The sequence below is a fragment of the Diabrotica virgifera genome, chromosome 7, assembly GCF_917563875.1.
Source record: "Diabrotica virgifera virgifera chromosome 7, PGI_DIABVI_V3a".
In the NCBI taxonomy this organism is placed as follows: Eukaryota; Metazoa; Arthropoda; class Insecta; order Coleoptera; family Chrysomelidae; genus Diabrotica; species Diabrotica virgifera.
Window position 1 is genome coordinate 16,540,085 of NC_065449.1, and position 72,089 is coordinate 16,612,173.

Sequence of the window (72,089 nt, forward strand, 5' to 3'; positions counted from 1 at the left end):
ATCTATTATAACAAAACAAAAGCAAGTTTGACATTTAATAATGCGTTAGTTCGATGGCTCTACTCGAGTTATTAGGGAACAAAAAAAGAATGAAGGAAATTTCTCCATGGGAAGCCGAGAAAATGCATTTTGTTAACGTATACCGATTTTGAACTTTGAGGGTTACATTTTCTCCAACCTAATTTTTGATTGGAATTTTGCTATTTTTGGCAATTTTCACACGTATTATCGATAGTTTTTATTATAATAATATATGTTATGAGGATTTTAAAGATATGAAAATTGGTGCGAAGAAAGAGGACAAAAATAAAAAGGTGACGGTTTGAAAATTATGATCCTATTGTTTATATCTTTGCCGTAAATTCTGGTCAAATTTGACCGGTTGCGTCTCAGGAACCACTCGTCATAATTAAACGTTTTTTCTTTTAAAAGAAGCATTATGCCGCTGTCTTTCGAATACCGTTTTCACAATTTAATTTAGTTTAATATTTCCCGAGATATTCTATTTGTTTATAAACCAAAAAATTGTTTATAATTTTAAAATATTCCTGATGCCGCTTAAATAGTCCAATTTCAATTCTGTAAGGTACATTAGATAGGTATAGTATCTTTTTATGAAAAAATCATAGTTATTCTTATGCATCGTATTTATTGTCGTTATTTTAGCGACCGTAAATTTTTAATTAACATTTTAATTGTTGCTAAACTGTTCATTCAATTTCCATGGGCTTCTGGAATTATAATACATACAGAAAGCGCTTTTACGTTACCAAGTTATTTAATTATTAATTAACAACTACCTATCTAAAAGTTTAGTTGAAAATTAAAGATTTTGTTGGAAAAACCCACTTTTTCCTGGGAAAGTTCTCGTCGAAGTAAATCGGACAAACACGTCTCTATGCAGAATTTAATTGCGGTGAATTTTTACTTGGGTGTTTTTGCTCTAAAGTTAAAATCTTTGGAGTTATAGAGCAAAAATTGAAAAAAACACGATTTTCGGGCGCCATTTTGTTTATAAAAAAAGTAGCATACTATCTGCGGACTTTGCATATCTATATTATTAATACATACAATAATAAGATTCGATTCCAGCAATAAAATTGCTGGTAAATAACTTTTCCTTGTATTTTGCTAATTAGCCCAGAGTATTTGTAAAGCAGACCTCTGTGCCAAACTTTGTCAAACACTTGTGAGATATCTAGGAATACAGCGTTGCAGTATTTCCTTTCTTCGCGAGTTTTTGATATTTCATTTACTATTCGATGGACTTGTATAGTAGAGTGATATTCCTGTAGAAGGGAGGAGAGCTTGAGAGGGATAGGAACAAGTTGGCTAACAAGTTAATTTAATAGTTAGGGAAGTGAGACAAATGCAAACGAATGGAGAAGCAGTATATTAGTACCCGTTTACACATAATGTAGACATACAACAATAGAGGTCCATAAAACTACTTAGTGACACCTTGAGAATATGAGAGAGAGTAATTGATAGACGGATACGTGAAGAAACCGAAATATTCGACACAATCAATTTGGCTTTATTCAAGGCACATGCAATTTTCAGTATAATGCAGCGATGGAAAATTGTAGGAATAAAGAAACAAATGCTTACATGGTACTCATTAAATCTTGAAAAAGCATTTATAGAGTTCCTCGAGTGATTCTTTGGTACGTGATCAATAAAGAAAGAGTTCCCTGTGAATACTTGAAGATGGTGAGAGACTTGTATAGGAAAGTAACCACTAGTGTTAGAACAGGTGTGGAAAGGACTGAAATTAATGTGAAAGTAGGATTGCACCAAGGCTCGGTACTTAGTACTTACTTATTCTCATTATTATTTTATCAGATAACAGCGAACCTGCAGAGTAGCATTTCCTTGTGCTTAATGTATGCTGACGATGTAGCAATAATAGAAAATAGTGAAAGAGATTTAGAACAAAAACTGGAACAGTGGAGACAAACTCTTGAGAAAAAATATTTAAAACTTAGTAGTAGGTCAAAAACAAAGTATTTGGAATGCCATACGACCAGCAATGGCACTGATTGTTGGGCAGTTAAAAAGAAAGACTAATGCATGTGGCGTAAATGAGAATTATTAAATGGATTACCGGAGCTACAAAAAAGGATAACATTGAGAATCTGCAGACATTAATAGACAGTGTAGTGGAAAGCTGTAACAACTACGTCATCAAATTGAAGTGTAAAAAGCCCATCAGTACAATAATAAACAGAAACGATAAAATACAATACCAATTATAGCATATGATGAAACTTAGGAAACAAATAAACAAAGTACTCTTAAAGAATATCAAATAAGGAAAATAGAAGCCACAAAACTGATGTATTAAGAAGAGCTGCTAGAAAAACGAAACTTAATAGGGTTCGAAACAACACAATAAAGGAAGAAATGGGTCTAAAGAAACTGTGACTGCATAGAGAGACACCAGCTTACGTGGTATGGGAATGTTCAAATAATGCCAGAAGAAAGACTGCCAAAGAAAGTAGCAAAATAGATACCACCGGAACAAAGGAAACGAGGAAGGTCAAAGAAATCATGGATGGAAGGAGTTAGAAGATCAATGAGAGAACGAGGATTGAGAGAAGATGATTGTAATGATAGGACGCGGTGGCAATTGGGCATCGGACAACTTCGCAGGACGTTCTAACCCGAATCTATATAATATGTATATCTGGGTTTCTGACCGGCATTCTGACCGTCAATGGGCTGGCTGGATTAGTGGTACATCTAGTGGTACGAGTCATAGTCATAACATTTAGAGGGGCCACTTGAAGGTCCAACTTCCGACTGGCGACGAAGTGGGAGCGTGAATGGTGTAGTTGAATGTTAGATAAATGAAATTTAAACAAAGATCTTATGGAATAAGCTCTGGGCAATAATATAAATCATAAGTGTTGAGGTACTGGGGTCTAGGACATTTCGCCGTCGCCGTTTCGCCGTCGCCATTTCGCCGTCGAGCCATTTCGCCGTCGCCGTTTCGCCGTCGAGCCATTTCGCCGTCGCCATTACTTGTATATAAGTTTTGAATGGTTTTCCAACGATTATATTTCGAACACTTTTGCATAATGAAGTTTTTTATTTTTGATACAGTAAAAACAATTGAAATTGAAATCCCCTTTCTCAATATTGTTTATTTCCGGGAATCTGATAATGGTCATATTTTTAATACTGTAAATATTTTATTTTTCAGACGAAAACAATGTATAGTTGAATACGAAAATATAACTTGGTTTAACTACCAACATCAGCATTTTATTTACACTAACATTTAGTATATAAAAAAAGTTAGTATGTTATCACGTTCTTGTAAACTTAGCCAATGCCGGGATGGCGACGGCGAAACGGCCGACGGCGAAGTGGCTCGACGGCGAAACGGCGACGGCGAAATGGCGACGGCGAAACGGCGACGGCGAAACGTCCCAGTCCGGAGGTACTGTGCGTTTTTGAGACTGTTACATCGAATGAAATTTTAATTTTATTCATATTTGTTTAGTAATTTACATAAAAGATAAATAACACAGAACAATAATTTCTACGATATATTACCCCACTCACCCTTGAAAATATTTTTGTATAAGATCACGTCTCTAGTTATTAGGCATTTTCCCACTCTTAAAAGCTCTTTCGATACTGTTTCACCCTTTCCAACGATACGATAATGACGGTGACAATGAAAACGCGTTAATTGATTCTTCCTGTACAAATATTTGGGTATGTTTAAACGATTTCCTTATTTGTTGACGGCTTATTTACGGCTCCAGGATTTGCTGCTGGCTATAAATCAAGCGAGTAGTATCAACAAATAATGCCAATTAATTTAGAATCATAAATAAAATCGGGAGGAACTTTAGAACCACCATTGAATTTATTGAAGATTTGCCTAATTAGTTAATTGGTGTCGAATAAAATAAACGGTATAATAGGTGGAGGAATCTTGTGACAGTTTTTAAATATAATATCTTTAAAAACTGTTACAAAATTTACAGTACGACAGGTGAGAAATGGCTTGTTGTGCCCTGACCAAATTTTATATTATTACATAATTCATTTCTTCTCTGACTGTCAAGCGGAAGAGATCGAGCTCCTAACGTTAAATTTACTGCAGTGTTGTCGAGTATTTAAATATTTCTTTAAAGTGGAATATTTCACTTTTCAAGGCTCGTTGTTGCATCTTTCAAAAGATCTGAGAGACGCTAAGAGGAGTTTAATAATAGCTGATTATGTAGTAGCATTTCTTAGGCTATTACGATAGATATCAGGATATTTAATTTTTTTAAATTATTTATTACTGTAAAGCTAAAAATTTGATAATAGGGTAACGGTGTCTAGTCGGACAAACTTTGATGTATGGGAACACTGGAACAGGGGAAGTTTTAATTGTGGAACAGGTTAAAAATTTGGAACGTCAGACTACGAAAACGTTCCATGTATTTTGTCGGACAGAACTTCCAATTGATTTGTTGCCATTTCATTAAACTCTAATGTAAAAATCAGACTGGTGTTTATCATCAACTGGACATTTTAATAAGTGGAACACGAAGAACATGTCAAATGAGAGGAATAATGTTGGTTAGTAATAGCAATAGCATTAATCAGTAATTAGCAGTAATCCAAATCTTCTCTTTGGATTTCTGATTATTATGTTCCATCCGTGATTAATGCAACTCCTGCCCTTATATTTTTTGTAGACCTTTTCAATGTTACACAGTACATTACTACTTTCACTCTGTTTTTGATAATTTTTTTACTGGTGCGTCAAAAATAGCTGTGCAAGCCAGACGTACTACTGGAACGGAGCCAAGTTTTCCAGATTTTTGAAAAGAATACTATGAAAAGCTCTAACCAGCCTTGTTGTTACACGAAGCACCTGGTATTTATGAAAATGCAAAGGTAATTATTCAGCAGCCGAAGAATTTCCGGATAAAGGACAAAATTCCAAGGAGCGGTGGCGAGAGAACGGTAACATATTACATTACAGGTCGTTGCATCCTGCGACATTTTCGCCTTTCACGATAAAGTATTATCGCGTGCTCCAGAAAGCGAGTTATGCCCTTTCGAACATTCACAATGCCACTGCCACCCTTTGGGCCTGCGTACACATAGTGGAGTGGCTTGTTTAATCCGGCCGGTCTATGAGATCCCATATAGTCCGTTTACTCACGGTAAAATATTGCAAAACCTAAAAAAAGGACACCACACACTCACACATCTTATGGAGAATATAATGTCACTCAAATGAAATAAAACTTACATGAATAGATTCATCTCGAAATTAAAATAATATCATATCATTGCGCCAACTCTGAATTTTGTTTAATTCAGAAGTGTTATAGAAGCACTAAACGACAGCCGTATTGATAGCCGATATTCGAGGCTAATATGTAATATATATAAAAATGCGACAAGCTCGATACAACTACACGCTAACAGCAAACAAATAAAAATCCAAAGAGGTATCGGTCAAGGGGATACGTTGTCACCTAAACTTTTCATATCGGCTCTAGAAAAAGCGATCAAAACCCTCGAATGGGGTGATAAAGGAATAAATGTGGACGGAGAGATGCTACACCACCTAAGCTACGCAGATGATATAGTCCTGATTGCAGACGATTTGGGACAAATAAAGAAAATGTTGGAAGAACTTGGTACGGCATGTCATAAAATAGGATTAAAAATGAATATAACAAAAACAAAATATATGACGAACTTAGTACCAAGTAAACACCTTGAAATACAAAATGAACAAATAGAACTGGTAGACAAATATATCTAGATCACGAAATTAAGATAGGTAAGGACAATCAAACAACAGAAGTATCCAGAAGAATAATACAGGGATGGGCAGCATACGGAGCTCTTAGGGACATTTTTAAGAGTGACATTCCAACTAACATGAAGAAAAAAGTTCTCGACCAATGCGTGCTACCGGTGATGACCTATGGTGCAGAAACATTATCGCTCACAAAGAAAAACGCACAAAAACTAAGAGTAGCGCAGAGAAGAATGGAGCGATCAATGATAGGGGCCACTCTGCGAGACATGATTAGAAACGAAGATCTACGAGCTAAGACCAAAGTCATAGACGTCATTGAAAGAAGCTGTAATTTAAAATGGAAATGGGCTGGACACGTTGCCAGAATGAAGGACGGAAGATGGACTCGCAAACTAGTTGAATGGAGACCAAAAGCCGATAAACGTAGCAGAGGAAGACCACCAATACGATGGCAAGACGACTTACGAAAGACAACAAAAAACTGGATACAAAAAGCACAAGATAGAACACTTTGGAGACAAACAGGGGAGGCCTATGTCCAGCAGTGGATTGAGAGAGGCTGATGATGATGATGAGGGCGTAAATTGATATAAATAAATCTAAAATCAAATGGGAGTGTATGCGAGTCAAAGAGAGAGAAAATATGTTGTAAATCGTAAGTTCGTAAATCTTTCTTCAATAGGCTTTATCTTATCTTATCGATAATAAAGAAGGTATAATTTGGTCAGTCGCACAAAAGGATATTTATCGTCTAATCGTATTAGCTCACGCTGGGAAACTATTGTATAATCTATAATTAATGTAAATTTTATTATATTTGAGTGACATTATTTTTTCCATAAGATGTGTGCGGTGTCGTTTTAAAAAACCACTTGGATTGCTAACATGCCAAAGAAACAAGTGATAGTTTGCCGATGTGCGCTTTTGCCCTAGGGGTGAGTTTCACCATTTCTCCGGGGTGAAAAAGATACGTTCAAAATAACTCCGGAAGTGGATAAACTGACTAAATATTTTAAGCAACTTTTGTTCTACACAGGTTGTTTTACCAAGTCAATACTTTTTATTGAAAAAATACACCGCGTGCATTTGTTTTCCCGCCTAATGTATTGAAAAAAAAAAACGTGTTTTTTTGGTGAAAAATGAACATATTCACTCGCAAATAACTCGAAAAGTATTGACTTAGTGAAAAAACTCAATAGAACAAAAGGTGCTATAGACCAGTGCGCATATGTAAAAATATTACTACAAATGAAGGAAAAATTCGATTTTTTTCTTCGTTTTTTGATTATAACTTAAAAGTATTTATTTCCGAGAAAAGTCGTTCTAACATAAAAGTTGTGTAATTAAATTTCCTATAATATAGGACTAGCTAAAAATTTTAGAAATTGTCACCCTTTTTGCAAAATAGCAATAATTGCGAAAAAAACATAATAAAACAAGTATTCGCATTTTACATTTATACTAAACTTAAAACCTTCATATTTCATCCAGAAAAACAATATGATATAATAAAACAATACTGTAAATTTCATTAAGATCGGTTTAATAGATTTTGTAAAATAAATTTTGCAATCCAGCTTTCGCAAAAAAATTCATTTTTTCAAAATGTTGCAGGACTGAAAATAAAGCAGATAGCAAGTTTAATTTTTTTTTACTTATAGAAGAATACTGTACCTTTTATTTTCAATTTGAAAAATTAAAATCGGTTAACTACCACGCGGCGTCTGGAATTTTTTTAAATGAACATTAATTTTTGGTGCTACGCGCAGGACAGCGGATACGTTTGCTCTGATTGGGCATTCCAATGACCTTTGATAATGATTGATAAATTTTAAATTTTAGTACATTTCGATATAAATAAATAAATTTGTTTATTGCAAAATAAAAACACATACTCTGCCCTTTGAAATAACACTTTTTTAGCAAAAACTGTCTTTGTTCATATATTTTAACTTAGAGAATAAAAGTTTATTATTTTTAAACATATGCAATTGTTTAAACAATATATCAAAAACAATAGTTAAATAAGTTTGATTTTTGTGGAATTAAAACATTAAAATACAACAAAATATAGAGTAAGAAAATAATATATTAGATAAAGATTGGAAGAAATTTTGATGGAAATCAACTTGTGTGAATCGAACACCGCTGCCCTGCGCGTAGCACCAACAATTAATGTTTATTTAAAAAAAATCCTAACGCCGTGTTCTTCTTCTTCTTCAGGTGCCATCTCCGCTACGGAGGTTGGCAATCATCATAGCTATTTTAATTTTTGAGGCAGTAGCTCTAAATAGTTGTTTCGAGCTGCATCCAAACCACTCTCTCAGGTTCTTCAACCATGAAATTCGTCTTCTTCCGATGCTTCTTCTGCCATCTATCTTTCCCTGCATTATGAGTCGTAGGATACCATACTTCTCGCCCCGCATCACATGTCCGAGATACTGTAGCTTCTTTTCTTTAATTGTAAGTTCAACTTCCTTTTCTTTACCTATTCTTCTCAGTACTTCATTGTTTGTAACTCTATCTACCCAGGAAACCCTCATAATTTTTCTATAGGTCCACATTTCAAAGGCGTTAAGTCGTCTCATTGTCTCTACATTTAACGTCCATGATTCCACTCCATAGTATAGAACACTGTAAACGTAACATTTTGTTAGGCGTACTTTAAGAGCTAATGTTAAATCTTTGCTACATAGGACCTTTTTCATTTTTATAAAATTAGAACGTGCTTTTTCGATTCTGACTTTTATTTCTGCAGTGTAGTCATTATTTTCTGTTATAAGTGTTCCTAGGTAAGTGTACTTTTTTACTCTTTCGATCTGCTGGCCCTCTACTATCAAGATTTCGTTAGTATTATGGTTGTTTTTACTAATTTTCATAAACTTCGTCTTTTTGATATTGAGAGAGAGTCCGTACTCCCTACTACACCTTACTATTTTACTCATGAGTCTTTGCAGGTCTTGTAAACTATCGGCTATTATTACTGTATCATCTGCATATCTGATGTTGTTAACTAAGACTCCATTTACTCTTATGCCGACTGTTTCATCTTCCAGAGTTTCTCGCATTACCTCTTCAGAATAAGCGTTAAATAATAGAGGTGATAGTATGCAGCCTTGCCTGACTCCTCTCTTTATTTCCATTTCTTCAGATGTTTCTTTTTCAATTCTTACTATTGCTCGCTGATTGTAATAGAGGTGTGTTATTAGTCTTAAATCTCTTTCATCTAGGTTTTTATTTTTTAGGATTTCCATGAGTCGATCATGTTTTACTTTATCAAACGCCTTATTGTAGTCTATAAAACAGACGTAAAGAGGATGGTTAACATCCAAACATCTCTGTGTCAGCACGTTGAAGGAGAATAATGCCTCTCTGGTACCCATACCATTGCGGAACCCATATTGAGTGTCACTAATATCCAGCTCCAGTTTAGAGTGTATTCTGGCGTGGATAATTTTCAATAGAATTTTCAAGGTATGTGACATTAAGCTTATGGTTCGGTAGTCACTGCATTCTTTTGCATTCACCTTCTTTGGCAAACACACAAAGGCTGATGTCAACATTTCTCTAGGGATGATTCCAGTAGTATAGATAGCGTTGAACAGTTCTACTATTATGTCCAGGTTTTTCTCGTTGACCAACTTTATCAGCTCGCTAGGCAATTCATCTGGACCAGCAGATTTATTGGTTTTCATAGAGTTTATTGCCTGACTAACCTCTGATTTGGTTATCTCTGGGCCTACATCTCCCGTTTGGCTATCTACGGATGTACTAGCTTCTCTCTGGTCATGAAATAGTTCCTCGATATAGTCTTTCCATCGTCGTAGTTTTCGTTTTGTCTCCATTATAATATTTCCATTTTTGTCGAGCAATATATTTGAGGTTCTTCTATTTCCTATTCCGGCTAGTTCTTTGACTTTTTTATGTAGGTTGAAGTTGTCAACGCCGTGTTAGTTAACCGATTTTAATTTTAAAAATTGCAAATGAAAGGTACAGTATTCTTCTATATGTAAAAGAAAATTTCAACTTGCTATCTGCTTTACTTTCAGTCCTCCAACATTTTGAAAAAAGGAATTTTTTTTGCAAAAGCTGGATTGCAAAATTTATTTTGCAAAATCTACCAATCTTAATGAAATTTACTGTATTCTTTTATTATATTAGGTAGTTTTTCCGAGTAAAATACGAAGGTCCTACGTGTAGCAGAAATGCGAATACTTGTTTTTTATGTTTTTTTCGAAATTATTGCTATTTTGCAACAAGGGTGACAATTTTTAAAATTTTTAACCATTCCTATATTGTATGAAATTTAATTGCGCAACTTTTATGTCAGTGTAACTTTTCTCGGAAGTGAAAATTAGGTAGAAAGTAATTTCTAATAAATTAGTTTTAATGGGAAATAAGCCACAATTTTACCAAAAAAAAAATGATTTTATTAACGTTTCGAAACCCAAATCGGGTTTCGTTGTCAAAATACAAAATACTACAAAATACTACATATGTAGTATTTTGTAGTACATATGTAGTATTTTGTATTTTGACAACGAAACCCGATTTGGGTTTCGAAACTTTAATAAAATAATTTTTTTGGTAAAATTGTGGCTTACTTCCCATTAAAAGTAATTTACTATAAAAATGCCACAAGAAAATAGCTTCAGAACAACATGAATACTTTTAAAGTTAATCAAAAAACGAAGAAAAAAATCGAATTTTTCCTTCATTTTTGACATTTTGATTATTTAAACAATGTTCCGAACCTTTTTGAGTGGGAGGATAACTCAAATATTATTATATGAGTTATTTTCAGTTTATTTTCATTATTATATGAGTTATTTATTTAAGGAAAGCCGCCCTAGAGACGATACACACCAAATACCCAGCGCATGAGTGGCTCCACATCTACTGCGATGGCTCCTCGATGCCGGACTCGGGAAGAACAGGAGCAGGATATGTCTCAACGTTCTCCAAAGGCTCCATAGCTGTGGGTACCCCTCTCACCAACTATGATGGCGAAATTGCTGCTATACACGAAGCCGCTAAAAGTCTCGAGAATCTCCAACACCCCCAAAAAGTTGCCTTCTTCATGGACTGCCAAGCCGCAATCCTCGCCCTGTCGACAAATCGATATACCGACTGTGCCCAAACAATATCTTGCCGCGTCCAACTATCGAACTTGCTGGAAAAAGGGTGGCTGATTACTTTACAATGGATCCCTAGTCATGTCGGTGTTGAAGGGAATGAAGCGGCGGATGAACTTGCAAAAGAAGGCACTACTCTTCCACAGCCCCCTAGCTTCCAATCGTACACATCAGCAAAGTCCACCATTAAAAGAGGAATCAAAGCGAAGATAAAAGACCAGCAAATACAAGCCGGTGCTGGAAAATCTTGGGCCCACCTAATAGAGTCACCAATCCCTCACAACTTGCCGAGACCCATCAGTGTAGCCGCGTTCAGAACAACTACGGGGCATGACTACCTGGCCTCCCATCTACATCGCATCGGCGTCCGTGAAAATGACAACTGTCCACTATGTAATCAGCCCCAGATGGATGCTGCTCACCTCCCAGAGTGCCCAGCCCTGATAACAGACCCACCCGAGGAGGATGAAGATCGCCTACGAGAAACGGCTCGTCTATACTGGTCAGCGCGCCGCCAAATGGCTAACATGCCAAGGGTGGGCGTTGGCTAGTAAGTAAGTAAGTAAGTTATTTTCAAGCAATTTCTGCAAAAAATATGAGTAACCTCTCATCGTCCATCTCAAAACAGATATGCGCCCTGGACTACTAAGAATTAGTCATTTTGTCCAATTCCGGATTTATTTTGAACGTTTATTTTTTATATATCCCGAGAAGGGGTGAAGCTTACCCCCAAAGCAAAATCATACATTGGCACAATATCACTTTTTTTCTTTGGCATGTTAGGTACGCGTATGCCAAAGAACATCGCACATATCTTATGGAAAATATAATGTCACTCAAATTCAATAAAATTTATACGAATAGATTTGTTTTAAATTAACGGTCAAAGCTTATCATTGCGCCAACTCTTAATTATGATTAATTACGGCGCAAATTGCAATTAAAGTTTATCGAAATCACATTTTTGGAGTCAGTAAAAGTGTCAGTTACAATCACTATTGCTCTGGGTGCTATTCAAAAGAGCTTAAAACCCGCTGGGCCTAAGCGGATTAGTGAAACTAATCCGCTGATTTATGGAGTACCGACAATTTGGGTATTTTAAAATATTTTTTCTCTCTCTAACTTATGTACGTACCCATTTGATTTCAGATTTATTTATATCAATTTCTGCTCTTGATATTGAAAATATAGAGTTGGTGCAATGATAAGATTTGACCGTTAATTTAAAACGAATCTATTCGTATAAATTTTATTGAATTTGAGTGACATTATATTTTCCATAAGATGTGTGCGATGTCCTTTCATGTTGTATCGGAGGTTTTGCAATATTTTACCGTGAGTGAATGGACTACATAGTCGAGTGGCTTGTTTAATCCGGCCGGTCTATGAGATCCCAGATAAATAGTTTTTTTTTAACGAGCCAGGCTTTTCTTTCTGAATTATTTTTAAATTATTAGAGAGCTGTACTTTACGGTTACGGTTTTTCAACATTCTTGACTTTGCAGCTTACGAATTTTGCATGGCTGAATGTTTACGGAAGGTAATTGCAGCTTTTAAAAGACATTTACAAACGGTGCTTAAACTCTGTAAAATCTTTTAACTGTACAATTTTGTGCCTTAAAAATATACAGAGTGGGCCAAAAATGTGGAAACGCCTAATTATATTTTAAATGGATGTCCTGAATTGTACAAAAGCCGAACATAATAAAAATAATCTTTAGGATTCAAATCTGGTGAACGAGGAGGGTGAACGAGAGTTCCGTCTTGCTGAAAACATATCTCATTAAAATCTCCAAACTTGTTTTCAGAGCAGGTACAATTAATTTCATTTCTAAGCAGCATTTCATAATAATTATCACTTGTTAAATTGTCTTCCAGAAAAAATGGACCAATTACTGAGTACTCACTATACATTAAATTCAGTTGCCATTAAGTCATTGAAATGTGATCAACTCAATTTGGATCCCACGTGTTGGGAAACCTGTATACTTTACCTTAGGGCATTATCCTGTTTGCCATGTGACCATCACAGGCCTTTTTATTGAAGTATGCACTTTTAAGGCATCTATATTTTATGTAAAGGGTTTTTATCCAGATATTTTCTTTTGTGGCTCAGCTAGCATCCAGTTTATCGAACACTGATGATGATTTTTTATAAAAACCGAAAACGTTTTGTTGTGATGTAGCCCTTTTAAGGGATTTTTAATAAAAAAAATTTTATACCTTTTACAAAGGATTTCTTTCCAATTTTGTGATTGATGGTATACAGCCAACTACAGGAAAACTTTTCTTTTCCTTGTGGATTTTATTAAATTTAGTTTTGTGGTCTTTTAGTATGGTTTTCACGTGTCCATGTAATTTACCTCACTCCATTACCTTAAATTTTGGTGATTTACATACACACACAGTGTAAATATTGCTTTGTCAAAAACATTGTATATCTCGCTAATGAAGTTCTTGTCAGTTACAATTGAATTCATCATTACCTCATTAATCTGCAATCTGTGCTTGTATCAGCGACATTTAATTTTTGCATTGACTGGATTTTTTGGGTATAATATTGTAACGTTACAAACGTCACATCTTTGATATTTTATTTTTAAATAATTATTTTACCATATTTCCTTTAATATTTCATTAATAATTATCTTCTTCTAATTGGTTTACCCATTTCCCCCTTTAAAAATTGGTTGGCGCTCTTTTATTATCCTCTTTGATTATCATTTTATTATCCTTTTTTATTATCTTCTATTTAATATATCTCTTTTTATTTAAATCATCATACTGAACATACCTCGTATATTCATACTCTCCAAATATCTGTATTTTCAATACGGAACATGCCGCTACTTCATAGTACTTGGTTGTCATTTTAAATGTCGTTTTCAATGACAGTGTCACTTCATCGACTTGACCCCCTACTCCCTGACATACACTGGAAGGGAAAAATTAATCCTTAAAAAGGCATGTAATTCGAAAACTAAATCATTTCTATTTCAACAAATCATCTTCCTCTTGGGGTAAGAATAATATATTGTAATTATATTTCTCCGTCTAACAGTTTTTCTAATGTTTTTTTTTTATCTAACCTAACTTCCAATGTCAGACCATGTGTTCTGATATTTTAGTTTCAAATATAATTATCTTTTAATTTACATGTATGCACGTTTAGTAATCAGAATTTTAACTATTCTCATCTAAATTTCATTTGATTTATTCTTGTCATCTGCTACTCTTTCTGACGATTAGAACGGCAGATGGCACACGTTGGTTTTTCTTCTTGATGATTGATATGTGTCTCTATTTTATAGTTTTTTGGAAAGAAACCACTTTTCTCCCTCCGGGAGTTTCAACAACCCTCAAATCGCCGGCGATACAACAACGAGGACCATGTCATCAGGGCTGCAACCACATAACCAAGACTGCAACGACCAACATCCGTAGGCCTGGTGGAATACAACACCTACAACCCCAGAGCCCGTTGCAGAACCAGCAGCAGTACCATACGACATCAAGAAGATACCATCAGCTACCAAAAGCCATAAGTATAATCCAGAATTGTTAGTTTTTGGCAAGAATTTGAATACATTTGTTAATGCAATTTACTAAGTCATTTTATTTATTATATCTTTATGAACAATAAACATGATTAGTTAAAATTATTGTTTTGTTTGCTTCCATTCCAATTTTCATAGTTCATATCTGAGGTTAGGACAAGACGAACACACACCTGAGTGACTGAGCTAAGCTAAGGGTGTAACGATGGCTATCTTGGTTAGTTGAGGTAATATTTTCGGATATTGTTTCAATTAGCTGGGGTAGTCAAACGCTTTTTCGTTTCAATATAATACTGAGAGACTGAAAGGAAAGACTGAAGAATGACCTACATCATGTATTTGTACAGCTCTGCGTGAGGATGTATGTGGATCTTCAACGAAACTCTGAATTAAATCTAAAGTTTTATTGACAACAGTTTTTGGTCTAGCTGTACCAATGTCATCTTTTATTCATCCAGTTTCATCAAAGCGCTTTGTTGGGAGGCTGGTTTGTAGACCAGGGCGGATCTGTTTTGAGGTAGATGTGAGAGGTGGCATTCGGATTTTTGCAGATGAAGTTAGGTGACAACTTCAATAATTATAATTTACTTATGCTCCTTCTCAAATATGCCCGGAACATTAATAAAAAAATTTTAATATTTAAAAATTTCGAAAAATATCGATTTTTTTCTATTTCATTGCTTTTAACTTTAAAACGATTCATTTTGGAACAAAGTAGTAGGAAAAGAAAATAAAAATAATTGAATTTTGTATAATATACGACTGGTTTAAAATGTCTTAAATTATTACCCCTTCTGCAAAATAGCAATAAATAGAAAATAAGGGGGCAAAAAAGACTGTTTTTATTCAATGTTTTTCAACCACTTTGGTTGCACTTAGAACCTTCACAATTCGCTTAGAAAATTCTTACAATATACTTAAACCGTCCACCAAATTTCATTAAAATCGACCTAATACATTTTGCATAATAATTTTGCAATCAAATTTTTTTTTATAAAAGTTCAAATTTTTTAAAAGCTTTCTGAACAAAAAAGTAGACCGTTTAGAAGTTTGCTAATTTTTTTTACATATAAAGAGGTTCTCTACCTATCTAATACATTTTACAGAATTAAAATCGGATTATTTAAGCGACCTCAGCACTGTTTTAAGTTATAAATAATGTTTTGGCTTATAAATAAATATAGTGAGGACTTTTGAGTTAGAATAAATTCATTTTCTTGAGAATGGGTGACTCTGGAGATAAATCCCGAAACAGATCGAATTTTATTTTTAAATTATAATTTTTTGGCATAGATATCATACTAGTGACGTCATCCATCTGGGTGTGATGACGTAATCTAAATATTGGAATTAATTTAATTCATTTTTTTTAATTCAAACCCTGTATAAATAATTATGTCAATGTTTATATTAGTGAATACAAAATTGAATAGCCTTTCGATTGAGCTATCACACGGCACCTATTTTTCATTTAAAAAATCATCGATTACGTCATCACGCCCACATGGATGACGTCACTAGTATTAATGATATATTACACGGCACCTATTTTCATTTAAAAAATCATCGATTACGTCATCACGCCCAGATGGATGACGTCACTAGTATTAATGATATATATACCAAAAAATTAGAATTTAAAAATAAAAATCGATATGTTTCGGGATTTATCGCCAGAGACGCCTATTCTCGAGAAAATGAATTTATGCTAACTCAAACGTCCTCACTGTATTTGTTTATAAGCCAAAATATTGTTTATAACTTTAAAACAGTGCTGAGGCCGCTTAAATAGTCCGATTTCAATTCTATTCAGTGTATTAGATAGGTAGAGGACCTCTTTATATGTAAAATAATTCAAATACTCAAAATGTTTGCATTATGTAAATAATGCAAACTTCTAAATGGTCTACTTTTTCTTCAGAATGTTTGAAAAAAAATTGATTTTTTTTAAAATTTAGATTGCAAAATTATTCTGCAAAATCTATCAGGTCGATTTTATTGAAATTTTATTGAACAATTTAAGTATGTTGTAAGAATTTTCTAAGCGAATTACGAAAGTTTTAAGTGCAACCAAAGTGGTTGAAAATCATTGAATAAAAACACGCTTATTTTGACCCCTTATTTTGTATTTATTGCTATTTTGCAGAAAGGGTAATAATTTAAGACATTTTTAACCAGCCATTTATCATACAAAATTCAATTATCTTTATTTTATTTCTGTAGGACTTTGTTCCAAAATGAATCGTTTTAAAGTTATGAGCAAAAAATCCACTGTCAGGATTGCGATTACGAAGCTAGATTATGCTAAACCAGCATTTTCCTGGATGGATCGGTTATCGTAGAAATAATCTATGGCCTCCAAGGTGACCAGACATCACTCCTATGGATTTTCCAATCTGGGGCATGCTTGAGAACAGGAATTTTTGGTCTACTGCCCAATAAGTCTACTGCCAATAATGTCAAAACTTCTTGAAAAGCTGTTACTTAAAAGAATTATGAGCGACCTAGAATTCCAAAACTGGATCCCAGAACACCAATTTGGATTCCGGCAAGGTCATTCTACAGTGCAACAATGCCATCGCATATCAAATGTAATTAATAGAGCTTTGGACAATAAACAGTATTGCACAGCAGCCTTTCTGGACATCAGTCAAGAATTTGATAAGGTATGGCACCCAGGATTACTTTATAAAATCAAAAAATCCCTACCCAACAAATACTTTGACTTATTAAAATCATACCTAAATCACACAGAATTTGAAACTAAAGTGGAAGATGAACTATCAAACCGTAACAAAATTCAATCAGGAGTCCCACAAGGTAGTATATTGGGTCCACTTCTTTATGTACTGTACACATCCGATTTACCAACCTCTCCACAAACCACCATTGGAACTTTCGCTGATGACACAGCAATATTTGCAACTGAAGAGGATCCAAGAGCTGCAGTATTAAAACTTCAAGAACACCTAGACCAAATTGGACAGTGGTTAAAGAAATGGAAGATAAAAGCTAATGAAACTAAGTCAACACATATAACTTTCACACTTAGGAAAGACCAATGCCCAAATATTAGCCTTAATCAAGTCAACATACCACAACAGAACATCGTCAAATACCTGGGGCTTCATCTTGATTCTAAATTAAACTGGAAACAACACATTTTAAAGAAGAAGAAACAAATTGAGTTGAGAGTGAAAGAAATTAATTGGCTTATAGGTAGAAAATCTCGACTCTCAATTGAGAACAAACTGCTGATTTACAAAACAGTCATTAAACCTATATGGACGTACGGTATAGAACTATGGAGTTGTGCCAGCAAATCAAACACAAAAATTATCCAAAGAACTCAATCAAAAATTCTACGCACCATTGCAAATGCCCCGTGGTACATTTCCAACCAAACCCTTCATACAGACCTAAACATCCCGTTAGTCAGCACAGTAATTCAAGAAAGAGCCAACAGACATCACGAGAAATTGGAAGACCACCCCAACCAATTAATATTACCATTACTGCAGCCACTAAACAACAGAAGATTGCGAAGATTATGGCCCATAGATCTTCGCTGAAACTGAGGTGAAACCGCTGGGTGATGTACCTCATAACGCCATTTTAGTGTACAATAATACATTGATATATGTTATTGTACTTGTTATCAAATTAGCTTATAGAATATGTAATTCTGATTGTTAATAAATGCTTACAAAAAAAAAAGGAATTTTTGGGCGAAGATCGATAACGTCGAAAGTGAGAAACATTGGATAACAATCGAGTTAGACATAACTCGTTAGTAAGTAACAAACGTTATTTCAGGTGTATTGATATGAAGGGTGGAATATTTTCAACACTTATTGTAAATACATAATTATTGTTTGTAAAGCCAGCTGACTTATACCCACCCTGTATTATTATTTTACTTGTATTTTACATTTCATCACAGCATTACTTTGTAATTTATACTATTATCTATGCCGACAAAGCCTTTGTTAGTTGAATTTTGTGCAAACAGCTTTTAAAATAAGGGCATCTAGTTCCGAGCGCACCCTCTCGTCCCTCCTCCCCACCCCGATCGTATATGTTGAAAACAAAAAGCCGCCTCACTAAAGGTGCCGTCCCTTTGCGTGTGTCCCACAGAAGCGTTTCCGCAATATTTCTCGGCGATCACGACACTTATCAGTTTTCTTATCAAGAAATCCGCCGGCTCTATCTGTTTCTTTCCGGCCATCCAAAGACGGTCGCCATCTTGGTAATATCACCCCCTTTCACGCGATATACTCGAATACATACATACACACAACACACACAAAACACAACGACGTGCATAATCTGGCTTTTTCTAGTCAAAATCTACGCCAGGAAATCAGAGCAAATCTGAGCCGGACTTACGTGTAAAGATAATCACCCAGATATTTCTGGTTTGTTCTATTTTAGTTTTAATTAAAGTAGATTTTTGAAGTTAAAATTAAAGTTTCTTAAAAAAACAAATTGCTTGAAAAAAACTACATACTGAGTTTAACATAAAAGAAGTACTATGCATAGTATAGATACACAGGAAGTCTCTAAAAAAGAGATAATGATGCTGAAAAAAGCAAACTAACGCGAAAACTATACGAGCGAATATACATTAGCAACTACTATAGTACTATACTGTTATACTCTATTTTATCTCTTTAATTAGATTGATTAGCAAATTCTTAATTAAATTAATTACTCAATTAATTTAATTGCTGCCTATGTAAACAAAACCAAATTAAAATTCAATTTTCTAATAAACTTTATTCTCAGGGCTAATTTTGTATTCGATGCAATACCTTTAATTTGTGACTTCTAGTATCTCTAGTTGCTTACTCATTCCAGGATAAAACAGGGACATTAAACACATTTAATATCATATAAAATGTAATCCATATTATTTATTTATCCAATATGCCGTATAAATAATATTTGAAAAAAATTACTAAAATCTAAATTTGTTGTAACAATTTCTTACTTAATAAATCAAGCTTTAATTCTGATGTCTCCTTGTTTTAACAAAAAAAATTATTTAAATAAATTATTGTTTATTCATACTAAATTTAATAAAATTTACTTTTCTCCTTTTGAATTGACTACTTAAAGTTGGAACGACTAACTGAGTTATAGAACTGTTCAATACAAAAAAATATGAGCATACATGATGTGGATTTGTTTCGACAAATGATTTGACTAACCTTTTTATTTCTTCACTATTTCTTTTCCCAGATTGCGTTGTCCTTGATTCTCCCACACGTACTCTTTTGATGTTGCGAAAAGGTCCCTCTCGTCCAAACTGCTTCAAATTCAAAAACAAACAAGACCAGGACTCGCTCGAAATTCTCCACTCAGTTTTCTCCTTGTTCGATATCTTGTGCAAATAGATACCAATCAGCTACTCGTTCTAGACAGAACAAAGGAATATTCCTCGGACACAGGAAAATTTTACTTCTCAACCGGTCAAAAATTTCGTTTCAACTTGATTCTGCTTGCAAAGGCCGATTTCACCACTTTACACTGACTTCTCACTTTTCGAAAACTGGACTGCTCTTTCCCGATACTAATCACACAGTGACCATCTTTTCTCTCTCAAATTCAGACTCCACATTCTCATCCCTTCCATCGATCTTTCTCTACCCAAAACATCCATACTTTCCTTTCCTAAGAAACCAACTTAATTTGTATACCAACTTTCCATTTTGTTAAAATTCTAAGAGACATCAAAGTACTATCGTTGTTTAAAAAAACTAAACAAAAGGCCTTACATTCTAAACTCAATAAAATTTGTTTACCGTTTAAAACCTTCTAAGAATTATTTACAACAATCCTATTGACGCACTTTCCAATATTTCCGAACCATTGTCTGTAAATCTTTTCAAAAAAACCCATTAACGAAAACCACATTAACGATTTCACCTTCCCCGAACCACTGTTTACTAACTAAATTAGACTCTATACAATTTTTGGTCATATACAGGGTGAAGAAAACCTATGATCTCGTGGTCTTTGATATAAATTTATTTTCTGAACTAAAAAAAAACAAGTCTACAACAATACATATTAAAAAGATATAAAAGATATAAAAAATAACAGATATAAAGGATGTAAAAAATATAAAACATATAATAGATATAAAAGATATAAAGGTATAAAAGACATAAAAATTAAAGACAGAATTTGGAAATGGTGCGAGAAGGAAAAAAGACAGGAAAACTGACAAGAGATAGATAAACAGACAGAAAGAGTCTTCTTCTTTAAACAGCTTGGATGGAACTGTTCCCCTTAGTGTCTGGAAAGGTGATGCACTGGAAAAGCACACCGCAAAATTAAAAAGTTTTAAAAATGAATAACCATTTTCAGTTTCGTTGCAACACGAAACTACAGCCGCATCATTATTCCAGTTCAATCAGAGAGAGCAGCAAGTACCTCTACCGGTTTCGAAACTTATTAGTCTCTCATCAGGAGGCACATATACTGCCCTCTCTGACCCAACTAGCACAAACCCCGGCGTGCAGTCGCGGATTGCAACGAACGAAATGGCAGGGATGCCCTAGCGGCAACTGCTAGCAAAAAACTAAGTTTTCAATCTAATAGTACATAAAACAACATCCAAAAATGTTACTTCACATCCAACCAGATTGAAAACAATGGAAACCTTCTCTGTTAACACCTCCGAGGCTTTTACAATTTGCAAGCCATAACGGATGCTGAGACTAAGGAAGATGAGGGAATTTTACAATTTATACTTGACATGTCATTGAAAGCATGCTAAGTAGTGCCTACCTAGATTTTTAAATTTGTCTAGAACTTTGAACAAAATTTTTCTCAAAACTTGGTACTTACACCTCTTGTGTCCTAGGGGCCTCAATTAGGTTTGTGTCATTAAAAATCATCTTATTGTAGAGCTTGCAAAATCACATAAACAACATAAACAACTGTCAGTTTTAGTTAATAATACAACTTATTTTACAAAACTATATCCAGAATAAATAGAAACAAAGGAGCAAATCATATATCATGAACATGAAGCTACAACATCGACACTAACAAGGAAACTTGTTATTATGAAAAACCACGATTTTCCACCAAGTACGTTCCTGTAAAATCAAGGAGTTGGTCGTTGAGGAAATTGGATGACAAACAGTGGCGTTGATCCACGTGGCTGAGCATAATGTAGAGCTTATATCTTGCAAATTTTATTCTAGTTCAAGAGCACTAGGATTTTGAAGGTGTTAACAAGTAACCTACATATCAACTTCTATTACCTCAGCTGTTTTCAGTGACTCTCATCTCGAGGGAAGAATGGATGGGGTACAATGACCCACTTTAGAATCTGAATATTATAAAATATACTTTGTTGTGTAAAAAACATTAAGCGCTGAAGTTCTATCTAACAAATAGAGTTGTACAAGTTTGACTTGAATGTTTGAAATTGACTTGAGTTTGACATAATTTCAAGTCAAACTCAAGTCAAACCTTCTGACAAATAATTCAAGTCAAGTCAAACTGGTCCATAGTTACAGGTTTGAATATTCAAACTGTTTGTCAAACTAGTTTGAGAGTTTGAAAAATAATTTATTTAGTAATTTAGTAGATATACTTTTTTGTCGAGTTAGATGCTAGTTACCGATGACAAAATTGATGATATAGTACTGATAGCCAGAAATAAACAAGAATTAAAATAAATAATAAAAAGACTAGAGACTATAGCGAGAAAGAAGGGGATATACATAAATGAAGAAAATACTAAATATATAGAATGAATACAACGAGAATACATACAAGGACAATACAGGACAATAAGCACAGAAAGAAAATCATATAAATTCGAAGAAGTAGAATTATACCAATATCTAGGAGCGATATTCACTAGGAGACCAAATATGAAAGATGAAAACCAAGCGAGAAATATGGCTGGTAATCTTTGTATCTTTGCTCTAAACAACTTAAGAAGTAAAAACATATCTAGAAAGGCTAAGATTGAAAATAGACAGTGATAACACCTATAGCATTATATGCCAGTGAAACACGGACAATGAACAAATCCGAACAAGTCGTGCTGAAAGTGTGGGAAAGAAAAGTCCTCAGGAAAATATTTGTAGGAAAGCTATGAAATGGAATGTGGATAAAAATACCAAATGTAGAACTAGATCTATGGAGAACCGAATATAGAAGGGATCAGGGATCATCAAATCACAAAGACTGAGGTGGTTGGGACATATCCAAAGGATGACAAACATAAGACTTCCCAAAATAATACTAACGGGAGGAAAAAGAGGAAAGAAGAAGATAAGTAGACCGAAAACCAGATGGAAGAACGAGGTTAAAAGAGACATAGAAGAAATTAAAATCACAAATTGGAAAAATAAACCAGCAAACAGGAGAGAATGGAAAAGAAAAGTAAACCAAACTATGGGCATTCTAGGCCTGGAGAGCTAAATTATATATTTACATCTGAGTACATAATGTGTAAAGACTTATAACCACATTCCTATAAGTATATAGAAATTACCATGATGTCGATAAAATTACAACATCCACAGTGGACCTACTCTAAGATGGTAAAATTACTATTGAAAGTTTGAAATATTGAGTTAAAATATGCTATAAAATTAAATGTAACTAAAAAATTCTGGTGCTACTATAGCATGCGTTCTACCTGCGCATATCTATTGCAGTGCTATTATATTGTAGTGTGCAGAATAATCCAATTTTGTGGCTTATTCCAAACTAAAATAGTAAATTGATATGACAGAGTATTAATTACATTACATTTAATTAACAGTTAAAATGATAATTCTCATAATTTATGCGTTTTATTCACTTTGTAGAATTTCAAGATTTTGTGCCGGCACTATAATTATGTGTCGTAGACCGCAAGCCATAGCAGAAACGGATATTCGTTTGATTTTTGAACAGCAATAAAGCACTTGAGTCAGAATTCTCGTTTAAGGGATGCAATTAAAAAAGATAAACTGGAATTTGTCAATGGATAGTTGAGATATAGGTATTTATGAGAGTGTTTGTACTATTTCTTTTATCTAAGGGCCAGGTCGAAAACGCTGGTGGCATATGGTGTCAAGCTGTCAGTTCGCTCCAAAACGTACAATACAGAAGTATTTTTTAAAATTCAAGAGTTAAATAATCTACCTCTTAAAGGTTGTTTTCCTTTTTACATCATTTTATAGACCAGTAAGAATCTGCGAAAAAACGTCTATTTTTGGATGTGAGAGGTGGCATTCGGATTTTTGCAGATAAAGTTAGGTGACACCTTCAGTAATAATAATTGACTTATGCTCCTTCTCAAATATGCCCGGAGGCCGGAACATTAATAAAAAAAATTTAAATATTTAAAAATTTCGAAAAACATCGATTTTTTTCTGCTTTCTTTGCTTATAACTTTAAAACGATTCGTTTTGGAACAAAGTCGTAGAGAAATAAAATAAAGATAATTGAATTTTGTAGGTATGATATACGACTGGTAAAAATGTCTTAAGTTATTACCTTTTCTGCAATATAGCAATAAACACAAAATAAGGGGGCAAAATAAGTCTGTTTTTATTCAATATTTTTTAACCACTTTGGTGGCACTTAGAACCTTAGTAATTCGCTTAGGAAATTCTTTATAACATACTTAAATCGTGTACCAAATTTCATTAAAATCGACCTAATAAATTTTGCATAATAACTTTGCAATCTAAATGTTTTTAAAAAAGTTCAAATTTTTTAAAATCTTTCTGAACAAAAAGTAGACCATTTAGAAGTTGGCTAATTTTTTACATATAAAGAGGTGCTCTACCTATCTAATACACTGTACAGAATTAAAATCGGATTATTTAAGGGGCCTCAGCAATGTTTTAAATTTATTAACAATTTTTTGGCTTATAAACAAATAGCTTTGTTTAATAATAAAAAAATTAATTTTTAGCAATGCAAATAATTAAAACCGGTATAATTTGACTTAAACTTTCAAATGCTGTCAGCAGAATTGCTATTTTATTTTTTAATCAAACGTTATTCGCGTTCAAAAATTGCAATTTCTCGATTTTTTGAAAGTTCCACCGCGTTTATCTGGAAAACTATGCATCCTACGAAAAAACTTCCTCAAGTTCTTTGTTTATAACAATCTTATCGACATCCGGATCAACTGTGACCCAAAAAATTCGTGTTATAGGGTCAAAATACATAAAAAAACTTGGGTGAGTCCATCTAAATAAAGAAGCCAGTAGCACCCAAATTTGGTGTACGGCTTTAGCACATTACAAAAATTTTCTAAGCGAATTAGGAAGGTTCCAAGTGTAACCTAAGTGATGGAAAATCATTGAATAAGGACAGGCTTGTTTTGCCCCCTTATTTTATATTTATTGCTATTTTGAAGCAAGGGTGATAAATTAAGACATTTTTAACCAATCGCATCTGATATAAAATTTAATTATCTTTGTTTTATTTATATACGACTTTGTTCTAAAATGAATAGCTTTTAAGTTATAAGCAAAAAAAGTAGAAAAAAAACGAAATTTTTTGAAATTTTTAAATATTTTATTTTTTTTTATTAATGTTCCGGGCATATTTGAGAAGGAGCATAATTCAATTATTATTAACAAAGTTAATAATAAGAGGTAGGCGGTATAATACCGCCTACCCCTGATGATTATATTTCATATAAAAAAGAAAATATTTAAAAATAATTGAGTAATAATAATAGGGTTATTGGTTTTATGTCTATAATTGAATTTTTTTTCAGATACAGTCTACAAATGTAATGTTTTAGTTTAAATTTTAAATATATTGACCTATCTATATGCATTAAGTTTTCTAAATTATCCAAACTTATAAACTAGCGCGTTTATACGCTGTTAGCTCGTACGTAGAGGGGATATTTAAAAATTCGCGAGCGCCAGTAGTGACAAGTCTGTAAACGTTTACTGGAAATTTGACATAAACGTCAAAGTGATTAATTTAAAATTAAAAATAAAAACATTAATTATAAAAAATATTAGTTGGTCAAAGCTGTGGTATATATTTTTACCTTAAATATACTTACGTTTTAAATACCAAATATGTTCCGTAATATGTAATTATAAATTAATCTATTAATCTTAGCGCCATCTACACGATAATTGTGAAAGTATCTGAAGTAAGAAATTAATATTTCATCAATAGAACGTCAAAATGATTTGTAAAATCTTAAAGAAATCCGTTACAATTTAATTACTTTTTTGTGTTGTAAATATTAAGCTATAACAATGAAATAATAAATTTAAAAATTACCGGTGAAAGTTGCATTACTAATCCTCTAGGAGCGACACCAGCGAAGCTTAGAGCGTATAGGGTTTTATTTGTCTGTCTGTGGTTTAAGTATCATATTATCAGGTAATACATTTCAATGTTTATTGAAATTTATTTTTTTGTCTTGTTTGGAGGGGGAGGGGGGAATTTCTCCTATTTTTCCTCCGTAGATCCGCCACTGAGACATTATCGCACAAAGCACACACTTGACAACGAACGTAACTGAACACAATATGGTATTCAAACTTCAAACTGTTTGAAGAAGTTTGATTTCAAGTCAAACCTAAAGATATTGAAATCAAGTCAAGTCAAACTTTTTTACAAAATAAGTTTGGTTTTCAAGTCAAGTCAAGTTTGTTGAGTAAAATCAAACTAGTTTGACTTGATGCATCTCTACTAACAAAGGTCATGAGAGAAGGCACGAAAATTAAACCGTAGGAAGAAAAATAATGCTTGAAAACAACCACTTAAACTCTCATCGAGTGGAAAGATTTTTGAATCCTAGATGAAATGTATATCCAGAACTCATAGGCGTGGATCCCGTTTTAGGTCTGGATTCCGTTTTAGGCCTGGATACCGTGTACCAAAAAAAGTAGTTGATTAAAGGTCGCAGCATATTATCATGCATGTATCGTTTTCAGCACGTAGCGTAGTCTCCGAAAAGGGAGCGTTCAAGTATTACGTACCGCGATTTTTGAAGATTTTCGACCCCCCTCCCCCCTATGTAACTATTTTTGGCACCCATAGATTTCAAATATTGCAATTTAAAAGTAATATAATTAATGTCGTTATAAACATAATTTATAAAGTCTTATTAATTGCTATTTTTTTTAAATTAAACGTCAATTATTTTTCTTAGAAATAACTGTTTGTTAAATACTGTTTCTAATATTAACTAGTACTAGAGTTCACACTTACAGACCGTAATGTGAGGATCTACCCTCTGGACAAGCAACCCGGAGGACATGGGTTGAGTCGGGACTCCTGTGGTGCCTGATATTAAATCTAAGATTATTTGAACCTCACATTCAATTTAATATAAATATGAAAACTTTCTATAATTGTACAACATTTAAAGGGTTTTCACCCATACATTTTGGTGGCGCAAGCATCTTAAAAACCTGTTATGAGCAGTGATTATGATCTTTTCAGTTAGAAAACGTTATGTGATGTAGTCCTTAAAGGGATTTTAAATAAAATATATCTTTTATATATAATAAAATACATAATTATTAAAAAAGGAAAATCAAACAAGAAAATTCTATAAAACTCTGAATAATGCAAGAAAGAAATTCAAACCAAGGTTAAGACTATGTAAGGATAAGGAGGGGCACATACTCAATACAAAAGAAGAAATGTTGAAAAGGTGGGTGGAACACTATAAAGAACTACTTACTATCGAAGTAGAAGATCCAAATCAACCACCCCCAGGAGCAAGCAACAATACACCATCAGAACCTCCATCAATTCAAGAAGTACGGGATGCAATAAAACGGGATGGTATACCCTCGGAAGTTATTAAATGTGGAGGTGCTACTCTGGCTAATCAAATATATAAAATAATACTGAGAGCCTGGAATGAGGAACAAATCCCAGAAGAGTGGTCTATTGGAATCGTTTGCCCGTTACACAAAAAGGGTGATCAATTGGATTGTAGAAACTATAGGGGAATAACCCTCCTTAATACAGCCTACAAAATATATTCGAGTATCTTATATGATCACCTAAGTGCACATGCAGAGGAGCTTCGTGGAGAACATTAAAGTGATTTTAGGCCTGGTAGATCAAAAACAGACCAGATCTTTGTGCTAATGCAAATACTGAAAAAAAAACAATGAATTCAATATCGACACATACCATGTTTTCGTAGATTTTAAATCGGCCTATGATAGTGTTTTAAGAAATAAATTGTATGAAGCCGTGGATGAATTCCACATCTTTGATAAACTGATAAGATTGGTTAAGGCTACAGCTACAATGCGTAAAGTTGTTTGCAAAGTCGAAATACAGGGCGAACAATCACAGGCGTTTGAAACGCATGTTGGGTTGCGACAGAGAGATGCGCTGGCGTGTCTCCTCTTCAATATAGCTCTGGAAAAGGCGGTCAGAGATGCCGGAATAGACAACAGAGGAAATATTTTTAATAAATCATCCCAAATTTTGGCATATGCAGATGACGTGGACCTAGTTGCCCGCACAACACGCAAGCTAGAAGAAATGTATACCACCTTCTCAAATGCCTCAAAAAATGTGGGCCTGCAAGTAAACGAGGAGAAAACTAAGATGATAGCATCAACACCCAACAATAGAGCCAGAAACATCGGTCACCAATTCACGATTGATAACTCTACCTTTGAAGTGATGGACAAATTCACATACTTAGGCTCCCTGATCACCAAGGAGAACGTCATGACGGAAGAAATCAAGCGAAGGATAATCCTAGCAAACAAATGCTATTTTGGCCTGAGTAGGGATGGCGGTTGATTTACAAAACACCGGTTTTCGGTTAAACCGGTTTTTTTAACTTACAGTTTAACCTGGCGGTTATAACCGGTCAAAAAAACCGGTTATTCCAAAAAAAGGTTTTAGATTTTTTGAATCAATGTTCAATACCCAAAAACTTACAACGTCACATTTACATTGCACTCTAGTTTGTGACACTAGATAATATGTATATTTCAATATAAAATCTCACAGTTTTCGATATACATATTAGAAAAAATCAATTTTCATTTGGTAACTTCAAAGAGCTATAAATTAAATAAGACTGTAACGTCTGTGTATAATATGAATTATAAAAACAAAAATGTAACATCAAAAATAGTAAAACTAGTGAAAACAAATAATGAATCATTGTTAAAATTCTGAACTGGGTGTATTATTATTGTGTTAAATGTTTTTACGTTATATTTCCGAAAAAAATTACATTTTCAAGATATACAAAACTATTTAATTTATTTTTTCATTTTTTTAAGGGATTCCACAGGGTCGTTTGTGTAGGTATACCTAGCATTTATTATAATTATAAATATAAATAATACAACTATGACTTCACATTCTGCACAGCACACAGCTGATTGACATTGATACTAATATATTATAATATGTTTCTAACGTGCGGCTTACACCAACGAAACATGAAACGAAAAAGATGAAACATGAAACGTAAAACACGTTTCATGAAAATTAAACACGGCTAAACAAATCTTGAAATCCGCCTACCAATGAAACGAGTGTGATTCATGCTCATAACACATTTTTATTTTCGGAAAGTTTCATAAATGGCCAGACGTCTATTTGTTTAGCAGTGTTTTATTTCCATGAAACGTGATTTACGTTTCATGTTTCTTCGATGTGCGGCCTTTTTATAGGATCCCCAATTCAGCAAACATGACGTGCTTATTCTAAAATTCATCAAAATAGCTAGTACAGCTTATCACATTATTTCTTAAACATATTATTTCAGTGAGCGTGAGAGTCATTAACGAATATTAAACATTAAACAAATCAATAATTATTGATGAATTTAAACAAACAATATTTTTTCTCGGAATTCATTATTTATTTATTATCCGGTAACTATTAAAGTTTTATTATCTAAGGTAACTTATCCGGTTTTTCACCGGTTATTACATTAAAAAGAAAAAACCGGTTATAACCGTGACAAAAAAACAACCGGTAAAACCGGTTATTGCGAAGTAAAAAACCGGTTTTAGGTTATAACCGGTAGGTTTTTCCCATCCCTAGGCCTGAGTAGACATATGAGAAGCAGAAACTTAAGCCAAAAAAACAAAAATAACAAAATAACCATATACAAAACCCTTATACAACCAGTGTTGACATATGGATCAGAGGCATGGACCATTTCCAAGGCAGATGAAAACCTTCTGCTTATATTTAAACGAAGGATCCTGAGAGGAATATTCGGTGGCATCTGTGAAAATGGTGTTTGGAGGAGGAGGTACAACTACGAGGTATACCACAGATATAAACAAAAATTTGGTGGTAAAGACGTAGTATCTCTTATAAGAATAGGAAGACTAAGATATGAGGACTTGCTAGGACATCTAGCAAGATCACAGTAGAACAACCTTCCTAGAAGAATCCTTATGTCACAACCTGTGGGAAGTAAAAATAGGAGTAGGCCAAAACTCAGATGGAAGGATGTTGTGGCTGAGGATGGGAGAAAAATAGGCGCAGCAAACTGGCAACAGTTGGCAATCGATAGGACTGACTGGCGTAATAGACTTGGGAAGGTCGAGGCTCTTTCATAGGGCTGTAGCACCATTGACGATGATGATATCTTTTATACAGGATTTTACTAATTTTTTTATTAATAATATTAAGCCAGCAACAGATTTTTTTTCTTGTGGATTTTATTAAAAAAAATTAAATAATTTATTGGTGGATTGAATTTTTTTAACGTTTTGTAGAAAGGGGGATGAACTTAAACGAGTGAACACCCCAAACAAAAATCCTGGCTACGTCACTGACACTAATGAAAAATATTTCAGTTGCACGGTTGGCAACATTTGGACGTCGCCATAGCTGCAACCGAATACCGAATGCATAAAATGTTAACCCCCTAATTTGTCTGCCGCGCCTATTACGTCAGTTGTCTGTCATAAAGACATCTTTCACTTAAGGTCAATAACTCACACCTAACATAACAAAGCATCCATCCACCCTCTGAATAGAAGAGAACACAGAAAAGCGTCCAATTAAAAGGAAAAACAAAACGTGGGAGTTTTTGTGTGCAGAATGGGACTGAGCTGTGTATAATAGAATATAGAATCGATGTTTGTGCGACATAAATTATTTGCAAGGATACGAAAACGATTTTTAAGAGCTTTGTAGGATCTATTATAGTAGATGATGTAGTAGGTACATAGGCACGCTCTTTTCAGACCAATTAAGTGAAAATTCACTGTAAATAAGTGAACATATCGACTAAAAGATTGAAAACGCTAATTTTAAATCTCTTAGTGGATATGAAATAAGAATAACATGAAAACAACATAAAAAACACAACCGATGAAAATGGTCTAACTAAATAAATCCGACGATTTAAATAAACAACGATTAACAACAAATAAGAAGATAGCCTTCTGAAATTTGAAAGAAAAATAATGAGAACAATATTGGGTCACAATGTAACAAGAGAGGGAGACAGAAGAATGAAAACAAATGCCGAAATTGAAAAAGAATTAAAGAGAGAAAATATAGTCAGATACATAAAATCTCTTTGCTTAGAAAGGATAGGACAGATAACAGAGACGCCCATAAACAGATATGTTGAGACTAATTATACGTTATTATTTTTAGAGAATTAAAAAATTATCAAAAAAAAATTCCAACCACGTGGGAAGAGTCCTGTGTTGCCCTGGGTAATATCCAGGCATATCTGAAACATTCTTAAACTATTATATTAATATGTAACATATTACAATTGTTCACATTTAAAGGGTTTTTTTACCCTAAAACATTTTGGTGGCTCAGGCATGCTATTTTTTGTAAGTATGGCATCTTGTTTTTTAAACCTCTGTCAACTTTTTAACTTTTTTCTCAATTAATTAGGTTATACTTGATTTTAGGGCTTTTAGAAACACTGATGATGGATTTCTTAATCCGAAAACGTGTTGTTTTAATGTGACCCTTATTTAGGGTATTTTAAAATATACCTTTTACAACAAATCTAGTATTTTTGTGATTTATGGTATACAGGAAGTTTATTTTCCTCGTGGATTTTGAAAACTGTAACAGACCACGTAAGAAAACCAAAATTTAAGAGCGCAATGTGGGGTGAAGATGCAGTAAGATAGGGAAGAAATAGACGGCGTAAAAGAATACAGAAAAAATATACAAGGAAGAGATGGGGAAGTAGTTGGCAGTCCAAATCACATGCAAAATCGGTATTAACAGATCGAAAGATCTTAAACAAGAAAAAGAAGGAGAGATAGGCCTAAATTCTAAATATTGATATGCTTCAAATTTTAGTTATCGATAAAATTTTCAAAATTTCAAATTGAAGCCTACCCTGGTATAGTCACATTTGTGACTTCACAGAAGGACAAAACAAAAATACCCGTTAAAATGACAAAATGATCTCTGCTTTTTCCGAAGCTACTCTTCAGGATGTAGAAATCCATCAGTTTAGAAAGTATCCTGTTTCAAAACAGTGGGTGGTGGTTTTAAATCTGAACTTTGTTTATTTTCCAGTTTTACTTGCTCGGTTTAATCACGTAATCCAAATACCACTAAATTTCCAACAATTTGGTTTACCTACTAAAGTTACCAAGACAGCATTTCAGATTAATGGAACAACTTTGATGCTTTAAGAACTTTCAAAAGTAATTTTAGAATTAGTGTTTAAATGTACATTTTTATTTTTTATTCGGATTTCGTTTTAGTTTAGTTAGTGTTATAAGTGACACCCCTAATTTGGACAGACATATTCGTTTTGATGTACAAGATGAACAGAAAATTAAAAATTAAACATTTTTGACCTAATCTTTTTGGTGGTTAGTAGATATATGTCATAATAGGTGAGTTTACATATAAAAAGACGCTTAGAAACAAAATGTACAGTCTAATTTTTTTGTATTTCTAATAGTGTAGGAAACAGAGGTTGAACCTTGCAAAATGGACACAAGTCCGGTTTTATTTTTTTTCCGTTATATCAAGGGGTGCTTATTATAAGACTAACTTTTTCTGAAAAAATTTCGCCCCGGAACCCCCCTTTTCACCCCTTTAAAGGGGATAATTTGCGGTTTTTGCGGAACGTAGCCCTTCATGTATCATTTACAAAAAATTTCTTTTATACAAATGTGAAGAGGACTATATTTTCTACGATTTAGTTCCCGACAGCATATGTCTATCATCCACCGTTTATCGGGGGGTGGCGCCCCAAATTTGACAAGTTTTTAAAAAAGATGTTTTTAAAAAATATATATTTTTCTCTAACTGTAAAGGAAATTAAGAAGAAATCCTGCGGCAATTATTTACAAATAAGTGGCTCATTTTTTGGTAGAGGTTTCACTTAAGGCCAATTGCCCTATTTTTAATTACAGGGTGTTACATTTTAAAAAACCCCTTTTTATACCATCTGAACCGCTTCTGCTACAGTAAAAAGACTTTCAGCGATTACCCATGTACTGGTGCTATTTACAAATTTGTATAATGCACCCCCATTTTTTCCCCGGAACCACCCCAAATTAAAGAAGAATTAATAAATAAAGTGATTTTCTTGGAATCCTTCACACACAATGCCCTTTATTAACATGCTTCATATATAATTTTATGCACGTTATTATTACCCATGCATGGACACCAAAAGCGATTTCCTAGTGCAACCCTTGTAGTCAAAAAAAAAATAAATAAAATGGGGGGTTGAATTTTTTTTTTGTTTTTTGCTTTTTGATCCATATGGGCATATGCTTCATCAATAGTTCTTTTCAAAAATATATATGGTTATTGCAACATTCCTGCGGAAACCACCCCTATCCTTGAAAATATACTGCAAAAACTACCCCTATCCCTTTGCGAGGATGTTTTTACGATTTTCTCATTACCTATGCATTCTTTTTAAACAAAACTTATACAAGGTTAAAGATCACTATTTACTCTAAAAATTAGGCCCTATTCATTTTTTTCGTATAAGCAACCGTTACGGCACAGTGGCGCCGTAAACCTCATATATGCTTTGGAGGGCTCCAGTTTTTGTTCTTTTTTTTCGTCATCTGTTCGTTTTACTGATAAAGTACTTATATAAAATAAAACAACACAGTGTAACCTACAAATTATGACCTATGCATATTTTACAATCTTTGCGCCCCAAAGCCACAGTGGGGGCCCAAAATCAATTTTTGCATATTTTCGCCACCTACACGCATTTTATTGCATTAATGCTACCTTAATAGCACACTATTTACCCTTAAGTGGTCGCTAAGCAGTGGCGGATCCAGGGAGGGGTGATGGGGGTATTCACCTCCCCCTCTGAAACCAAGTGATATTATATTCAAAGATTATAAAAATATTAATTTATTTTTATAGAAATACTTATATTATATTATTATTTTTATAAGAATGGCGTACTTTTTATGCTTTAGTGACAGTGGAGGATCAAGCATCGTTAAGAGGGGGGTGCCAATTTGCTAAATTTCTATAAAAATAAAAGAATATTTTTATAATCCTTGAATATAATATCACTTGGTTTGAGAGGAGGGGGAGGTGATCACCCCCATCACCCCTCCCTGGATCCGACACTGATTAGCGACCACCTAAGGGTAAATATTGTGCTATTAAGGTAGCATTAATGCAATAAAATGCGTGTAGGTGGCGAAAATATGCAAAAATTGATTTTGGGCCACCACTGTGGCTTTGGGGCGCAAAGATTGTAAAATGTGCATAAGTCATAATTTGTAGGTTACACTGTGTTGTTTTATTTTACATAAGTACTTTATCAATAAAACGAACAGATGACGAGAAAAAAAAAAACAAAAACTGGAGGCCGCCAAAGCATATATGAGGTTTACGGCGCCACTGTGCCGTAACGGTTGCTTATACGAAAAAAATGAATAGGACCTAATTTTTAGAGTAAATAGTGGTCTATAACCTTGTATAAGTTTTGTTTAAAAAGAATGCATAGGTAATGAGAAAATCGTAAAAACATACTCGCCAAGGGATAGGGGTAGGTTCTGCAGTATATTTTCAAGGAAAAGGGTGGTTTCCGCAGGGATGTTGCAATAACCATATATATTTTTCAAAAGCACTATTGATGAAGCATATGCCCATATGGATCAAAAAGCAAAAAACAAAAAAAAAATTTCAACCCTCCATTTTATTTATTTTTTTTTGACTACAGTGGTTACACTAGGAAATTTCTTTTGGTGTCCATGCATGGGTAATAATAACGTGCACAAAATGACATATGAAGCATATTAATAAAGGGCATTGTGTGTGAAGGATTCCAAGAAAATCACTTTATTTATTAATTCTTATTTTTTTTGGGTGGTTCCGGGAAAAATTGGGGTGCATTATACAAATTTGTAAATAGCACCATTATATGGGTAATCGCTGAAAGTCTTTTTACTCTAGCATAAACGGTTCAGATGGTATAAAAAGGGGTTTTTTAAAATGTAACACCCTGTAATTAAAAAAAGGGCAATTGCCCTTAAGTGAAACCTATGCCAAAAAATCAACCAATTATTTGTGAATAATTGCCGTAAAACTTCTTCTTAATTTCCGTTACAGTTAGGGAAAAATATATATTTTTTAAAAACATATTTTTTAAAAACTTGTCAAATTTGGGGCGCCACCCCCGCTAAACGGTGGATGATAGACAGATGCTGTCGGGAAATAAATTGTAGAAAATATAGTCCTCTTCATATTTCTATAAAAGAAATTTTTTGTAAAAGGTACAGGAAGGGCTACGTTCCGCAAAAACCACAAATTACCCCCTTTAAAGGGGTGAAAATGGGGGTTCCGGGGCGAAATTTTTTCAGAAAAAGTTAGTCTTATAATAAGCACCCCTTAATATACCAGAAAAAAAATAAAACCGGACTTGTGTCCATTTTGCAAGGTTCGACCTTTGTTTCCTACTCTATAATGAGCCAAACCTTTTTTACTCTATTCTGAATATTTGTCCAAGTTTAATTGTATTTTTTTTTTAAATTTTTCGAAGTGGAACAGCAGTTGCTTTTAGGTGCAGCGGCTAGCTTGTCTGAGAATCACAGGGGCAATATCAACATGCCTCACAGCAGCTCTAGAGACGATGCTGAACCTTACTTCCTTTGCTGTTCTGCCTAACGAGTGAGGCTGTAACCACCACCTTAAAGCTGCGACAGACACAAATAATCAAACCAGGAGATCTGTTGAGCTACTTAAAAATCTTTTAAGAAATTCCATTGGATTCTAAGGATACGCCGTCAGTTGCCATACGCCAGTCAAATTCGACTTTCAAATCAACTTGTAACACCCTTTGAAGTGGTCATAAAAAACACCAAATGGGTGAAGAAGTTGAATCGAAACTAGAAGAAAATTAATTCATATGGTATACGGATGCATCTAAGATAGATGAAAGGACAGGAGTGGGAGTTACTGGGCCCAATTTCAGGCTACCAAATCTCTTGGAAATGCCCCAATTATCTTTCAGGAAGAAATAAATGCTCCAGACATTAATGCCCAAGAATCTCTCAACCGAGATACTCGTAGGGCAAAAGTCTTTATTTTATCAGACAGCCAAGCTGCCTTAAAGGCAATAAAGTCATTTACTTGTGAGTCAAAGTTAGTTTGGGACTGTAAACAATCCCTCAAGAAGCTGGAGGAACGCAACAAAGTAACTTTGATGTGGGTGCCAGGTCACAAGGGAATTGCAGGAAATGAGGAAGCTGATAGCCTCGCAAAAGAAAGGGCTTGGTATTTGGATTTCGTTTTAGTTGAGTGTTATACATATAGTGACACCTCGAATTTGGACACATACATTTATTTGTTTCAATACAGAACGTGAATACAAAAATTAAAAATTAAACATGTTTGGTCTAATTTTCCACCACGTAAATTGAATAATAAATCGTCACTTTTTGTGGTTATATGTCATCATAGACGAGCAGTTTATCTCTAAAAAAATGCTTCTTCTTCTTAAGGTTCCCTCTTCTATCGAAGGTTGGATATCAATATGGATACAACAATACATAATAGGATAGACCACACATAACATTTCAGGACTTTCTTGCGAAATGTACTGTTATACAGGGTGTCCCGAAAAGATTGGTCATAAATTATACCACAGATTCTGGGGTCAAAAATAGGTTGATTGAACCTCAATTACCTATATACAATAGTGCACACAAAAAAAGTTCAGCCCTTTGAAATTACAAAATGAAAATCGATTTTTTTTCATATATCGAAAACTCTTAGAGATTTTTTATTGAAAATAGAATGTGGCATTCTTATGGCAGCAACATCTTAAAAAATATTAAAGTCAAATTTGTGCACCCCATAAAAATTTTATGGGGTTTTTGTTCCCTTAAACCCCCCCAAACTTTTGTGTACGTCCCAATTAAATTATTATTGTGGCACCGTTAGTTTAACACAATGTTTTTAAAACTTTTTTGCCTCTTAGTACTTTTTCGATAAGCTGGTGTTTATCGAGATATTTTGAATATTTGTCGAATCCACCACATATTTGTATATGGTTAAGTACAATAATTATAGAGACCTGTTAATGATCTGAAAATTTATTTATAATTTACACTTTTAGGTATATTTTCAAAAAGAAGCCACATCTCAATAAAATGTGACTTATCAAAAAAAGACTAAGAGGCAAAAAAGTTTTAAAAACACCGTGTTTAACTAATGGTACTACAATAATAGTTTAATTGGAACGTACACAAACATTTGGGGGGTTTAAAGGAACAAAACCCCCATAAAATTTTTATATAAATATATTAAAAAAGAAGCCGCATCTCGATAAAAACTGGCTTATTGAAAAATACTAGGAGACAAAAAAGTTTTAAAAATATTGTGTCTAACTAATGGTACCACAATTATGAATTAATTGGAACGTACACAAAAGTTTGGGGGGTTTAAAGGAACAAAACCCCCATAAAATTTTTATGGGGTGGACAAATTTCACTATAATTTTGTTTTAAGATGTACCTGCCATAAGAATGATACATGTCCATTTTCAATAAAAAAGCTCAAATAGTTTTCGATATATTGAAAAAAATAAATTTTCATTTTGTAACTTCAAAAAACTGTAACTTTTTTTTGTGAGCACATTTGTACTGAGGTAAGTTAGGTTCAATCGAACTATTTTTTACCCCAGAATGTGTGGTATAATTTATGACCAATCTTTTCGGGACACCCTGTATAATTTTATGGGGAAAATATAGAGAATTCTTTTATGTCAAAGACATCGAGATCGTAAATTTTCATCTCCCTGTATATAGCCAAAATTTTTAAATAATATAATTAGTCGTAAGCACTGTTTCGTGGTAAAGAGGAAAAGTGTAGTGATAAAGATTTTACGAACGGACTTAACAATTTAAAACAATGGAACGAAATTACGATCGGTTTTAGAAAGTGGATGTATTAGCGGTTGAAGTGAACAATAGAACGTTTCCAAATGGTTTCCTCGAAAGCAACGACGGTAAACAGATTTGTTTGGTTTTAGAATAGCGGGTTTTTTCTAGGATATAAGAAAGAAGTTAATTTTAATATCTCCTGGAAATTTGATAAGACAGAAAATTTGTATAGAACACTATTTGTTCTTAAGAAATGAAAGTAGGGAGGTAATGTTAAGAGAATGCTTGTGATTGGCGAAAGAGACCGATGGAGGGAGAATAGAATGGTTGAGTCTGAGTTTGACGAGGGAAAAAGTTTTACTGTGTAATTAAGATCTGAAGAGACCAGTCCAGTTTGGAAAGTAGTGATTTTGTGTAAAGTGGTTAATTTGGTGGCTGTGTAAGCAGATTTCTGTTGAGACGAAATCGTTATCGAGTCGAGAAGTAAAATCTCTTCGTGTCCGAATAGATTCCAGTTTTCTGTCTGGAACGAGTAGCCGGTTTGTATCAATTTTGCACAAGATATAGAGCTGAGAAAAAATCTTGGAATTATAAAGATTGATATTGTTTGTATCGAGTCAGAGGCTGAATTGAGGAGAGATTTCAAGCGAGTGCTGTTTTGTTTGGAAAACAGTTTGGACAAGAAGAACAGTTGCAGCATCCGAGGAGCACGTTTGGGAGAAACGAGGACAACACAATCCATGAGAAGAAGTTAAGAAGATAAATAAGGTTAGTCAGATTATTTGTGAAAAGAGAGAGTTGTTTGATATTACATACCATATTTGTTTTTTGTCAATTTAACAGTTTTACAGCATAATTTATTCATTAATAAATTCATAGAGGACATAAGTAATCCATTTAAAAGGTGAAAATTAAATTTTGTTTTTTTTATAATAATAAGAACAGTTCACCGAAACATTTAAATAAAATTTTGTTAAAAGAAAAGGAGATAGTAGAATTACAGATTATGTATTTTTAGTAGATAAAATATTTTTACGAGCGAACAAAGTTTTAGCATACATTTTGAATCTTATATTTATTTTATGGTATAGTATATGAATAAATAATATTTATAAAATTTATCAAAAGCAAAAGAAAAGAAATAAAAAGAAATGAGAACATAAACAGAGAACACAAAGAAATAATAAAAATTTATAAACTAAGGGAAGAAACAACGAAAATTAGATACACAGAAGGGCTAGAGAAAGGGATGGACAATGAACATGAAATAACAGAAACAATAGAAGAAGAATGGGGAAAATTTAAAAATGCGATGATAAAAACAGCTAAATCAATATGTGGAACTACAAGAAATAACAACAGAGGGAAACGAACGTCTTGGTGAAACGATGAAGTGAAAAGAGAAATAAAAGAAAAGAAGAAATTATGGAAAGAATACATACAAGACAAAACAAAACAAAAATATGAACATTATAAGAGACAAAGAGATAGTTAAGGAAGAGAAAAAGAAAAGTTGGGAAAAATTCGGAGAAAAAATGGAAGAAAACAGCACAGAAAACGTAAACTTATTTTATAGAACACTGAAAAACCTAAGAAGCAACAAAGAAACGACACTGAAACAAATAATGAATAAGGAAGGAACAATAATGAATGACGATAAAACAATAATGGAAATATGGAGGGAACATTTCCAGCTGATACTGAATGGAAATCAAGCGAATACAATGGAGAAGGAAAGCCACATCAAGAGAGTATCCATGAGAAACACGGAAAATCCAGAAACTATAGAAAAAGAAGAACTAGAAGAAGCAATAAGAAAGATAAAGATTGGAAAAGCACCAGGAAGCGATGAAGTAGCACCAGAAATGATGCAATATATAGGAGTAAAAGCAAAAGAAAAATTGTTATACATATATAACCTAATATGGAAGAGAAAAGTAATACCCAGAGAATGGACAAATGCAGTAATTATACCTATATACAAGAAAGGAAACACAAGAGACTGTAAGAACTATAGAGGTATATCACTACTATTTGTAGCAGCAAAAGTATACGAAACCATAATAGAAAGGAAAATCAGAAAAGAAATAGAACATAAATTAGAGGACGTACAAAATGGATTCAGGAAAGGACACAACACACAAGACCATATATTTACCATGCAACAAGTAATAGAAAAAGCAATAAAAAAAAATAGAGAAATATATCTGAGCTTTATAGACATGAAAAAAGCCTTCGACTCAGTCAAAAGAAAAGATATATGGGAAAGCCTAAAGAAGAAGGAAGTAAGTGAAGAACTGATAGAAGCAACAAAGAGTATATACATGAAAACAACAAATACAGTAAGAATGTTAAATATACAGTCAGAACCATTTGAAACAATTACGTATTTTTTATGGGAAATAAGCCACAATTTTACTAAAAAATGAATTTATTAACGTTTCGAAGCCCAAATCGGGTTTCGTTGTCAAAATACAAAATACTATTCAATATAATATTCAATAGTATTTTGTATTTTGACAACGAAACCCGATTTGGGCTTCGAAACGTTAATAAATTCATTTTTTAGTAAAATTGTGGCTTATTTCCCATAAAAAATACGTAATTATAAAAATGCCACAAGGAAATAGCTTCAGAACAACATTTGAAACAACTCAAGGAGTTAGACAAGGGGGAAGTCTCAGTCCAGTGCTATTCATAAATGTAATAGATGAGATAGTGAAAGAATGTAAGAAAACTTTCAAGAAATACTGCATCGGTTGGAACAGAATGCAAATGATAAACGCTGAGATGTGTATATTTGCAGACGACATAGTATTAATTGCGGAAACAGCAGAAAAACTGAAATACAACTTAGATAAATGGAACCTAGAAGCAAGCAAATACAACTTAAACGTAAACAAAGAGAAGACTCAGATAATGAAAATATCAAGGAAATAAGGGACGGAAGATCAAATAGAAGTAATGATAGACCAACATCAAATAATACAGACAAATTCATACAAATACTTAGGAACAGTAATCAACAACAAAGGAGACATAGAGGACGATCTTAACAACAGAATGGAAAACACAGGAAAACTATTCCAAGCACTAAATAGAGGATTCCTTAATAACAAAGAAATATCAACAAAGACCAAGATGACAATATACAAAACAATATATAGACCTACGGTGACATATGGAGCAGAAAATTGGATATTAAACAAAAGACATCAGAGCAGAATACAGGCAGCAGAGATGAAATACCTCAGAAGAACGATCGGAGTAAAAAGAACTGATAGAATCAGAAATGAAGAAATAAGAGAAAGACTCAAAATCAAACCGATACTCGACTCAATCAAGGAGAAAAAATTGGCATGGTTCGGACATCTAACCCGGATGGACAATAATAGACAAGTGAAAAGAGTGTGGGACGCCAAACCAATAGGTAAGGATAGAAGAGGAGACCCATTAAAGAATGGAACAGTGTCATTTCGCAGATACTGCAGATAAGGGTAAGACTTGGCAGGAAGCAACACAGATAGCATCCAATAGGAAGGAATGGAGAAAGTTCGTTAAGAGCTAGGACAATTCAGAAGATTGTAAAATATTGTAATTTAATGAATTGTATTATAAATGGCCCAACACCGAAAGGTACAAATGGGTCTACTGATTAAGTAAAGTAAGTATAAAATTTATATGATTGTTAGCATATTTATTTTCCTTGTTTTGTCCTGGATGAAGTGAGCAACGAGAAATACTAGAAGCCACAAACTACAGGTGATACATTAAAATCAATTAGCTCTAAGAATATATTTTATTGAAAAGTTTTATTAAATTTTGGTTTTGTTTCCATGAGTAGCAATTAAAATAATTAATTAATTAATTGAATTGATAAGATGCTGATCAATCTCATAACTGAGAGAAAATATAGGGCATAATAGTACATCGACATGATTGGTACATAAAACTGGTTTGCAGGTCATAAAAGCCTTACGTGATATTTTGATCGTGGTTATTATTTCCTCATCAGAGTCACAATTTTCATTTAACCAGTTGCCAAGGTGTTCAAAATGGTTTACACGTCCTATCTCCTCTCCATTAAGAGAAAGCAGAACTTGATCTATATTCATCTTTCCAACTGCCATTCTTGAAGTCGATAAAACAATCATAAAGGTTCTTTCGGAAATTATAAGTCTTTTTGCAAGAGAACTCTAATAAACTGCGCGTCATAGAAAACGGGCACCCTAAAAAATGGGTAATTTTTGAGGTTGCGTATCTCCTAAACCTGTTGTCCGATTTAAGTGATTTTTTGAATATCTTATTCTTTGCCAATATCACTGTAATAATATTTTTGCTAAACAGGTAAATTTTCATTGTATACCGGGTGTACGATTCAAACTGGGTTTTTTTCTCAAAGTTCGCAACACCCTGTGGAATATCCCAGCATTTATAAAATACTGAAATTAAAACCCAACTATAGCCTCAGGTTTTCTCAACATTCTGTTTTTTGATTCATTCGCCTATGTTCGATAATACAAAAGTAAGGTACTTTAGCAATTAGCCATGTTCTTTTTCAGTACAGGGTGTTTCTAAACAAGTGCGACAAACTTTAAGGGGTAATTCTGCATTAAAAAATATTGACAGTTTGCTTTATAATCGTATGTCCGCAAATGCTTCGTTTGCGAGATACGGGATGTTGAATTTTTTCTTACAAACTGACGATTTATTTACTGCTTTAAAACCGGTTGAGATATGCAAATGAAATTTGGTGGGTTTTAAGACGTAGTTATTGCACATTTTTTGACATACAATTAAGAATTTTATATTCACCATTGGCGTGCATACGGGTAATATGGTCTGTCATATTACCCGTATGCACGCCAATAGTGAATATAAAATTCTTGATTGCAAGTCAAAAAATTCGCAATAACTATTTCTTAAAACCTACCAAATTTTATTTGCATATCTCAACCGGTTTTAGGGCAATAAAATAAATCGTCAGTTTAAAAAAAATCAACATCCCGTATCTCGTAAATGAAGCATTTGCGGACATAAGTTTATAAAGCAAACGGTCATTATTTTTTCATGCAGAATTGCCCCTTAAAGTTTGTCGCACTTATTTACAAACAACCTATACTGATGAAGAACATGACTAGTTGTTAAAGTACATAACTTTTGTATTATCCAACATAAGAGAATGAATCAGAAAACAGAATGTTCAGAAAACCTGAGGCTATAGTCTAGATTTAATTTCAGTATTTTCTAAAGGCTAGAATATTCCAAAGGGTGTTGCGAACTTTGAGAAAAAAACACAGTTTGATTCGTACACCCGGTATACAATAAAAATTTACCTGTTTAGCAAAAATATTATTACAGGGATATTGACAAAGAATAAGGCTATAATATATTCAAAAAATCACTTAAATCAGACAACAGGTTAAGGAGATACGCGACATCAAAAATTTCCCATTTTTTAGGGTGCCCGTTTTCTATGACGCGCAGTGTAGTTCTCTAAAAAATTTCTAAATCTCAATTGCTTATAACCCATTCTAATTTCACACAGAAGAAATACTCGGTTTTGTAAATAAATCTTAGAGGCATGTTAAGTGTGTGGCTCATCAAAGTTATTAGTTAAAAGTCACTGCATTTGCTAGGCCTGCTTTTTTTGGTAATGCTGTAAACAGTGACTCCAACTAATTATCTGGCATTTTTCCTTCGATGTAAATTTTGTTTAAGAAAGTGGTTAGGTAGGTGATGTTTTTCTCCTCCAAAAGTTTAAGTAGCTCAGCACTAGGGATTTAATCTGGTCCAGGTGCTGTATTATTTTTAATATAATATTGAGAATAATATGGTCGACATATTTTCGGTACTAACGAGCCAGCTAAGCTTAGTAAAATAATTATAATAAAGCTTGGCTTTGTTAATTTCTTTAATTTGATTTGTATTTAGGAGCAGAACAAATTATGATTGTGTTTATATCAGCGTTGGGAAGTTTTTATATCTTTAATATTCTTTCGAAATCGGTGGATTATTAAGATGTAGGGGCGTAACAGAGGCCCGCGCAGCATGAAGTTTGCGGGGGGCCCCAATATGTCAGGGGCCCCATCTTGTCGTCTAATATTTATGTAAAAATGTGTTATTGGTATATTATTTTACGCATACATACGCAACGTTTTTTAAGCAATGCAGTATTGAAAATGAAGTTGCCCATCAGATAGATATGTATTTAAACTTGTAGTTGTGCATCTCATAGAATAATACTATGTAATACTTAATGTAATCGTTGATTAATTTTCGTTCTATTTTATTCTATACCAATACAAACGAAAAATGTAAGTTGTCATAACCAGTGCATGAATATACTAATAGCCCAGAAAAAGACCGTTTTGGAGTGTAATTATCAACGGCCTCACGACGTATTTGCTTGACAATTTAGATTTAGGTTCTACTTATCCTTATCCTCCTCTACTTATCCCTTCAAAGTTGGATTTGTGTCGTTGGTTGCTTTTACTTGCGGGGTGAAAGTCACTCCTTATCGGGGGTGAAAAACATAACTTTAAAATTAGTCCGGAAATGGATAAATTGACTAATCATTATAAGCAACTTTTGTTCTATAAAGTTTCTTTATGTAAGTTAATACTTTTTGTAAGTTATTTGCTAGTGAAAATGTTGTGGTTTATCGCAAATAACTCAAAAAATAAGTATTTTATCGAATCGAAAAATATTTTTAGCAAAAATGTAGCTTATAAAAAAACAAAAAAATGGTGTATACATGAAGTCTATCGACACAGTAAAATCAATGTTGTAGCTCATGAAAAATTGTTCTTCGTCCAAAAATTCGTCCAATTCCAAATCGAATATTTCAACGTGAAATAACCAAAAAATGAAGCACTTAAAACACTTTTTTAAAGCACTTTTCTTGCTAAAAAAACCCAGAAAATCTTTTCCTATATGATCTATATATAAAAAAATTTTTTTTATTTTGGAAAAATGCCCTTTTTTAAAAATAACTTAAAAAGTATTAGCAAGGGCGGATTCCGAGAGGGGGCCATGGGGCCAAATCCTTCCTCTGGAACGCAACGTTTAAAAAATATATATAAATTTAAATATTTGCAGTTCTACTGTTTTTAGCTTTGTGCTGAACGGTAGTAAAGGTTGAGTTGAACGCGGTAAAGTGTGAAGTAATCTAAAAAAGTTCATGCTTTCCGCCCCCCCCTCACTCGCTCCCCAATTTTTATAAAAAATAATATTAACACTTTTTTAAACACTTTACAAAGGTTTTAATAAGTTTTCTTCGAAAAGTGTTTCATTCTTTTGTTTTTTCATGTTGATATATTTGATTTGGAATTTGACCAATAAGAACAATTTTTCAAGAGCTACAACTTTGCTTTTAGTGAGTCGATATACTTTCATTTTATATAAGCTATATTTTTGCTAAGAATATTTTTTTCGATCAAATACTTTCTTTTTGAGTTTGCGGAAAACGGCCTTAAAACGTGGTTTTTTTTGTTGAACAATAAACATTTTCACTCGTAAATAACTCAAAAAGTATTGACTTGACCACTTCGGTGGTGATACTGAAAATTATACGGTATCGCCGTTTCACGTTGGTTTACTGGGCTGTAACACATATAAGTTTTTGTTACACATGTCCCATTTAGTAATTTTTTAAAGAGGGCCCCATTTCCAATTCTGCGGGGGGGCCCCGACGGATTTTGTTACGCCAATATATGTAATCTATTTGATTCCATACTATGCTACCTTGTACTTGTTGATGAAATTTCCAGATGTACACTTTTCTGGACTCTTTTCTGGAAGTTGAATCCAGGTATTTTTAATGACGAAGTCATTTTCTTGGCAGAATTCGATTAGAGTCTTACCTCTTTGATTTCTCTGTCTCAAGCCAAAGTTTCGGGTGATGTTTTGCGTTATCTTATGTCCAACTTAAGCATTTAAGTCTCCTATAATTATTATTGTTTCGTGTCTCTTTGTCATTTTTAGTGCTTCTTATATTTCATGGTAGAATTTTTGGCTTATCTGCGTTAGCAACGGGAACATAAACTTAGACTATATTTTTTATATTTGCAGGTTTGGCATTCAGCTGTATTAAAATGACTTTGTCTGATATTGGGATGAAGTTAGTGACATACTTACTAATATGCTGTTTCATAATTTTCATATTGTTCCCACAAAGTTTCCCATATAGTTAATATACAGGAACTTCGTGGCAGAAAATGTATGTAACCAACACCAAAATATCTTTTATACGTAAACTGTTTATCTTTTTCTATCTATATGCTCCTATACATTATGCATCGATTTCCCTCTTGACGACGCTGCATACATCTTTCTTAGTCGTATTCAAAAAATCTTTGTCTCCTCTCTAAACTCTTCCGCCGAGCAACGAGATGATCTGATTTATTTTTTTTAGCATTGTAAATCTCTCCATTCGGGACACAAAGTAAAAAAGATTTTTCGCTGCCACGTCGTACGATAGCGATCGGTTTCCAAGTTGAGATTAACAGAGCAGAAAAAAGCGTTTTCTTCCCGCCGTATCGTACGCGAGTGGAGAAAGATGCAATAAAACTGTTGGAAGGAAAGAAATTCCAGTTTTTTTTCGCACACACTACCGAAATGTATGAGCGAGTAGCGAGGCCCTAGGGTTGCTTTTAATAATTGTATGTAGACGTATAGTCGGTTTCAGGACCGTATTATTCAGCTTATGGATAAGTTGACTACTGTTTTATAGTCCATTCTTTCACGGTTTTTGCTCTAAATTTAAAAGAACCGCTTGGATTGACATGAAATTTGGCATACGTCTAGCTTACATATCAAAGAAAAAAAGTGATATTGTGCCGATATGTGCTTTTGCCCTGGGGGTGAGTTTCACCCGCTCTTTGGGGTGAAAAAATATATGTCCAAAATAAGTCCGGAAATGGGTAAACTGACTAATTTTAAGTAACTTTTGTTCTATAGAGCTTTTTCGCCAAGTCAACACTTTTCGAGTTATTTGCGAGTGAATATGTTCATTTTTCAACAAAATAACCACATTTTTAGACGGTTTTTCGCAAATAACTCAAAAGTAAGTATTTTGTCGAAAAAAATGTTTTTAGTAAAAATATAACCTATAAAAAAGTAAAAAAAAAATGGTGTGTACGTTAGGTCTCTGGATCTCGTAGAACCAGAGTTATAGCCAATGAAAAATAGATTCATATTCACCAAATTTCAAATAGAATATTTCGACGTGAAATATCCAAAAAATTAAGCACTTTTTGGGGAAAACCTATTATAACTTTTTAAAAGTATTTAAAAAAGCTTTATTTCTGTTTTACAAAAAGTTTCTAGCAGTAAATTTAAGCAAGTTACGCTAAAAATAAACTTGGTCCCTTTTGTTTTTGCAAAAAAAATCGGGAAGACCACCCCCTAATTAGCAACTTAAATGAAATTAATCCTTACCGCTCCACAAGTTATTTTACTTATGTTGTGTTTATATGATCTGTAAGTTTCATCGATTCAAAGTGCTTATTTTTGAAAAAATTTGGTTTCAAAGTAAAATTTTTAAAAGTTTAAATTTTGAAAAATATGCTTTTTTCAAAATAACTTAAAAATTGTTAGAGATACCAAAAATCTCCAAAAACAAAACAAGTCAGATTTGCTTTTCTGAATATCATGGGTTTTTGAGTTTTTCTGTTAGACAAAAATTGACTAAGATTTGGTGTTTCTAAATTTGCATACATTCGTGATCAGTGACTCGTTCAACCCCTTTTAACTACAGCCCTTTCAATATTAAGGACTTTGAACCGATGAAACTTACAGATCATATAAACAATATATACACGAGTCAAGAAACTTGTGCAGTCGTAACGATTAAGTTCATTTAAGATACTAATTAGGGGGTGATTTTCTCGATTTTTTTACCAAAACCAAAAGGGACTAACTTTATTTTGAGCGTAACTTGTTTAATTTTGATGCTAGAAATTTTTTTTATAAAACAAAAATGAAGCTTTTTTAAAGTCTTTAAATAAGTTGTAATGAGTTTTCCCCGAAATGTGCTTCATTTTTGGTTATTTCACGTTAAAATATTCCATTTGGAATTTGACGAATATGAACCTATATTTCATTAGCTATAACTGTGCTTCTACTAGGTGTAGAGACGTGATATATACACCATTTTTTAAAATTTTTTACAGGCTATAGTTCTGCTGAGAATGTTTTTTCGACAAAATACTTACTATTTGAGTTATTTGCGAAAAACCGTCTAAAAGCGTGGTTATTTTGTTGAAAAAAGAACATATTCACTGCCAAATAACTCGAAAAGTATTGACTTAGTGAAAAAACTCTATAGAACAAAAGTTACTTAAAATTAGCCAGTTTATCCATTTCCTGACTTTCTTGGACGAATATTTTTCCACCCCCAAGAGGGGGTGAAAACCACCCCCAGGGCAAAAGCATATATCGGCACAATATCACTTTTTTTCTTTGACTTGTTAGCTATGTGTATGCCAAATTTCATGGCAATCCAAGCGGTTCTTTAAAATTTAGAGGTTTTGCAATATTTTACCGTTAAAGAACGGACTATTAATCCAAAATATACTTTATATTGCTCTGAAGTTATTTTCTCGTGGCACCTTAATGCAATTTTACATTAAAATTAAAAATTCACAAGGAAAAAGTTTTCCTGTGGTTGGCTGTATAACATGTAATACAAAAAAAAAACAGTAAAATCATGTATAAAAGGTATATTTAAAAACCCCCAAAAGGGCCACATCAAAATCGCATAACTAGTTTTCTACTGGTTTACCAGTCATCATCAGTGCTTACCTAAAATGAATATAACCTGATAAAATAATACAAAGATATTGAAATTTTGACTACGGTTAAAAAAATTATCAGTTATACTCACGTGCAACGTACATGCTAACCACCAAGATAGTATTTAACAAAAATATGTGGGTCAAAGCCCAGTAAAAGAAGTCCGTCAAGGAAACATTGGTTTAAAAAGCTACATTAAATATGGATGTTTAAAATATTTAGCTGATCTGCCCTAGGTAACATCTGAGCTGTGGATTTGACTTGTTTGCATGTTGAAAGTATGACGGCAAGTGACAATGAGATGGATAGGACCTCTGAACGATGACAAGACAGAAATGACAGTTCCACAGGAAGTTAAAAATTAACCTGTCATATTTAAGACTAAGTTTAAACTAACACACTCCATTGTGAAAATTATCATTTAAAATTCATTAAGCTAGTTGTTATAAATAAAAATGTATTCACGTATACTGTAAGTGCAGTTAGGCAAACCACATTAAACAAAAGTTTCCTATTCGATAACTAAATTTAGTAACCAAATCTTATTATCAAGAGATCTAAGATTTAAAAAAGCAATTTTGTTGATTTAAAATTATCGAATTCATTTAACTTATTGGTAGCTGTTGGAATTTGTGTGGGTAAGTGTGTAAGGGATCACAATGGGGGGTGACTGAGGTGTAAAAATGTCTTAAATAATCTGGGGATGTATCATTAAGAAAGCACAAGCTCAAACTTAGGCTGAAAATGAACTGTTAAGTCCAGAAAACATTCGTTGTAACAACTGTTGTAACCCATATTGTAATTGCAACAGAAGTTTTTTATTTCGATGTCAAGAGTTATTTAACTACATGGTATACAGCGAACTCCCTGAAACTATCCAGATTTGCTTTATTACTTTAAGCTGATATTAATAAAAACAATAAGCAAAATAGCCCAATAATATCTTTAAAGAATCATTTTATACTAGATGATGTTGATTTGTGTTATATCTTTATGAAATATTTAGGACAAGGATGAAAGGAAAATACGTTACCAAACTTTGTAATGATAGGTTGTTGCGTTGTTGGTTTATAGTCCGAATCTGTATCCCACTAGGAGTCTTGCAAGTAATATACCGGGTCGGTTGGGATCGATTAAACAAGTAAGCAATCATTATGTCCACAGGAAAGAACGAGGGGCTCTATCAAAAACTGCGGGTGGCTCTCACGCACTACAAATTGCAGACAAGGACACGCACTATCGCCGCTTTCTTTCTAATATTAATAACGTGGTGCAGTTCCACTTGATTTGTTTTGATAAAAGCAAAGATCGTGGGGATCAGATTACCTCGATGATTACATACAGCATGCAGAATAATACATTAGTGTGACAAATGATAAATGGAACGAAATCAGAACAAAAGAAAGGAAACCAGGACAGATAAGAGTGTTTTGTAATCTTTTAACTATTTAGAATATTGGGAAATCCATTTTTCAATATATTTCTGTGGATTCTTTTTGAAGGAAAGTTTATTATTTTGACATCCATTTTGTTGCGATCAATTTTTTGCAAAACAATAAAAAATACAGACATGTGAGTGTTATGAGAGTGACACAGTCAGTATTCACCCATTGGTGAATATCTAACAGAGTATAATAATAATAATAATAATAAATTAGCTACTCATTTGGTATTGTTAAATGGACAAAAACAGATATAGAAGCTCTTCAGCGAAAAGTACGAACACACCTCACAAAGGCACAAAAACACCATCCTAAAAGTGCAGTAGAAAGAACAACATTACCACGGAATCTAGGAGGAAGAGGACTTATGGATATAGGTGAGCAATTAGATAAACAAATTGCTAATTTAAGAACTTATTTTCAGATGCAGGCTGAGACATCTACTCTACATCGCGCTATCTGCGCAGTAGATGACACACCACCGATCAAACTGAGGGAACCAGAAATGCGCATAAACCACCTTACTAAGGACGAAAAAGTGCGCGCCTGGATGGGTAAACCTCTGCACGGGCGACATCCCAATGAGGTCAGCCAAGATTATGTCGACAATATAGCGTCGAACTACTGGTTGACATCAGGAAAGATGTTCCCTGAAACGGAGGGTTCATTACTGGCCATTCAGGATCAGGTTATACCAACCAGAAATTACCTGAAATATATCATCAAAGACCCTCAGGTTCAAAACGACAGATGCCGATATGGATGTCAAGCCCAAGAAACCATCCAACATCTTACAGGGGGCTGCCAGGCATTTGCTGCAACTGAATACAAGGCACGGCATGATGCAGTAGGAAAAATCCTTCATCAAGAGATAGCTATCAAGCTGGGACTTCTCCAAACAGACCATCTCCCGTATTATCAATACGTCCCTGAGAGTATGCTTGAGGATGGCAACTACAAGCTATACTGGGACCGCACTGTGCTCACAGACCAAACAGTGGCACATAATAGACCAGATCTCGTACTAGTTAATAAATTAACAAGACAAACAACACTAATTGATGTGGCGATACCTAACAACAATAATCTACGTAGTAAATTTACTGAAAAGATCGCTAAATACAGAGATCTAGAAATTCAAATACGAAGGCAATGGAGAATGCAAAGTACCCAGACGATACCGATTATTATTTCTACTACTGGAGTCATTCCGAAGACCCTCCACGAAAGCATAAAAAAGCTGGGTCTGAATGAACATCTTTATAAGACCATGCAGAAAGCTGTACTACTCGCGACGGCCAGATGCGTACGAAAATTTCTGGGAGATACACCTGCATTCCAAGTCACCTAGGGCTCGATAACACGGAAAGAGTCCCACCAGAGCTCAATCCTTTTGATACCGTAGGTATCTGGGATGAGTCAATTTTCCCCTTAGAGGGAGTGTGAGCCGTATGGCTAAATCTGGATAAATTGTATTAAAATTGTGTTTTAGTTTAGTTTTTAGTGCCGAGGTCAAGAGTGTCTACTCTTTTTATTAGTCTTCTGTTTTGTAGGCTTGTCAGGAGATTGGAGACCAATATGTTTGGGTGATCCTGCAATCTATTGTGGTACTTGGAGCATAGAGAAATATTTTTTCTTTGACAGTTTGGACTTGGAGATCCCTGTATGTAGTATTGTTGGAAATGTACCAAAGAGCTTTGCAGAGTTGCCTTAGAACTTTGGATTGAAAGCGTTGAATTACCTCCTCTGTGGCTCAGTGGTAAGAGCGCCTACCTTTGGATCGAAAGGTCCGAATGGTCGTGAGTTCCAATCTCACCAGGGTCAGGAATTTTTCGTTTATTATAAATTAATGAATGAAAATAGTTTCTGTCCTTGTGGGATCGGTACCCACCGGAGGGACCGCAGACGTTCGGATACAATTAGCGTCTCTTTGCAAAGACAATGACGTCGACTTTGCAAATTAACAAGACACTTACTCAACACACACACACACACACACACACACACACACACACTACACATTACTCCCCTGAGTTAGTGATAATATATAGTCTAAAAAATCATTATGAAATTGACTGGCCAGTTGGTTGTGAAAACCAGTGCCAATAAAACACAAACACACACAAAGCGTTGAATCTTAGCGTACACATGTAGATAAGCAGTTTGTTGCCTAGACTTAGACGTGAGTTTTGATTTATGAACCAGTGTATCTTTCTGTATATGAGTGCCAGTTGCAGTCGTTGGTTCCAAATATGATTATGCCATGTTATGCGGCTGTCTAGGTAAATCTCCAAGTATTTGAAGTAACTTTTTATTGGCACTGGAATGTTGTTAAAGGTTACAGGTGGATTAGTCCGCTTCCTTAGTGTAAACGTAATGTGTGTTGACTTAAAGCTATTAACTTTAACTCTCCACAGTTTCTAGTTGCCATCTGAAGTCCGTCAAGAGAGGTTCTATCCTCTGGACATTGGAACCCACATGCGGAAAGTTCTATGTTGCCTGAAGTTAAATCCAGGAAATTTTTAAAGATCCTATCATTGCAACAACATTACGGGTTTTTATTAAATATCTTGGTACATTTAAAGGGTTTTACTAAATATATTGGTAGCTCAGGCATGCGAATTAACCTGTTATACTTACTTTAGGACATAAACACTGATAATGGAATTGTAATTCCGAAAACGTTTTGTTCTGATGTAGCCCTTTTTAGTAATTTTATAAATATACCTTTTACAAATAAATTTAACCATTTTTTAGATAAATAGGCGTTTCCCCACTTTTGGCCCACCCTGTATTCCACGTACTATACAAAGTTAGTTAAAATGGCCCCTAAATTAGAAACTTTCCGTAAAACTAATTCCCAACAGTAAGGGCTCTTAGGATTTAACTAGACATTATTGTCGTATGAACCGTTAATTATTGGCATTCATCCAGGCCCATGTAAATTTTGTTTATGGCATAATCAAGTGCTTGCAGCAGAATGCAGGTGATACCATCGCTGATCTCGACCGTAAACCACATCTCCTTATGCCAAACCGTAATGGCTAATCTGGATAATGTACGCTCTATAATTCAATGGCTGTTTGTGCGCCAGTTGGTGATATTAAACACAATTTCACACTACACTGTATTCGCCGTCGCGTCGCCGTAAGGCCTAGCTCAATATTAAAGTCAGGATATCTCTTATAATGTAACTACCGGGAAGGGAAGAGTAAACAGGGTGCCAACGTTTGCTAATGACTGTGATTACCTCGTAAATTTTAACAACATCGTCTCTGACCATTAGGATACAAAAGGGATAAAGTATCTAAAGCATCTGGAGACATGGTGAACAAACGGTCTATGCTTAGGCCTTATATTTTAGTTGGATCTAGGAAAAAGACGCACAGAGACTTCTAATCGTTCCCATATATTATAAATTTATTTCTATGCACATTGGGTGGAATGCATAAAACGTAGTACCTGCTAATGCTTCAAGTATGTACTACATTTTTGAAGATTTTACTACACTTACAAAGCACTAAAATGCTTTGTAAGTGTAGTAAAACACTTACAAACCAAAATGCAGTAAAATCTTCAAAAATGTAGTACATACTTGAAGCATTAGCAGGTACTACGTTTTATGCAGTCCACCCAATCTGTAACCAAGTTTTTGCATGAGCAATGTGTTTTACCGGCTCTTACATAGGGTGCGGAGTAACTAACTCAGACAAAAGAAACAATAAATAAAATAAAAGGTACACAACATGGTATGGAAAGATCAATGTTAGATATTACCATCAGAGATAAAGTTGTAAAGTTAGAAATAAGAAGAACAGGAGTTACGGATATAGTTGAAAGAATATCTATGGCTAAATGGGCTTGGATCGGACATGTTGACGGATTGACGGATGATAGATGAACCAGAAAGATTTTGGAATGGCAACCAAGACAAGAGGCATATCGAAGCTGAAGACGACCACCGACTAGATGAACGGATGATATAAAGCACATCACCACAAATTCGGTGAAAAGAGCTAAAGACTAAAATAGGTGGAAAGTTTTACGGAGGCCTACGTTCAGCAGCGGACAAATATAGGCTAATTGATGATTATGATGATAAAGTGTAGTTAACATTTATAAGTCCATCTACACAAATAATAATACTGTTTTTTGTCGATTATGAGCTGATAATCCAAAATTATAGTCTAAGAGCTAGAGGCGAGAAATCATCGTCATAAGTAATATGGAGTTTGGCATGTGAAATGTGTCTATTGCATGTTGATAATTATGACCCCTTTCAGGCTGACACCTCAGTGGCTACAGGGAGTAGCAATAAGGGATGAAAGGGGAAAGTTAACGCAGTCATTAAAGGTTTTCACCTCCTATTTTGTTAAACCTCCATCGATTTACATGAAAATTGGTGAGTAGTTAGAGCATACCTCAAGAAATAAAACTGATATGGTGCCAACGTGCGCTTTTACCCTGGGGGTGGATGCCACCCCTTCTCAGAGGTGAAAACTATTTTATTAAAAATAACCCCACTAATCGATAGAGGGACAAATTTTAAGCAAAATTTATTACCTCTAATTATTAAAATAAATCAATACTTTTTGAGTTATTAAAGATCAAAGATTTGAATTTTTCGTGAAATAAATGCATGATGTAAAGCGGTTTTTCGTAAATAATTCAAAAATTGTAAGTTTTATCAAAATAGTTATGATTACCAAAATTGAAGATCATAAAAAATAAAAGAGATTTCTTATTCGAAAAACCTTTGACAATTAATAAAAAGTGAGTTATAGGTGATGGAATGTATATTTTTTTTTTCGGCTAGTACCCAAATCTATGTATTCAAGCTCAAATAACGGGAAAACGGTGCATTTTATAAAATATATTTACTGAACATTTGTCATAGTACTTAGAAATATGTATCAAATGAGCTCCAGGAAAAGTTGATACCATTAAACATTATGCTACAAACATTTTTCAAAGTTTAGGCTCCAAAAATTTGGAGCTTAATTAATATATTATTTATATAAGTTTTTAAAATTGTTTTAAGACATTTATATAAAATATAGCAAAAATGTATTTGAATATTATGTCAAATTTGCCCATTATTGGACACCCTCAGTTTCTGTACATATTCATATTATACAGGGGCGGTTCTAGACCAAAAAAAGTGGGTGGCAAGGGAACACAACCGGTGAATAAACAAGATAACGTGCCTTTTTAACGAAAATTATAGTACAAAAGTACTGTAAAAACTGAAGGGGGGGGCAGCTGTCCCCTGCCCCTGGCTAGAACCGCCACTAAGTTTATATCGATTCGATAGAAAAAATTCAATTAAATATCGAAATAATATAAAAAATAATATTTTAGTAACAGACATATTATTTCAAAAATATATTACTTCATATAAACTGTAAAAGAATTGAAATATCAAATAAATAAATATTACTTATTAATTTTAATGTAAGTAATGTTAAATGGCAGGTTACAAATTTTTGGTGCTGTCTACCCAATGATTTATGTATTATGTATATTATATTGTATAATATACAGTGTGTCTACTTAAGTTGGACACATATATTACGAGACACTTTTTTATTTTTAATTTTACGAAATAAAGTTATAATTCATAAAAAGTTCTGCATCGTCTAATCTAAAACCTACGATTCAATCATCAGATAGCAAATTTTATCTATATTATAGGAGGTATTTTAAAAAATATGAATTTCGCTCAAGATTAAAGTACCTTTTTTTCACACTGTTGTAAATTATTGTTACTACGAACAATTGTTTGGAATTAAAAACTGTGTTTTAATATACCCAATAGTTGTTATTATTATAATTAAATAATTAATAATTATTATAATAATGTAACTATTATCTACATTCTTCTAATAAAAACAAAATATTTAATTTTTTTCTCAAATTAGAGATACCTACCAATCATCATTTTCATTTATAACTCTTTTATTATTAATTTTACAAACAAAAATTATTCTTCATAAAAAGATCTGCACGGTCTAAAATCCAAGATGCAATTATAAACATAAGATTATATAAAATTGTATCGATTTTAGTCGATGTGTAAAAAATGTGAATTTCGCTCAAGAAATTCGCTCAGTAAAGTGCCTTTATAGCTCACAATATTTAAATAGTAGGATATAATTGCACATTAAACATAATTTTTAATTGTAAACAACTTTTCATAATAGCAATTTTCCATATTAGGAATTTAAATACATAAAAAACAAAGTTTTCGTTATAATAATGCTCGCATTTTTAACTTGTTATATTTAAATTGTAATAAAACGAACTTGATAATAAATTATAATCCTAACTTTATTCCCGAAATTCCTTTAAAAATTATTCTGTTAACAAATTTCAAAATGTATATATAAATAGCGTATGTTTTAATTTTCACTTTTTCCTAAAAACTCGAAAGGGTTTTCTTATTTTCATCATCACTTGCTTAGCTTTGATGTTATAAACTTCATCTGGAGCTCACTTGATAGGTATTCTTGAGTACTTTGACAAGTGTTCAGTAAATATATTTTATAAAATGCACCGTTTTCCCGTTATTTGAGCTTGAATACTTAGATTTGGGTACTAGCCGAAAAAAATATATATTCCATCACCTATAACTCATTTTTTATTAATTCTCAAAGGTTTTTCGAATAATAAATCTCTTTTATTTTTTATTATCTTCAATTTTGGTAATCATAACTATTTTGATAAAACTTACAGTTTTTGAATTACTCACGAAAAACCGCTTTACATCATGCATTTATGTCACGAAAAATTGAAATCTTTGATCTTTAATAACTCAAAATGTATTGATTTATTTTAATAATTAGAAGTAACAAATTTTGCTTAAAATTTGTCCCTCTATCGATTAGTGGGGTTATTTTTAATAAAATAGTTTTCACCCCCGAGAAGGGGTGGCATCCACCCCCAGGGTAAAAGCGCACGTTGGCACCATATCAGTTTTGTTTCTTGAGTTATGCTCTAACTACTCACCAATTTTCATGCAAATCGATCGAGGTTTAACAAAATAGAAGGTGAAAACATTTAATGCCTGCATCAACTTTCCCCTTTCATCCCTTATTGCTACTTCCTCTATCCACTGAGGTGTCAGCCTGAAAGGGGTCATAGTTATCAATATACAATAGACACATTTCACATACCAAACTCCATATTACTTATGACGATGATTTCTCGCCTCTAGCTCTCCGTCTATTATGAAGGCGAGCTAAAGACAGCCACCTACAAACTAGATGTCTAAAGTCTACATTTCATCTCCTACGAAAGATACTATTATTCGTTTACTATTTTTTTAAGAGAGGTCAAATGTTTTACTCGTTTCAATAATGTATTCTTGATAAGCATTTGGTCCAATCCAGTTTTATTTTTGCTTATGACCATAAATTTAGTTTTTGCAGCTTATATCGTATATTAATACAAACTTGAAAAAGAAGAATCTGAGTTCCAGCGAAGTAGGTAGTTAATAAACTACAAAACGTTTGACAGCGTTTTCGATATACGCGTTCTTTTTCACTTTCACTGCCAGTCAAAATAACGTCGTACATGGTTCAATTGTCCCTGAGCTATGAATAAGAAAACATCCGGTCTGATTCTTATACCTGCGTATTACGACTCTACGATATTATGAGAAAATAACTGTAAACGAGGAGCAGACTTTCAAATCGCACTTTGTCCATTTTTTTACATTTTTCAGGAAATGAGAAACACTGCCACTCCGTTATTAATAATGTTAAAAGAAGCACACAAAATATGAAAAAATATACTTTTTTATTACCAATTCGCCCTGTTTATAAGTAAAAACAAACTTTATCAGTTTTTTCAAAAAAAAAAAAATTTTTTTGGTGGACAAAACGCTATTTGATTGTCTTTAAAGGAAAAAATGTAGTTTGATTGTCCCTAAATGATAAAAAAATAGAAATATGAACAAAAGATGCATTTCTGCGTGTTTGTAAAGAAATCATATGACATGGATGTCGATGTCATCCTCCAGAAGGCAGCAACATTCTTCTTTATCTTCACATTGATCGCAGGTCTGGTCTTTTTCAATTATATTTTCACGGTACTATCTTTCAAAATTGGATCTAACCACGTTAACTCTGGATCTAACGCCCATTCTTTGCCAGATAAACTAACTAAAAATTGTGATAAGCTATCCAGTTTTTTTTTTCTTAACAGGGCAATTCCGAATTTCTTCATTGGCAATTCCGAGAGTATTATGTTACTTTGACTGAAGTAAACTTAAAAACATTTTAGAAAAGTCAATATTTCTGTACAAAACTCTGAAAGTAAAATGGGAGCCTAGCTTGCGAACTTGTCGTTTCTTAAATCAGCCTTTTTTAGAAAGTCAGTCAACACGGAACTGTTTTCTACCACATCTCTTCCTGTTTCATGCTCAAGCCACGTATAAAAACAAATGGTTTTTGTTAAAATATCTGTCACACAAAATGCAAAATAAAGTCGTTACGTGGTAAAAAAGCATTGCATGACAAACGAATCGCATTTTGTCCAAAATAGTGCTATTTGTTTGTCTCTCGGTAGTGCACAAAATGCGTTTTGTTTGTCTACTTGATTTTTGAAGCCAAAAATATACGTGAAATAGTAGGTAATACGCTTAGAATGCTTAAGAGTATGTAACTTAATAAAGGATGTTTTGACGAATACAACGCCACCTCTAAGTCATAATGTGAAAATATGGACAAAGTGCGATTTGAAAGTCTGCTCCTCAACATGAAAATCCCTAGATAGGGACTTTTTTACCTCAAGACCACGTTTTCAGCATTTGGGGCACTATGCTACACCACAGCGAGTTTTTTCGTTTTGATTCACTCCCCTGTACATTCTGTTTTCGTACAAATTTGAACGTTGGGCTTGAAAAAGGGTTAACCTAACATGTCCCTATAAATTTTTTAAACTGTCAAAGAAATGGAGTTATTTTGTCACGCCTCTGATTTTGATACCATTAATGTATCTATAAAAACTCACCGACAACATGACTATCCTTTCGAATTTAATGTTTCTTGAATGTCGAAATAGAAATAAAACCTGTTAATTCGTCCGAAAAGCGTGTTCTTGTGTTCTTATGAATTGAAGATATCTGTTCTGGGGTAATTCCTTTTCCGTTCAGAGATAAGTGAACTGCCGTTTTCCTAGAATTCTCGCTAGTCATTTCCTCTACATAACATTCTGTACAGAGTTTCATATTAAAAGCTTAAGCCACGCATACCAATAGCTACATTAGGAAATTCCTTAACTAAATAGTCTTCGTTTAATAAAGAACAGATTTTTGTAACGAACGACTTGAAAACTAATACGACGATAGAGGAGGAATGTGGCAGTGACATGTGAGGGCTTTACAAGGGTGAGATGACTAGTTTCCCTCAGTATATATCGCGTTTGGACCTTTTGTATGTATGTATATATTTATATTCAGTGATCTAAAATTATTATCCAAAAATATGTCTATCATTAATTCAGATATACTTATCAGTTTATGTCAACTTTGACTATGTTCAAATAGTTATTTGACAATTATAATACAATGAATCTAACGAAGGGAATATGAAAAAATCCAGACCCTTTAAAAAGAGAATTCCCTTCCAATTAGAGTCTAAATAAGGGAACTAGCTAAGTGCCTAAGAGGCGGAGACCAAGAAACTAAAAGAAGAAGAAGACCATGTTCAGATATAATTACTTGTCAGTTTACTTCAACTTTGACTTTTCAAGTTTTAGTATACAAAATTATCACAAAAAGTGGTTTTCACGGATGAACAAAAACGATCTGTGCTCGAAATATACAGTGCATTCGTAAAGTGTGGAAACGGTCTATTATCTCATGACTTAATTATTTTCAGAGTTAGAACTCTGACAGGTCGATTTTTTTAAATTATGATTTTTTGACGTATAGTACATAATAGTGACGTCGTCGATTTGGGCGTGATGACGGCATCGATGATTTTTTTAAATGGGAATAGGGGTCGTGTGGTAGCTCATTTGAAATGTGATTTAATTCTCTATTCATTAATATAAACATGTAACATATAATAATGTATAACTTATAATATAATTTTTGAATTAAATTAATTACCGCAAAAAAAATAATAATGTAATTTATTTAACTCAAAATACATTTTACTGCTGTCAGAAAAGAGAAAAAAATGTTTATTTGACAAATAAACATTGCTTTTCGCTTAAATTAAATATCAAACAACCACATTCCTAAACACCCACAACTCTTGACAGTTTGAACATTTAATTTAAGCGAAAAGCAATGTTTATTTGTCAAATAAACATTTTTTTTCTCTTTTCTGACAGCAGTCAAATGTATTTTGAGTTAAATAAATTACATATATCCTTTTTTTGCGGCAATTAATTTAATTTAAAAATTATTTTTTTGGCCACCCGGTATAAATAATGATGTTAATGTTTATATTACTAAATAGAGAATTGAATCACCTTTCAACTGAGCTACGGCACGACCCCTATTAACATTTAAGAAAATCATCGATGACATCATCACGACCAAATCGTTGACGTCACTATTATGGGATATACGTCAAAAAATCATAATTTAAAAATAAAAATCGATCTGTCAGAGATTTAATTCTGAAAATAATTAAGCCATGAGATAATAGACCGTCTCCGCACTTTACGAATGCGCTGTATTTTAGAAATGGCCAAATAACGGAGAATGGGTTTACTCCAATCGAGATGCTTCTGATGATGAAGATTGAAGATTTTGTTAAAGAATTTCTCAATGTTGCGATTCATTATGACGTCTTTTGCAGAATTATTCGTCGCGTTGTAGATGTTTATATAGAGAAACGAAAAGCGTAACTCACAAGCCAGGTTTGTTTCGACAAAGAATACAGAACCAGAATAGCATCATTGTGGGTCCTAAACAATGTTATAGACGCAAGAGTTACGTTATGTACATATGTTGGTGGTGGACATATAGAGCAGGGGTCACCAGTTAGTTTCCCTGAGGGTCCGTTTCGAAAACCTATGACACTTCCGGGGTCCGGATTTATGCTGCCTGTGTCTGACTGTTCTGATTCGGTTTCTTTGTGGATTCTTGTTAAAAAATATCCCCTATAAACAAATCAGAAGGGTGCCGGGTGAAATTTTTGGGCAGAAATTGTTTAATATATTTTTTTAACAAATTCAAAACATCACCTTTTTTGCCCGCACCCGCAAAAATATGTATTTAGCATTTTTGGGTCATCTTAAATAAAAAAGATCTGCCATTTTATTAAAAGTAAGAGTTTTCAAGCATCGCAAATGCATATTTTCGCATTTTTCAGATTTTAAATCGCTTATAACTCGAAAACTATCAACTTTTCAGAAATATGACAAGAGACCTTTATTGTTTCTAATTACCCAAGAAACCTAAAAATACATTTTTCGAGGCAAAAAAGGAACTATGAATTTGCTTAAAAATTGTTTTACCCGGCACCCTTCCGATTTGTTTAAAGATGACATTTTTGAACAGGAATTCGCAAAGAAATCGAGTCAAAAACATTTTTCATACGAAAGTGGCCTCACACATGGACTAATATGGAAAGGAAAACTAATAATATCTGATTGTTTTTTTGGTTACTGTATACTTTTCTGTAAGTTTTTCTGGTACAATAATTAAAATATAAATTCATTGTGTATTGTTTTGATGTTATTATCAGTATATTTTGAAAACAGCAGTATTGTTAATTGTTATTGAGATTATTTTAAAAATTAGGAATTTATATTTTGAATGCTAATGAAGTTTTTAGACATCTTCAATTTTGTAGAAAGCAAACTGAGGAATTTAAAATAAGTAATTATAGTATACAAAATGCTAATTAACATGTTATCTTTTCTACATTAGTTTCAATGCAAGGTGTTTGTTGCAAACTTATTAAATCTGAAAATTATTTTAATTAAATGCACATCTGAAAAGTACTCCTACCGTTGATTGAAATGTTGATATGGATTCAATACCGTCCAATACCTCAATCAACGCTCCTTCTTAACATATAGTAGAAAGGAAATGAGTATAAAAAATTCACATGATATTTTTATATTACAGCTAACTTAATTTCAAAATTTATGATTAGTAAGTATAACAATAAGGGGGAAAGCTCTTTACAAAATTAAATTATCAGAGAGAAAAATGACATTTTTTTATGTACAACCTGTCTGAAGTTTGGAGTGAGTTTAGTGCAACTGAGACTCATTAGGGATTTGAGATATTCATCTGTTAAGTGAGATCTCTACCGATTTTTAATAAAGTTAATTCTTGATAAAGCGGCTTCGCACACATAAGTTGAGCCAAACATAGTACACAATTTCATGGCCAAACATTATCAAAATTGGCAAACACTAGGTATATTCTGAATTTATTGACGGTCCGCACAAAACTAGCTCACGGTCCGGATGCGGACCGCGGTCCGTTAATTGGTGACCCCAGATATAGAGCATCTTCTTTGATTTTATTTATGATTGCTACTTATAATTTGGTTCTTTTTTTTGATTTTTGATTAAAAGTTCTGTGTTAAAGGCTTTGGCCGATTTTTTATGTTTTACAATATTAATCAAAATCATTTATAAACCAATGATACAAATTCAGAATAAAACAAGACATACGTAATTTTTTGCTCGATTAGCTTTGATGAAAATAATTGTGAATTGCTCATATTCTTCTGACGTTTATTCTACATTTGTTCGTATATTTCAATGTGGCGAACTATGTGAAATTACAAATATGGAGATATTCAGTGTACATTCAGTGTAACTAGTACATTTTTGTTCTGAAACGGTTTTCTTGTGGCATGTCTAAGTTAAATATCGTGTTTATATGGGATTACGGGATTAGCTACAGTTAATTACGATAAAAACAGCCAAAATCGAATATCTTAGTCACCTCATGAGGAACAACGAGAGATATGGACCCTTGGTATATTCATTCCGAAATCGTCGTGTGATGTATCACGAAAGGTTTTTTTAATAAATGACTTTTTTTATAACAATTTTTGTGATTTATGGTGTACCTACAGCCCACTACAGGAAATTCATTTTCCTTGTTAATTTTTGATACTTTTCATTCCGCACTCGTAATACAAGAATAGATAGACGTCTTCCACACATTAAAGTATTAAATATAGTTTTTAGAGCTCATAAACTGCTTCCGGAAATATATTCTCGATATATATATTATTAAATTAGATTGTTTTTCTGTACCGGAAATAATCTGTTTCATCTAATGTGCAATCATGAGTATCTATTATATCATTCAAAACGTGGGGCTGTAACTTCAGTTTAATTTTCTCGAATATAAAAATAGATGATTGTACACAGTTGGACTGCATTTTTTATTGCTTTTGTTTTTTTTTTGGTGTCTACTTATTATTTTTTTTCTACAATCGTGTTAAAAATGCAATTTTCAGCACTCCATGCGTGCGTTAAAAATGCAACTTTAAGGCACTAGTGCTTTAAAATATTTTTAAGGCACTAGTGCTTTAAAATATTTTTAAGGCACTGCAGTTCCTATTGACCGTATAGACAATTTTAATGCAATCTCAAAAAAAAAAAATGGAATGTCAGTCAAGTTCAAGTAAAAGTTTTTGTAAGTATTGTCCTGTAATTACGTTTGTAGAAAAAATATTGTATGATATGCGTGTTAAACAGTACATTTTTAAGGCACTCATGTGAATTGCAGAACTAGCTATCGCTCATTCTGCAAACTTTCACATGCGTGCCTTAAACGTGTACTTTTAACACTTATATCATAAACAACTATTAAGTAATATGTACTTTTATACATATTATTAACTTGCTTGATATTTATACAAACTTCGTAAAAATATGTTAAATATAATGTATTTTTAATCAAAATTGTACCTGTTTCCGTTGAATGTAGTAGACGACCTTGTAAGAATATTACCAATGAGGCTAAACCCCAAAAATCTTTCAAACTCTGGTAATGAAATTTCCAACCTGGCTTTATCTTCTAGATCTAAAGGGACAGTGGGTCTCATGAATAAAACGTAGCAAATGCTTTTACTTCAGACTAATATAGCAACACCTTCCAAGTATATGATAAATAAGTTTGCAGCACTTACTTTAGAACCGAAGTAAATGCATTGGCTACATCATAAGCCAATACTTCAAATTCTACGAATAAAGTCATGCTTTTGCTAGAGATCTATTATAGCAAAAGCTTAATTTTGCTGAAGGTAATGTAATCCTTCAGAAGGCTCCGTCATCACTAACAGTGGAGAGTGCGAAGATAAGTTTTGTCGACGCATCACAATGTCCAAACTGTCAAATTCACAAAAATATGGAAGAACACTGACATTACAAAAAACATAAAATTAGACCTTGTTCGAGCATTAATATTTCCTATCGCGGCGTACGCTTCAGAAACCTGGACCTTCAAAAAAGCCGATTCAAAGCGTAAAATGGCATTTGAAATTTTTAAAATCTCTACAAGACAGATGGTTTTTACTGAAAAATAGCGAATTACTGTTTAATTCTTTAACGATACTTTCCCAAAGCACTCTACTATCCGTAAGACAACACACAAAAATTTGTAAAGTGATTTGAGGAAACTGAAAAAAAATGGCATTCCTAAAAAAATAGTAGAAAATTCGTGATATATACTGTAAATGTGTGTGTGTACATGTGTGTTAAGTTTACTATGGTTCACTGAACTATCACAACCCACTATTTTAATAAATAAACTATTGTGATATTGTGATTAAACCATATCTATGCCCCTTATATCTGGTTAATATTAACTGTTTCTAGACATAAAGTGATACAGTCATCTGGAACCGTTGATATTAGTAATAATTGTCAATTTGGTTTCATTGATAAGCGCGCTTTTTATGGAGGAGTCTAGGAGTAAGCTATAAAATTTGTTTATCTAGCTGTAAAAACCGACTAACTCCATTCATACTATCATGGTTAACTAGCAGTAAAAACTTGATTCTGAGTAGGGCTTTCAAAAGCGTTTTTATTTTATCATTTTAAGGCGTCGTTAATTTCAGTAACGGACGAAAGGGGGACTGGCGTATTTTTTAATTTATTGGGACCGTGCAAGTTCGGAAAAGCGACACCTGGTTTCATAGCTCGGCAACATTTTTCGCACTTTTAATTATATAAGAGTAGTTTCATACTTCTTATTCGTGTAAGAGATAGCCGTATGAATTCATCTAAAAAAGAGTTTATTTACAATATGTACAATAAAGATTATAAACATTAATACAACAATACTAAAATAACTTAAAAATACAAACCTAAAAAAGAGAATCAAGAACATGCTATTTCTTAATCTGAGTTTTTGACAACTGTCAAATAATTATTTACAAATGTCATTCAAACTAAAATTACACAGTAATGCCACCTAAAACTATAAATAACTTAAAATAACTAAATGTGGTTTTATTGAAAATAAACATAGTTTTATTTTTACAATTATATTGGCCAATTATATTAGTCCTGGTTGCTGGATAATTGTTAAGGCCATAGCACAAAAAAATTATAAGAAGAAAAAGTAAGATTGAGGTTATGTTATTAACAGATAAACAATTATATGTAGTAAATAAAATTAATTATTAAAATGTAGTACTGCAAGCAAAATACAATTAATTAAATTTATTTTTGTATAATAATTGCATATCACATCAATATTGTGGAACAACATATATACAGGGTGGTCTTTAAGTAATTGTACAAAATGAAACAGTAGATTCTACACTCTAAAATATTACGGTTTAACCCAACTTACTTTAATAAAATGTTGATATTAAGAAAGATACAGAGTGGTAAAGTTAAACTTTTTTTTTATTTATTATTGAATATTTCCTGACAGGTATGAGATAACAACATTTCAATTATAACGGAGTTTTGCTGTAAGTATACCGTATTTTATTAATTTTTACCATATTCTGCTAACCCGGATCGGCTGCGGTTCCGATTAATCCGAGTTATCGAGGTTCCACGGTATACACGTTGCAAAATTCAGATTTAAGCGCTCTTATGATTTTTCTGCCATTTTCCCCCTTGTATGTATAATACCCAATACCTACATAACTATTTTAAATCGATATTGTAATACTAAACCGATAAAAGTATCAAATTATGAGAAATATTAGTGTATTGTGTACACATAATATACAATATATATACTCCAAAGTTCATAGCCCGCTTATTTGATCGCCACTTTCTTTTTCTAGAAACCCCAAGTAGGTATTTCCTGCTAATGAAACAAAATAAGGAAACCGATACCGGTGTTACTCTTCCGTCTAATCCACGACAAGACAATAAAAAACGACATAAAAAAGATTTTGAAGAACACAACCTGCTTGATATTCAATACCGTCTCGCCACGATAAGCCAAAGGGTGCCCACTGAACACTACAGACTACATACTAGACACTACACACACGGTGCTTTTCATTGTCTTTCTCTCTATATTATCCACGCCCTCGATGGAATTTTAAATTGAGTGTTCAACTGTCTGGGCTTAAGTTTCTGAACTGTTTGTTTGAGAAATGGCTAAAGATAATGAAGGGTGGACACTTGTTTTACAATAGGGAGGTAATTTAGTAAAGATAGAAGATAGTGTATACAGTTAAATCTGAACAAATCAAGTAATTTATTGGGACAATTGTATTAGGCTTAATAAATATACAGTATACAATATAAATATATGTACTTTGAAAGTGTTTAGTAAGGTGACCAACTGTACTCATTTACTGAGTTTTGTACTCTTTTTTCGCAAACCATACTCTTTTCAAATCCTGTACTTTGAAAGTACTCATTTGTATAATGTTATACTCATTGTGAACCGATAGAATGGATAGTGAACTTTAGAGCATTAAATTGTTTCAAATGGACAGTAAAAAAGCTAAAATGGACAGTTACTAAACAGTAAGATTGAATGGAAAGAATTTTCCTCAGCAGTCGAATTTGTAATGAAGGAAGTAAAAGATATTGTTATTAATGACTATTTTCTCTTTGAAGAAATTCGAAGAGTTTGTTGAATAGTTGATCACCTTATAGTCCGTTCTTTAACGGTAAAATATTGCAAAACCTCTCAATTTTAAAGAACCGCTTGGATTGACATGAAATTTGGCATACACATAGCTAACAAGTCAAAGAAAAAAAGTGATATTGTGCCGATATGTGCTTTTGCCCTGGGGGTGGTTTTCACCCCCTCTTGGGGGTGAAAAAATATTCGTCCAAAGAAAGTCAGGAAATGGATAAACTGGCTAATTTTAAGTAATTTTTTATCTATAGAGTTTTTTTCACTAAGTCAATACTTTTCGAGTTATTTGGCAGTGAATATGTTCATTTTTTCAACAAAATAACCACGCTTTTAGACGGTTTTTCGCAAATAACTCAAATAGTAAGTATTTGTGAAAAAAACATTCTTAGCAAACCTATAGCCTGTAAAAAATTTAGAAAAATGGTGTATACATTACGTCTGTACACCTAGTAGGTAGAAGCAGAGTTATAGCTAATGAAAAATAGGTTCATATTCGTCAAATTTCAAATGGAATACTTTAACGTGAAATAACCAAAAATGATGCAAATTTCGGGGAAAACTCATTACAACTTATTTAAAGTGTTTAAAAAAGGCTTCATTTTTGTTTTATAAAAAAAATTTCTAGTATCAAAATTAAACAAGTTACGCTCAAAATGAAGTTATTCCCTTTTGGCTTTGGTAAAAAAATCGAGAAAACCACCCCCTAATTAGTATCTTAAATGAACTTAATCGTTACGACTTCACAAGTTTCTTGACTCGTGTATATATTGTTTATATGATCTGTAAGTTTCATCGGTTCAAAGTCCTTACTATTGAAAGGGCTCTAGTTAAAAGGGGTTGAACGAGTCACTGATCACGAATGTATGCAAATTTAGAAACACCAAATCTTAATCAATTTTTGTCTAACAGAAAAACAAAAAAATACATGATATTCAGAAAAGCAAATCTGACTTTTTTCGTTTTTCGAGATTTTTGGTATCTCTAACAATTTTTAAGTTATTTTGGAAAAAAGCATATTTTTCAAAATTTAAATTTTTAAAAATTTTATTTTGAAACCAAATTTTTTCAAAAATAAGCACTTTGAATCGATGAAACTTACAGATCATATAAACACAACATAAATAAAATAATTTGTGAAGCGGTAACGATTAATTTCATTTAAGTTGCTAATTACGGTTGGTCTTCCCGATTTTTTTTTGCAAAAACAAAAGGGACCAACTTTATTTTGAGCGTAACTTGCTTAAATTTAATGCTAGAAACTTTTTGTAAAAACAGTAATAAAGCATTTTTAAACACTTTAAAAAAGTTATAATGGGTTTTCCCCAAAAAGTGCTTAATTTTTTCAATATTTCACGTCGAAATATTCTATTTGAAATTTGGTGAATATGAATCTATTTTTCATTGGCTATAACTCTAGTTCTAGGAGATCAAGAGACCTAACGTGTACACCATTTTCTTAACTTTCTTATAGGCTATATTTTTGCTAAGAACGTTTTTTTTTGACAAAATACTTACTTTTTGAGTTATTTGCAAAAAACTGTCTAAAAATGTGGTTATTTTGTTGAAAAATAAAAATATTCACTCGCAAATAACTCGAAAAGTGTTAACTTGGCGAAAAAGCTCTATAGAACAAAAGTTACTTAAAATTAATTAGTTTACCTATTTCCGGACTTATTTTGGACATATATTTTTTCACCCCCAAGAGGGGGTGAAAGTCACTCCCAGGGCAAAAGCACACATCGGCACAATATCACTTTTTTTCTTTGACATGTAAGCTATATGCATGCCAAATTTCATGTCAATCCAAGCGGTTCTTTAAAATTTAGAGCAAAACCCGTAAAAGAATGGAATGTTAGTGTTTAGAGAATACCGATGTATAATAAACTGTATTATACATATATAGATAATGTAGATAGTAAAAGTCCAGGAAATCACCGAATAACAATAACATCTGAGATGTTCATATTTATAAAGAGGAAATCGCATGCATAAATAAATGCAGATGTTGGTTGAAGGAATATGGAATGAAGAAGAATTACCAAAGAATGGTAGGAAGCAATAATATGCCCCATTCACAAAGAAGAAGGAATTGCCAATACAAAAATTACAGCAAGAGAATATATTCCCTTGTTGAAAGAAATACTAGAGGAAAGCTGTCAATACCAAAAACCGACCATGATAATTATTATTAAAAAATTTTAAACAAGCATTTGATAAAGTAAAAAGAATGAAACTGTATAAATCACTTGAAGGAATAGAAATATGTATACAGAATAATTATTATTCGAATGATATAACTAACACTACGAAGAACAGAAAACCAAGTAAAAGAAAGTAATGAAACATTAGGCAATTTCCTAATAAATGGGGTAAGGCAAGGCAACCCACTTTCATCTATTCTCTTTACTCTCGTCCTGGAAAACATACTGTCACAATCCAATATAAATCCAAAAGGAATTTTATTATTTACATATATCATAAAAAGCATCAATAGCTAACTCTCGCTGCTGATATAGAAATAGTAACGAGAAGCAAACAGAAGTTAGACATAAAGACAAAATACATGGATTGCATATACCATGAATATGTAAGAGGAAAATACTTAACAGTGCAAACAAATAATATTACATGTTATTATGGATTGAGGAAATTGAGAGGTTCAAATATACGAACAATTTATTATAACACTAAAACCAAATATAGAATAAGAAATTCAAAATAGACTAACGGAACGAACAAATGTGTTTATGTAGAACATACAGAAATGTTCTACGCTGAAAGAATACACAGAACAGTTATTAGGCCTGTAATAACCTTAGGTATATATCAGAGATATGAACATTAAATAAAAAATTACTACTACTATTTATATTTTGGGTCAGAAAGACAAATGAAGATCTGAAATAGTTATATGGGGAGCTTAGCATACTAGGAGTTATGAGACTAAGATAGCTAGGACACATACAGAGGATGCCAGAAGGTAGACTTCCAAAATTGCTATTGTCAAATGCAATAGAAGAACGTCAGAGGAAAGGTCGATCCAGAACAAGGTGGAAAATAGATGTAGAAGATAAAAAAGACTGGATACAATAGACAAGAAGGGATGGATCAGAATGGTCAAGCAAACTATGCGTCTACTAGGCTCGACGCCCATATATATATTTAGCTTTTTTACAGGCCTTTTACGCGCAGAGCTTTGTTGTTATTTTCCATAGCTTTCTGTTACTTGTCAACTTCTTCCAGTCTATTATTCCCTTTCCTTTTAGGTCTTCTACTACCGCCTCTCTCCATCGCTTCCGTGGTCTTTCTCTCTTTCTTTTATAATCTGCTAATATCCATGCTACTTTCTTGACCACTCTGTCATTGTTCATTCTTTCTATATGGCCCAGCCATTGCAACCTTCTTGATTTTATTACGCCTTCTATTTGTAGTTCTTTGTAATAATAGCAGCAGGCTCGACGCCCATATAAACATAATATTTAACTTAGATATGTCACAAGAAAACAGTTTCTGAAAGGAAAAATTTAAAAAAGGCATTTAACCTAAAATTTGATTCCAAAGACGGACCTGAAAACTGCAAATAATGAGATATTTGATATCTATAATAATACCTGATCTATTAGAGTGATACTATTACTCTGGGCTAATTAGCAAAATTCATGGAAAAGTTATTTACCAGCAATTTTATTGCTGGAATCGAATTATAAGATCCTATATATTAATAATATAGGTATGCAAAGTCCGCAGATAGTGTGCTACTTTTTTATAAACAAAATGGCGCCGACAAATCGTATTTTTTTCAATTATTGCTCTATAACTCCGAAGATTTTAACTTTACAACAAAAACACTCAAATAAAAATTCACCGCAATTAAATTCTGCATAGAGATATGTTTTCCACGATTTGCTCCGACGAAAATTTTCCTCGGAAAATGCGGGTTTTCCTAACAAAAACTATAATTTTCAAATAAAGTTTTAGGTAAGTAATTATTAATCAATAATTAAATAACTTAGTGACATTAAAGATTTCTTGGTATAGATTGTAATTCCAGAAGCTGGTGAAAATTAAACGAATATTTTAGCAACAATTCAATTGTTAATTAACAATTTACGATCGCAATAATAACCAAAATAATAGTGATACATTGATCAAACTTATAAAGATTATAAAGGTGAGATGCTTGTTTAATATTTTATCGACAAAATATAAATTTTTCTTTTTTTTGCATAATCTTTAAATTTTGAAAAAAAATAGTTATAATACGTTGGTCTAATTAGTAAAGTACAAAAAAAGGTTATTTACCAGCAATTTTATTGCTTTAATCGAATTATAAGATCCTATATATTATTAATATAGGTATGCAAAGTCCACAGATAGTGCGCTACTTTTTTTATAAACAAAATGGCGCCGACAAATCGTATTTTTTTCAATTATTGCTCTATAACTCCGAAGATTTTAACTTTACACCAAAAATACTCAAATAAAAATTCACCCCAATTTAATTTCGAATTTTCAAATAAATTTTTTGGGCCAGTAATTATTTATCAATAATTATATAGCTTGGTGAAATAAAAGCTTTCTTGGTTTAGATTATAAATTCAGAAGCCGGCTAAAATGAAACGAATATTTTAGCAACAATTCAATTGTTAATTAACAATTTGCAGTCGCAATAACAACCAAAATAATCATGAGACATTGATCAAATTTAGAAAGATTATAAAGGTGTGATGCCTATTTAATATTTTGTCGACAAAATATAAATGTTTCATTTTTTTGCATAATCTTTAAGTGTTTAAAAAAATTGTTATAAACAAATTAACATTTCTTAGAAATTGTTTATTATATTCTAATTTTAAAAAATACTTAAAATGCGTATTTCATAGGTCTTGAAAATGAATGCTTTAAAAAAATTTTCCAACCATTTGCAAAAAAGTTAGGAAACAGCAAAATAAATATACGATATCTCCATTGTTTATAA